Raw genomic sequence first — 72,089 nt, forward strand, 5'->3', positions numbered from 1 at the left:
AAACCCTACTTTCTAACCCCTTAAAAAAAACTCAGCAGCAAAACATTTAATGCATTGAATGTTTTTATTTTTTTCTTCGAGCGTTTTCCCGCCAAAATAATGATATTCATCACAAAGTGTCTTTTTTAAATGTTCATAATTTCATCTAATCTATAATGTTCGTGAACAAAGTTTTTTCAAAAAACGAAAAAAAATTACTTCCCCCCACTTCCCCCAAAAAAGTGCTTCCCTCTTGATTATATATATATATATATATATATATATATATATATATATATATATATATATATATATATATATTATATTATTATTTATTTATTATCCATAGTATAACAAACTTAAAGGTGGTACAAATAAACATAGAAAGTTAAACCTCATCTTCTATTTTTTTCATCATCCGATATATCTAAATACGGTGTTGTACCGGTAAGTAGCTCCCATAAGACTATTACGTAGGAGAACACGTCAACCTTACAAAAATCAGGCGTTGCAAAACAAAAAAAAAAAAAACAATTAATTTTTTATTTTAAAAGAACGTTACAAAATGAAGGTGTAACAATAAAAGAGAATTACAAATAAAACTTTAAAAAATAAAAATAGTAAAAAAATGAGGGGGACATCTTTACCTTTTCGGAAACGTGTTTTCTTCCACGAACTAGAACCTCTGGAGCGGTTCACGGGAGTGTACCATTGTATCCACATGAAACCAGACTGTTTCTCTCAATTTTGGAAAGTCCCAAATCAACTACCTTGCATATTGGCGTTTAGGGTCTTTCAGTTTCACTAGCAAATTCGCACACTTTAGATCAAAGTGTACAATCTTTTTGATGTGGAGATATTCCATACCTATTGCAACATCCATTGCAATGATTACTTTCTTCTGGTAATCAAAATCGCTAAAAATCAAACAGAGAAGCATGAATGAAATAAGTATATAAAACGAATTTGATAATACACCTAAATGCAAATGGTATTGTAAAAAACTAATAAAAAGATTACCTATTATTAGAATGTAAAACCTGTTTAAGCGAACCATCCAACATAGCTTAGAGAATGTTGCTAAAGTCCCATGAGGTCATCCTGTACTAGGCCATAGAAACCCATGACATTCAGGTGATGATTTTAGAAAGACGAACCGTCTCGTTAATTATTAATAAACTCTTTTGAATGAACCAAAATGTAATTACTTACACATACAAAATGTAAAAAAAAAAATTATAATAATAAAAAAAGATATTAAGTACTTACCTCTCTCCGCCCCCTCCATTCATCTTTTTGATTGCCACGTCTGCCCCCTCCATCTACCATGATGAACGGTGCCAAACGCACCAGTCCTGACTTCACGCAATTCTTTTAAATCTTTGTTTTCTATAATCTGCACAAGTCCATAATAAAGATGTCATAATAGTTACTTATTTGAAATAATTTTAAATGTTCTTTTATGGTATTCTGAAACAATATCTACAAAGAACTTGTATCAACATTAGTGACATACGGATGCATTATCTGCTTTTGACACTTCTAGTGATGATACAAGTTCTTTGCATGTATTATTTCACAGTACTATGAAAAAATATTTAAGAATTATTTCAAATAAGTAACTATTAAGACATCTTCATTATGGGCCTGTGCATATTATAGAAAACAAAGATTTAGAAAAAGTACGTAAACTCGGAGCTAGTGCGTTCGTCATGGTAGATAGAGGGTGCGGATGTGGCTGTTAAAAAGATGAATGGAAGGGGGGCGGAGAGAGGTAAGTTCTTAAATTTTTTTTTTTATATTATTATTATTTTCCTTTTTTGCATTTTGTATGTGTAAATACTTACATTTTGGTTCATTACAAAAGAGTTTATTAACGAAGCGGTTCGTTTTTCTAAAATTAATCACCCGAATGTCATAGGTTTCTATGGCCTAGTGCGGGACGGCCCTCACGTGACTATAGCAACAGTCTTTTGAGCTATGTTGGATGATTCGCTTAAACACGTTTTAAGTTATAATAATAGGTTATCTTTTTTGTTAGTTTTTTACAAATCCATTTGAATTTAGGTGTATTGTCAAATTCGTTTTATATACTTATCTCTTTCATCTTTCTTTGTTTGATTTTTTAGCGATCTTGATTACAGGAAGAAAGTAATCATTGCAATGGATGTTGCAATAGGTATGGAATATCTTCATATAAAAAAGATTGTACACTTTGATCTAAAGTGTACGAATTTGCTAGCGAATCTTAAGGACACTGAACACCCAATATGCAAGGTAGCTGATTTGAGACTTTTCAAAATTTGGAAAAACAGTCTGGTTTCATGTGGAAACAGGGATACGCTCCCGTAGACGGCTTCCGAAGTTCTAGGTCGCGGAAGAAAACATGTTTTCAAAAAGGTAATGATGCCCCCACCTCCTTATTTTTTTTTATAGTTTTACTTGTAATTCTCATTATTGTTACACCTTGATTTTGTAACCTTTTTTAATATTTTTTTTTTTTTGTTTTTGTTTTGCAATGCATGATTTTTGTAAGGTTGACGTGTTCTCCTACGGAATAATATTGTGGGAGTTGCTTACCGGTACCGATATTCAGATATATCGGATGATGAAGAAATATAAGGTGAGGTTTAAATTTCTATATTTATTTGTACCACTTTTTTTATCTTGTTGTATGTGTATGTTTGTATGCAATGTTTATGTATGGGCGTAGGTTGCTTTATGTATGTATGTATGTCTATATGTGTATGTATGGGTATATGTAGGTATACATGTATATGTATATATGTCTACTTTAGGTTCGCATGTTTGTGTGTGTATGCTTGTGGATGTATGTATTTTTGTACGTACGTATGTAGGTAGGTAGGTGTTGTATATATGTTCTTGGATGTATGCATGTATGTTTAGCTTTGTATATAAGTATGGTCATACACACGTACGTGTGTATGCTTATGCAGGTATGTATGTACGTCTGTATGTTTATGTATGTAGTGTAACGTAAGCATGCGTATTGTATGTATTCTTATGCAAGTATGTATGTATGTATCCATGTATCTCTCTGTGTATGTATGTATGTATGTATGTATCTATGTATCTCTGTGTGTGTATGTATGTATGTATGTGTGTGTGTGTCTCTGTGTGGATGGGTGGGTGGGTGGGTTTTGTTGTTGTTGCTGCTGTTGTGTATATATTGCAGAAGGAGTCATCAAAAAACACCCTCGGACCTTTAATTCCGAATGATTGTCCATCATAATGGAGAATTGTTGGTCAGCTTAGCTGAAAGACCTTCATTTACAGAGACCACATGGAATTATGGGAAATGTTGGTTAGTGAAACCCAACTGACTAAATTTTAAGGGTACTTTGTTGTTAATGACGTTTTTGTATGTTTGTTTGGTTTATTGTTATACTTCTGCTTTGGATATACAAGTTTTATATCGTTTGTTGTGGTACGATAGTTTTAAGTGATCAAATGTCTTCTAGGAAAGGTTAGTAGTTTTGTTTATGGGATTTTTGGAGTCCTCAAAATGTGTTGCATCAAACAGTAGGCATCCTTGGATCAATGTAGGCTGTAGCAAAAGGTGGAAGTGGTAAAATGGGTGGGTCGGTCAGGTTATGGCGTTATCATACAGGTTGAACGTGTATGCTTAATGGAACAAGCGGTGCTGTATTAACCTACAATACTTTATGAACACATATAAGTAATTAGGATAAGATATGATTGCAAAAACTACTTTTTTTAATAAAAAAAAAAGTGCTATGTTTTTTAGATAGCTTTGGTCATACAATTCGACTAATTTCATACATTGTTGACCCATCTCTGTTTACTTTATGACTTTATATAGATATATAAAGTCACTAGACTACTACCATTGCCATTTTGTTGCTTATCTGTCCCGCAAACGTTACCTCCATCAACAATGGTCCCACCTTGTTCATTTACATCACCCGATCTCCGATTTAGCAAAACTGGAAATGGTAAAATGGGCGGGTTGAGACCCATTTTTTCCTATAATATTTTAGAATGATTTTGATAAGATTTCCAACCCGGGATCACTAACACTACAATACATAAGACTTATAAAAGACAATAAAGGACAATCTAAAGCAACTAATTCAAGTCCCGTGTCGGTGATGGAACGACAACCATCAAGATAAAGAGAGTGCAATGTAGACCCATAATTTAGCAATGGGGTTAAACATGAAATTGTGATATGTTGACAACCAGTACAGCCAAGAGTAAATATCTCTAATTTGTGTTTAGTTCAGAAATATAATTATTGGCTCTACTTGTAATTATTCATCGTCGTTGGTAGGTTTTATGATTTATTTAGTGACACGTGTAGCTCAATTAGCTATGTTATTCAATTGTTATTGAATAGTAAGCTTGATTCAGCTGATTTGTTGAGTTGATCAAGCATAGCTTACGATAATTGTTACATAAAGTGACACTATTCAATCATCACTCTCTCTGAATGCAAAATTAATATGTTTAAATGTCCTAATTAAGGTCAAAGTTATGATATTCTAGCTCTTTCCTTAACGAGTTTCAAAAGCATAAACAACGTATTTGGATTTGAAGTCAACTCCATAAACAATTTAGGTGTGTTTGGCGGAAAGAAATATATTGGTGATTGTTGGTGAGAGAGTGTTGTAAGGGAAACTTATGAGTGATATAATGTAAAACTACTGGAAAATAACATAAAAATAAGGACCTTATTTTATTGTATGTGATTTATAAGTAGCCATAATCACTTTAAAAAAGCATCTTTAGAAGAATAGAGTAGCATAAAACTGACACAAGGTTGCCCTTTTACCTTTGAACTTCACCCAATGATGTCTTCTGCACATCGCGTTACGGGATAGTAGGTTTAAAAAAAATGAAAAGATAATTAAAAAAAATAAAAAAGTGTGAGGCGCTGAAAATGGTAGAATCAAATTTCTATGGGTTTTAAACATGCCTGAATTTCAATTTAGGGTTTAAGCGACTCAAGTCGCCAATAAATCGACGCTTGTTGACTCGGTATATCCTTCAGATACTTAATATTAACTAGTGCGTAGCATAACACCTTTTGAGAGGTAACCAGTATGCATATCTTTTATGTAGGTACAATATGATTTTGTTCGGTCCTTTTTATGTTCATAGTTGGTTATTGGTTGTTCTTGTGCAAGAGAACTAAAATTGGTTAATTGGATTCATAAAGATGCTTCCTTTTTTTTGGGTATTATATGCACGTATGGTATATATTCAATTTCAAATTATGTTCAAATTACAGTAATATAAATTGACTAAGATCTGCAGGTAGCAGGTATATTTAATAGTATTTTGTCAAACACCCAAAAAGTCCCAATTCGATGGTAACTTCATGTTTGACGCGATTGAAATACCTAGGTAATTGGTCGGGAACGTACCAACTATAGTTCCAGCAGCCGCCGGGAATTACATCTATGGCCCGAGGGGTAAATGGTTCATAATCTGATGGTAAATAGGTGCACCATTGCCTAAGTTAAGACCAGACATTGGTTCCACCTTTGGCTCACCATTAGGCACCATCAATCTCATTTCATTCATTTAAGTAATGATGAGAAGGTAAAACAGATATTTTTCCCTTGGTTAGCCCTAGCCAGATGAGCTAGCCCTCCTAGTCCTTGATGGCTCATTAAGTAACCGTAGCCATGAGTTGGAACCGGGGCCATCTGTTGACCATCAGGCAACCATAGGAAGACCTTTCGAACCTAGCCATGTTATTATGCATTCGAGAGGGGTCAGCCATGTGATGTTGTGTTGTAGCCATTTTGTTGTTGTTATTAGCATGATTGTTGTTGCGGGCTGCTGCTGGGACCTCATGGTTGTGCTTGTTTCATTTCAGTACAACCCTCTAAATACTCAACAAAACTTCTATCATCTGCTACTATAAAAGTTCGTTCAAATGGACCCGTTTCTATTGTGTTTATTCTACGATAAGTGAAAATTTGCATTGGGCATTTAGTGTCTTTAGGTATATACACAAAAGATCCATCACTAAATACAGCTGCATTCAAAGCAGCATAAAAGTTATCATCACTTGAAACAACTTTGCTTGCTTTTGGATTCGATTCTTTAGGTTTCATGTTTCGTTGCGTACTTTTGGTTTCGTGGATCGTTTTGTTTTTTGTTAGCATTGTTTCGGTTTAGGTAAGATGAGGCTTGATATAGATAATTCTTATATTTAGCCGTTTTTAGTTACGACCCTCATCGGAGTTCTCTTTTGTATCTCTTGTTGAAATCGTTTTCTTTTCGAAAACGTTTTTGTTTTTATATAGTCTTCGTCTTTTTCGCCAAAAAAAAAACAAAAAAAACAAAAAAACAAAAAAAAACAAAAAAAAAAAAAAACTTGAAACAACTTTGCCTAAATGCTTCTTAACTAAATCAGGGTACTCCTTAGTCGCTTCCGAAATCGATCAAAATATGACTCCAGATTTCTCCAATGTTTTCCTATGAGTTGTAGCAATAAACACACTATCAAGAACAGCATCTACCGCCATTGGGGCTTTGCCTCAGTGGTCTAACACCTGGGGGTGTTAGGTGAGTAGAGACCCGGGTTCGAGTCTCGCTTGCGCCAAGGGGGTTTTCCCCGCCTTAACCTGTGAGACCTCGGTCTCTCTACCCTCTGGTTACGGTCCGGTTTCCTCCTCTGACTGCGTGTGTGCTAACCACTAACCTGCGAAGCTAACGTGCCGTTCAAAAAAAAAAAAAAAAAAGAAAAAAAAGAAAAAAAAAAGAACAGCATCTACCACAACATTAGCCAATCGATTCTTTTCTTTTAAAGGAATACCCAATTTATCAAAATACTTAAGAAGTTCAGGATCAGTTTATCAAGACTATTTAAAGTTGGTTTCTTTTTAGGTTCAGAGTAATAACACATATTTTGGAAATCAATTTTTTAGGATTTATGTCAATTTTGGAACAAGCTGCCATTGTAATATACACCTCTGTATCATAAAATCATTCCCATACACACACTATGTAGGATTTATACATGAACTAATTTGTTATTTATGATGATAAAAAAATTGTCAGCTCTACTTTTTATGCGTACGAAGGAACGAGTTCCCGAGTCTGCAGATCTTCATACGTTGTGATCACCGATTTTAGGTCATGTGAAGCCATCTCCGCATGTTTCCTTATAGAGCAGCCACTACTTGTGCACTTATAGTAGCTCCTGTCACATAATATAAATTTTTTTTTTTTAGGAAAGATAGCAACTTTGACCCGTTAACCTAAGAATCAGTCAATTTTGTATAAGATGTATCCAAGGGGTCATATGGGTAAAGAGTTGAAAAATGCTGCCCGGGAGTATTTAAATGCTTTTCACTTCCTAAATCAGTTTACTAGAAGAACTAAACTACTGTTAAGTTAAACAATCTTTAAAAAATAAAAAAAAAATTAAATAAATAAAAATGATGAAAATTACTAATGTATAAACCCAACTGGACTTGCTACCATACCCACCCATTTCACCACATCAAATCTGTTGGAAATTTAGTGTAATTGGGGGATTTAATCTACACTTGTAAATGGGTTAGGAGGTACGGATTGTACACCCATTAAGTGATATATTACCCGGACCCGAAAGTGGTTTTCGATTATCACAAATTTGAGTGATTACGGAAGTATTATTCATGCACCCACTTTTGCTGTTAAAAAGTTGGTGAAACATCTCCATCGCGGAGTAGGTGAAACATCTCCATCGTGGAGTTAGTGAAGCATCTCCATCATGGAGTTAGTGAAACATCTCTATCGTGGAGTTAGTGAAACATCTATATCGTGGAGTAGGTGAAACATCATCGTGGAATAATACTTGTTTTTGGGTGCCTATAAATATGGACTATTATTCATGAGAATAAACACACACAAAAACACCTTAATACTCTTATGCAAAAGAGTTCTTGTTTATTGCCAATAACAAGAACTAATCTCTGTCTTATCCCAAAGTGATATTCGTGTAACCCAGGCAATAAGGGTCGAATAATTACTTTCGGAAAGTGATACCACGATTCAGTGATTTATCCGGCTATCGATTATTTTACCCTACACGAAATTTCAATAAAACCTCCAACAATCGAAAGTAATTATCTGTTATAATCGATGGCGGCTACGATGAAACACAAGACGGCGAATTTCTCCAAACTTGATAAGTTTGAGGGAATTAATTTTAGGAGATGACAAAAGAAGATGCACTTCTTTCTGAGCATCATGAGTGTGGTGTACGTACTCAGCACACCAATTCCTGAAGATCATGGTGATGATGCCACTGTTGAACAAATTCGGAAAAGGTGCAAGTGGGAGAACGATGACTACATCGCTAGAGGTTTAATCCTCAATGGTATGGCTGATTCTCTTTTTGATATTTACCAAAATGTTGAATCTGCTAAAGAACTATGTGACTGTTTAGAAACCAAGTATATGTCTGAGGATGCTTCTAGTAAAAATTTCCTTGTGAATAATTTTAATAATTACAAGATGGTCGATTCTAGACCGGTCTTGGAACAATACAATGAGCTCATTCGTATACTTGGTCAATTCACACAACATAAAATGAATATGGATGAGTCTATTAAAGTCTCAAGCATAATTGATAAACTACCTCCATCTTGGAAAGAATTTAAACATTCTTTGAAACATAAGAAGGAGTAGTTAACTCTTTTTGAGTTAGGTAGTCATCTGCGTATTGAGGAATCCCTCAGGTTGCAGGATAATGACAAGCCAAAGAGCAACGAAGTTGCTGGTACGTCTGTTGTCAATATGGTGGAACATAAAAAGTTCACTGGTAATAATGACAAAAAGGGCAAACGTAAACATCAAGGTTATAACAAGGCTAATCCGAATAAGAAGTCTAAATTGACTTGTTGGAAGTGTGGTAAAACTGGACACATGAAAAGGGATTGCAAGGTTATTTTTGGTAATAATAATGCCAAAGGATCTAGCACAAGCGGTTCGGAAAATGGTTTAAACAACCACAACTCAAAAGGTCAGAATATATTTAATAATTCAAATAAGAATTATTATGTTTCATATATATCTGAGGCTTATTTTGTGCAGGATGATGATGTCGCGTGGTGGGTTGACTCGTGAGCTACCACCCACGTATGCAAGGATAGATTTTGGTTCAAGACTTACGAGTCCGTGACTGATGGATCAATTCTTCATATGGAAAATGAGTCAACAGCCTCTGTTCATGAACATGGAAGTGTGGATTTGTGTTTTAGTTCTGGAAAAATTGTTTGTTTGTTTGATGTTTTGCATGTACCACAAATAAGGAAAAATTTGATTTCCAGTAGTGTGTTAAATTGTTGTGGTTATAAACAAGTGATTGAATCTGATAAGTTTGTTTTGTCAAAACATGGTATGTTTGTTGGTTTTGGTTATTTATGCAATAGAATGTTTAGACTTAACATTAATCACTTGAATGTTAATTTTGCTTTTATATCTACTTCTAGCATAAATAATTCTACACTTTGGCATGCTAGACTAGGACATGTACACTTTAAAAGAATGCAAGATATGTCTAAAGATGGATTAATACAGGCCTTTGACATAAACAATGAAAAGTGTAAAACGTGTATGTTAACAAAGATCACTAAGAAACCATTTCAAAATGTACATCGTGATACTGAAATTTTGGAATTAATACATAGTGATTTATGTGATTTGCATGCTACTCCTACTTTAGGGAACAAGAAATATTTTGTGACTTTTATTGATGATGCTTCTAGGTTTTGCTATGTTTATTTGTTACATATTAAGGATGAATCATTAGATAAATTTAAAATATTTAAAACTGAAATAGAATTACAACAAAAGGCTTTGATTAAAAGACTTAGAACGGATAGGGGAGGTGAATACATTGACCAATCGTATTTTCAATCCGTTGGTATTATCCATGAGACCACAGCTCCTTATACTCCACAACAAAATGGTATATCTGAAAGGAAGAATAGGGTCCTCAAGGAAATGGTTAATTCCATGTTATCCTATTCGGGTTTAAGTGAAGGATTTTGGGGGGAAGCTATATTAACAGCTTGTTATTTGCTTAATAGAGTTCCTAACAAAAGAAACAGGATTACACATAAAAGGAAATATCTTCGGGTATGGGGTTGTAGGGCGGTCGTAAGACTGCCTGATCTCAAGAAGAAAAGTTTAGGTGAAAGAGGTCTAGATTGCATATTTGTTGGATATGTTGAACATTCCAAGGCATATAGGTTCTATGTAATAGAGCCTAATGAGTTTGTCTCAATCAATTCTGTAATTGATTCAAGAGATGCAATCTTTGATGAAAATCGTTTTTCATCTATACATAGATCAAAGAATATGATTCTAAGTAACAATGGAATCAACAAGGATTGTAATGATGAAGTCTCTGAAAAGGCTGTTGATCAGTCACTTGAGCTTCAGAAAAGTCACTTGAGCTTCAAAAAAGCAAAAGAGAAAGGAAACCTAAATCATTTGGACCAGATTTTCAACTATACTTAGTTGAAGGTTCCAGGGATGATATTTCTACCCAATATTCGTATTGTTTCAATGTTGATGATGATCCCAAAACATATGATGAAGCAATGAGGTCTCAGGATGTTGCATTCTGGAAAGAGGCAATTATTGATGAGATGGATTCCATCATGGGCAATAACACTTGGGTGTTGGCTGATCTACCTCCTGGTTGCAAACCTTTGGGTTGCAAATGGATCTTCAAAAAGAAGATGAAGGTGGATGGAACTATTGAAAAGTTCAAGGCAAGGTTAGTCATTCAAAGCTTTAGACAAAAGTCTGGAATTGACTATTTTGATACTTATGCTCCTGTGGCACGTATCACTACCATTAGACTGCTGATTGCTTTGGCTACAATTCACAATCTGGTTATTCATCAGATGGATGTGAAGACAGCATTCTTGAATGGTGATTTGGATGAGAAGGTTTATATGAACCAACCTCAGGGCTTTGTCATGCCAGGAAATGAAGGCAAAGTGTGCAAACTTGTGAAGTCCTTATATGGTTTGAAACAAGCACCTAAGCAATGACATCAGAAGTTTGATTAAGTGGTTTTATTTAGTGGTTTTAAATTAAACCAAGCAGATAAACGTGTATATAGTAAATTTGATGATTCTGGTAAAGGAGTTATAATTTGTCTATATGTTGATGACATGTTAATCTTTGGGACTGACCAAAGTCAGGTTGATTTAACAAAAGAATTTTTGTCATCAAAATTCTCCCTGAAAGATATGGGGGAGGCTGACGTTATCCTTGGCACTAGGATCAAACGTGAAAGCAAAGTAATTTCGATTTGTCAATCTCATTATATTGAGAGGGTATTGAAAAAGTTTAATTGTTTTGAATGTACTCCTGTGAGTACCCCTGTGGATTCAAGTGAAAAGTTTATGCCTAATCAAGGTGAAGCTGTATCACAACTTGAGTATTCTCAGGTGATTGGCTGTTTGATGTACGCCATGACTTGTACAAGGCCGGATATTGCTTTTGCAGTGGGAAAACTGAGTAGATATACTAGTAATCCTAGTACTCATCACTGGCAAGCAATTAGGCGGGTATAACAACCCTCACTTTTTGACTTCTGAAATTACTGAAATGACCCTAGGGTTTACTGTCTGACTATACGTATTAATTATTTAAGGGTTGTTATATACACAATCAATTTAACGTTGACCAAATAATAAACTTTTATTCGACACTCACTGCTAATTAAAATTTATGCATTTCAATAATATTATTTATAACTATTAATCTATAAGTAATAAATAAAAAGTGACATTTATATAAATAATAAAACAATTGGGAACTAAATAAAAATAAATACAAGTCATGAATTAGTAAAAAGAAAATAATACTTATCATGTAGTAAATGTAAAAATAATAATAAACATAATAATAATAATAATAGTAATAATAATGAGACTAAAGAATCTTAAACAATTACATCCTTATGTTGACTAAAAATAAAGTATAAACTAGTACATCCTTATGTTGACTAATTATAAACTAGTATCACCTTTTGTTGACTAAAAATTATAAAACAAAATAAAATCATTAATTAGAACATCCTTATGTTGACTAACACTCTAATACTTGCACTATATAAACACTCCTAGACTCCTAGTTTCTCATTCACAAATCACACCAAAATCCTCTCTCAAAAACAATCTCTCCCTCTCCCTCTCTTGTGGTATTCGGATCTTCAAGCTTGTTCTTCGTGTTCTTCAAGAATCTTCAAGGAGTTCTTCAAGATTTTTAAGGCTTTGATCTTCCATCTTCATCGTGTTCATCTTTTCTTTGTTAATTATCTTGAATCTTCAAAGGTATAACATAAACCCTAAACTATTTACATAAACTTTAATCTTTGTTAATTCATATTCATATTATAAACTTGTTATTCATAAGTATATACATAAACACTCCTAGATTTATATATACATATATACATGTAAAAAAAAAATATTTTTATGTATATATACGAATTATATATACATATACATATTAAAACCTTAAACCCTAATACTAATTATACTAGTACTTAACATGTATACACTATTACTATTACTAGCACCTATAACCTACTACTTATATTGTAGCACAAAAACATTTTGGGATATGTATTAGAGATGTATAGATCTTCGAACTTTCTTGACGAATGGTTTCTACGAGATTCTAGGCAGAGGGTTTGGATTTCCGATTTAAAGGGTCCTATGGCTCAAGCCCCTAGATCTAAATTAGCCATTCGAAGGGAAAGGGGTGATTGGAAGCTTATCTAATACGGCAAGTATCCTAAAATGAAAAACACTCATAAAAGTAGAAACTCTCTAGTCATAGAAACTTAGTAAAATAAGAAACTTTCTAAAAATGGAAACTTTATAAAAATAGTAACTTACTAGGAATAGAAACTTAGTAAAACAAACTATACTTAAACACATACTTAAACTTAAACATGGGCAAAACACTTAACTACTCTTAAATGTCAATAGGTTGACTTTCCTGCTCACTCGTTCAACTCTTTATTCCGAGGAATAACTCTCTCTCTACTTACTAAGGTGACTTTCATAGCCCCACTCTTATTGCTATAGCACTTTTTATACTTACTGGGGTGAGACACATGCTGCTTTTATACTTTAAACAACTTAGACACAAGTACGAACCTAAACTGTACTATGACTAGCTTATGCTACTAAGACCCCACAGTGATATTTTTTAATTGCTTTCAGGATAAGGCATTCTTAATTATTGGGGGTAGGCCTATCGGGAGTAACGTCCCCGATACATTTGACCGTGATGTCTTTGTATTACTTAATAATGATTTAAACATGGTGATAAGGTACTGCCAACTTATCATCGGGGCAACAAAACAAACGTTTAGTCTAAAATATCACGAATCAGTACTACTTTTGGATCTGCGAGATCTACTTTTTGATCCTGCGGGAGATCAACTTTACAACTAAATCTTGTGGTCTAAAAACAACGATAACTACTTTTGTTAAACCTATGAACTTCACTCAACCTTTTTGGTTGACACTTTAGCATGTTTTGTCTCAGGTGCTGTTTGATTCAAGCTTTCTTATCTACTACTTATGTGATGCTACTTGGACTTAGGATCAAGAGATATCGCATTTATTACTTCTGCATATGAACAATTACTTTATCGTTATTTCCATTATTGTAACGACATTTCATTTTCCGCTGCGTACTCAATAAAGTTAAATTTTCTCATTTAGTATTGTTCTCGTATTATAATATGTTGGTTTATTTGATATTAGTAACGTTTCTTCCAGACCCTATTGGGAGGACGTTACAGATTGGTATCAGAGCATAACCAGGCTGTTATAGAGAACCAGGATTGCATTTTTATGTGTGCCTTACTTGCTAGCTAGGGTGCCTTAGCAATCTAGGAAACTATAACCTTTCCTGCCTTAGACTTAAAGCATTTAGAATTGCCTTATAATCTTAACAATCATGCTTTACCAAACTTGACTTAAAGATTCTAATCAAAGTCTCTTTCCTAATGTAGGACTACAACTTTCCTTGACCATAGAAACTTTAGAAACTTTACTTATCTTAGAATGCCGAGCTAATCTAAGAACTCTGCTCACTTTCCTGAGTACTATCCAATTACACCACCGCATCTAAATGCGACACAATGATTTCAGAAATTCTTGACATTCATAAGTCATCTATCATGGTTATGTGTATTACATATGTATTACATGAAATATTATCCATGATTTTGAAATTCTTATAATTGTTACTACTCACACTCAAACGTATATAACTCTCTGTTATATCACGTACCTATATGCCTTATGCCTTTATGCATCGGTTTGCGAATCGAAAAATGTCATTGGGTTATCACAGTATACGAATTGAAAGCCTTTAATCAAAAAATTATTAGATTACATACTTATCACTTTATGATCTCGACACGTCATACTGCCATTATTAAAGTAAAGACACATCATATCTTATTATATCTTATCGTATCTATCCTAATAGATTTTGTCTAACACTTTTCCTAAATTCCCTCCATAAATTACGGAAATATTTTTGCTATATACACGTATTCGAGGAGACGAATATATCATCCAGTATTCAAAACTAATCTCATATCAAAAACCCTAATTCCAAACACATAATATGGATTCCTCGAACTCTTCGAGCTCCAATGGCAGCGTAACCGGAATGAACCAACCAATCAGCCATCATCTATTTTGGATGAATTGGGGATGGATTCGTAGTAAACTTAATCAATGGAGACAAGAAGAAGGTGATCCCTTCCACCAACCGAATTCACCTCTTGGTGAAGAACCTGAAGCACTTACTGGCGAACCCGTTCGGAACACTATTTTCACCCTCATTTCCAGGATATCCAGTCACTAATATATAATATCTAAAATTTTAGATCTTATTCATCCACTTGTCCGAACCGCCAATCATCCCGGAATAATAGAAGAAGTCAACGAGCTTCGCGCTCGAGTAGTGGCTCTGGAGAATATGGTGCGAAACCTACGAACACCAGCAGCAGCACCAGCAGCATAACCAGTACCACCAGTACCATCGGCATCACCACCAACATCACCAGCTTCACCAACGAAAACATCCACATTCCACGCCTCAACATCACACTCAGTACCTCAAACATCAACATCATACGCCCCATAGATACCAAGGAATATTAGTAATAATGAGTTAAGATGTATTGACTCATTCTTCCTGAAGAATTACATATGTATACTTTATATATATGAATTGGAACAATAATAAATCTTTTCATACTAAGCTATTACGTGTGAATCTTAACTACTATGTACTACTTGATTAATTCATATCATTAATATGCTATGATGTACATCCTTCGTTAATGACTTAACAATCGTTAATCACTGCTTCAACACAATAAACTCCATTTCATAATAAACCAAGTGTATTACTCAAATACATGATTGATTGTATACTTTCATTTTCGATGTACTCGAAACTTTCTAGAAAACATCATTCGTGCCTTATGAATTTCACAAGAATTCCACGAGTACCGACATCATATACTGAGGTATATCAATAACAATGAACGATGAAGTATTGATTCATAACTTCATTAGCGAAATATTTCGCGACAATTATGAAATCTCTAAGGTTTTGGAGATTATTTATTCTCGTTTCAACCGCAAATCAAATGAGTTTAATATTATATTAACTCATTAAATCTATATTATATCTGAAGAATACATATATGAACGTATATCTTCTCTTTTGTACAAACTGTTAATTGTGAAAATATTTTAATGGGTAGGTAATACCCGAGAAATATTTATATCTCACATTAATATGTTACATTGTACATTCTTCAAATTCTGATTCAATAATCAGTAACTATACTACTTACATCCACATATGTATCCGCGCACCAAAGAACAACCATTTTCATTCAAATCAAATTACATATTCTGAATTTGACATATCAGAATTCAAGTAAAGCTATAGCAGATGTTATCTTTCTAAAGATCACTACATTCATGAATTATATTCATTTGTATTCTATGATGAATTATCACATCAAACCACCAAAATTATCATTCATTACTTTTGAAATCAACAACGCCTATTCGTCAACCATTAGATCCATTGACGATTACAATCAGCGTTTAATCATCTAAAAATAAAATTTCTTGAAACCATCTCGGGTTGTCAATCAATGATTCAGATTCGTTAACCTTGAGAATGCTGACGAAGCAGCAAATGCTATAGATGTTCTTAAGGGCTAACAGTTTGATAATAAAGAATGGTACGTTGGAAAAGCGCAAAAGAAAATTTGGAACTGAAAAACGGATTGAGCTAACCATGGAGGAGACCAAGGACAAACACAAGGGCCAAACCCTATATTCAAAGAATCCAGGAAATTCTGAATCCGGTGAAATCTTTAGAGAATATCTTGCTCCAAAGTCATGTTAAAAGCTTGCGGAAAATTTTTCTTCATCAACTTTCGAACTTAGAAATTCCAAAATATCATCATAAATATCCTCTATATTTCGGAAGATATCTTCATAACGATTCATGTCCGCAATTAAGTATCTCTTTGCGATATCTTTATAAAGGAAACTGTTTTAGTTTCTATATTCTGTAAAATTCGAGTTTAAATTATAAATACTTTGAAGAAGTGATTGGGAATTGAAGCATGAGTTAATATAATATAATGACGTCAGGCCAACGTGATTATATTACAGTAATTCATGCTCAGTTTTTAATGGAAGATGATGATTCATAGATTTTATAATCATCATTTGCCATGTTACACGACTCTTACATTCTATTTAACCTCTAAACATATCAAGAAAATATTTTTCTTGATGATTCGGTCTTTTTCGGATATTCTGGTAATATGACAAATCAAATCGTGCTATTACCTTTCCTTTCTACTTTATATATTATGATCATTCAAAACTTCATACCTATGAATTCTGGACCATTACTCGCTTGACTTGAAGTCGGGAAGAAGAAACAAAAACATAAAGCTCCGACATATAAGGGAAAATATAAAGCCCGATAACGACTCCGAAATTACAAACCGTGTATATCAATGCGTATAGCAATATAAAGACACGGGATAATTAAAAACACTATAACCCCAAGAGCATAGAAGAAGTAAACAGATTCCTCTGGCGGTAAAAGAAAAAGAAGAATGACTGCATAGATGGTCAATATAATAACCGGGATCAGAACTGGATTTAGCATTTTCTTAATCTTTTGGAAGTTTGAATTGAGAAAGAAAGTATAGAAGTGGTGAAGATAATGAAACGGAAGAAGCTAATTTATAGCAAAATTCCAAACACATCAATCGAGGCAAATCACCGCATTTAATCAAACAAATCTCAAAATTTCGTAAATACCGGAGAATCAAATCTTATAGATTACGAAGATTTCCTTTAATTCCTTGAATTCCGGAAATCAATCGTGACTACGTCAAAAGTTAAGGCGAACATTTAATTTTCTCATTTCACTCTTTTATGATAGCTTCGTTTATACTCTTCCTATAAACGAATCGTTTTATCCATATTATTCAATAGTGATAAAACTTTATTTTTCAACTTATATTCATCATTAAAATATTCTTGTTGTAAACAATGAAGATCTCTATCAAATTTTATGACTGTGATTTTCACGAACTCCTCTCTGTTTGTCTGCCCTAATATTGTGGCATAAAATGCTCAATGTTTTAAATGAGCTCAATACCATTCATAACACATTTCATGTATCCAATTTACTGAAATGACTTGTATAACATCATCATTTTGAATGATCTTCGCATTAATGATAAAATGCACTTCGTTGAAGAACCTATAGAAATCATGGAAGGAGAGGTCAAACAAACGCGTAAAAGCAACATACCTATCATTAAAGTCTGTTGAAATTCGCGTAGAGGCCCCGAATATACCTGGGAACGCAAAGACCATATGAAACGGAAATATCCCCATCTCTTCTCAACTGCTGATGCATCCGAGAATTCTACCTAAAACTTCGGGACGAAGTTTTTATTAACGGGGAGGTACTATAACAACCCTCACTTTTTGACTTCTGAAATTACTGAAATGACCCTAGGGTTTACTGTCTGACTATACGTATTAATTATTTAAGGGTTGTTATATACACAATCAATTTAACGTTGACCAAATAATAAACTTTTATTCGACACTCACTGCTAATTAAAATTTATGCATTTCAATAATATTATTTATAACTATTAATCTATAAGTAATAAATAAAAAGTGACATTTATATAAATAATAAAACAATTGGGAACTAAATAAAAATAAATACAAGTCATGAATTAGTAAAAAGAAAATAATACTTATCATGTAGTAAATGTAAAAATAATAATAAACATAATAATAATAATAATAATAATAATAATAATAATAGTAATAATAATGAGACTAAAGAATCTTAAACAATTACATCCTTATGTTGACTAAAAATAAAGTATAAACTAGTACATCCTTATGTTGACTAATTATAAACTAGTATCACCTTTTGTTGACTAAAAATTATAAAACAAAATAAAATCATTAATTAGAACATCCTTATGTTGACTAACACTCTAATACTTGCACTATATAAACACTCCTAGACTCCTAGTTTCTCATTCACAAATCACACCAAAATCCTCTCTCAAAAACAATCTCTCCCTCTCCCTCTCTTGTGGTATTCGGATCTTCAAGCTTGTTCTTCGTGTTCTTCAAGAATCTTCAAGGAGTTCTTCAAGATTTTTAAGGCTTTGATCTTCCATCTTCATCGTGTTCATCTTTTCTTTGTTAATTATCTTGAATCTTCAAAGGTATAACATAAACCCTAAACTATTTACATAAACTTTAATCTTTGTTAATTCATATTCATATTATAAACTTGTTATTCATAAGTATATACATAAACACTCCTAGATTTATATATACATATATACATGTAAAAAAAAAATATTTTTATGTATATATACGAATTATATATACATATACATATTAAAACCTTAAACCCTAATACTAATTATACTAGTACTTAACATGTATACACTATTACTATTACTAGCACCTATAACCTACTACTTATATTGTAGCACAAAAACATTTTGGGATATGTATTAGAGATGTATAGATCTTCGAACTTTCTTGACGAATGGTTTCTACGAGATTCTAGGCAGAGGGTTTGGATTTCCGATTTAAAGGGTCCTATGGCTCAAGCCCCTAGATCTAAATTAGCCATTCGAAGGGAAAGGGGTGATTGGAAGCTTATCTAATACGGCAAGTATCCTAAAATGAAAAACACTCATAAAAGTAGAAACTCTCTAGTCATAGAAACTTAGTAAAATAAGAAACTTTCTAAAAATGGAAACTTTATAAAAATAGTAACTTACTAGGAATAGAAACTTAGTAAAACAAACTATACTTAAACACATACTTAAACTTAAACATGGGCAAAACACTTAACTACTCTTAAATGTCAATAGGTTGACTTTCCTGCTCACTCGTTCAACTCTTTATTCCGAGGAATAACTCTCTCTCTACTTACTAAGGTGACTTTCATAGCCCCACTCTTATTGCTATAGCACTTTTTATACTTACTGGGGTGAGACACATGCTGCTTTTATACTTTAAACAACTTAGACACAAGTACGAACCTAAACTGTACTATGACTAGCTTATGCTACTAAGACCCCACAGTGATATTTTTTAATTGCTTTCAGGATAAGGCATTCTTAATTATTGGGGGTAGGCCTATCGGGAGTAACGTCCCCGATACATTTGACCGTGATGTCTTTGTATTACTTAATAATGATTTAAACATGGTGATAAGGTACTGCCAACTTATCATCGGGGCAACAAAACAAACGTTTAGTCTAAAATATCACGAATCAGTACTACTTTTGGATCTGCGAGATCTACTTTTTGATCCTGCGGGAGATCAACTTTACAACTAAATCTTGTGGTCTAAAAACAACGATAACTACTTTTGTTAAACCTATGAACTTCACTCAACCTTTTTGGTTGACACTTTAGCATGTTTTGTCTCAGGTGCTGTTTGATTCAAGCTTTCTTATCTACTACTTATGTGATGCTACTTGGACTTAGGATCAAGAGATATCGCATTTATTACTTCTGCATATGAACAATTACTTTATCGTTATTTCCATTATTGTAACGACATTTCATTTTCCGCTGCGTACTCAATAAAGTTAAATTTTCTCATTTAGTATTGTTCTCGTATTATAATATGTTGGTTTATTTGATATTAGTAACGTTTCTTCCAGACCCTATTGGGAGGACGTTACAGCGGGTACTGAAGTACTTGAAGAAAACTATGGACTATAGTTTATCTTACAATGGGTTTCCTACGGTAATAGAAGGATATTCTGATGCGAGTTGGATAACCAATATTGAAGATCATTCTTCAACGAGTGGTTGGGTGTTCTTTCTTGGGGGAGGTGCTATTTCATGGGCTTCTAAGAAGCAGACATGTATTACCAACTCAACGATGGAATCTGAGTTTGTTGCTTTAGCTGCTGCTGGTAAAGAAGCAGAATGGCTTAGAAACTTGATCCATGAGATACCATTATGGCCTAAACCTATAGCACCCATGTCTATTCATTGTGATAGTGCTGCGACATTGTGAAAGGCTTATAGCCAGATGTACAATGGAAAGTCTAGACACTTAGGTGTCAGACATAGCATGATTCGTGAACTTATCATGAATGGGGTGATTTCTATAGTGTTCGTGAGGTCACAACAGAATTTAGCTGATCACTTGACGAAGGGATTGGCAAGAGACTTGGTTGACAAGTCTGCTATGGGGATAGGTTTAAAGTTCACATAAATTTCTAATTATAAGATACCCAATTCCCTTCTGATAAAAATCAGAAGCTGAATTCAATGTGGAAGGCTTATACTTAGAAATTTGTAGTGCATAAATTTTATATCATCCCAAGGTAAGGTATGTACTCGGACCTGCTGAAGGTGAGGTTGAAGTCTAGCTTCTTAATAGTTCATTTGAAAAAGTGCATGAGCAGGTGCATGACTGAAATGAAGTACCTATGTGAATGTGAAGTTTTGTCGCTTTAACAAAGCTTGGACTTTTGCTTTAGATACATTTATGAAAGGATATGGACACATGGCTTGTAAAGTGTCAGTATAGCTTTAGAGTATTTGATAACTTATGTGTATATTATTTTCAGTTATTCAAATGGGTTGAAGGGTTCAATTCTTAGAACACCCCGATTCTCGAATATTTGGAATGTGTAATGTACTAAGGTGAAAATTCAATCTTCAAGATATTTTCATTTATGCATGAGTTTTTGTTTTAATTTGTTTAATTCTCATGAAACGAATTGCACTAAATTGGGGAGGATTGTTGGAAATTTAGTGTAATTGAGGGATTTAATCTACACTTGTAAATTAAGTGATAGATTACCCGGACCCGAAAGTGGTTTTCCATTATCACAAATTTGAGTGATTACGGAAGTATTATTCATGCACCCACTTTTGCTGTTAAAAAATTGGTGAAACATCTCCATTGCGGAGTAGGTGAAACATCTCCATCGTGGAGCTAGTGAAACATCTCTATCGTGGAGTAGGTGAAACATCTTCATCGTGGAATAATACTTGTTTTTGGGTGCCTATAAATATGGACTATTATTCATGAGAATAAACACACAAAAAACACCTTAATACTCTTATGCAAAAGAGTTCTCGTTTATTGCCAATAACAAGAACTAATCTCTGTCTTATCCCAAAGTGATATTCGTGTAACCCAGGCAATAAGGGTCGAATAATTACTTTCGGAAAGTGATACCACGATTCAGTGATTTATCCCGCTATCGATTATTTTACCCTACACGAAATTTCAATAAAACCTCCAACAAAATCGGTTCTAAGGGTTATAACTTTGATCTAATTCTTAACTAATTGACTCTTGCCAACTGATCAAACATACAATATAAAAACTTAGACATAACAAAAGGCGATCACATGAATCAATATTTCACCCAAGTGTATACAAATGCTTATAAGTTGCAACTTTCTAAATCAAATCAAATCTAATTAAAGTAAAATTTGTCAGTATAGTTCCTGTATTCATTTTAACCTTTAAAATCAAAATTGGCATAATACTAACCCATCAATTTATCTTGACATTCTAAAAGATTTATCATCATTATATATTATATACCTATATCTAAAAGGCAAAAGCCAAAGCGAAAACGAATAGTACTATTTATTTTCCCACTTTGCGCAAACTTAACTCCCTAACTTTCATTAAAATACAAATCGAACCCCTCACTTTATACGTATATTTTTCCCCAAATTTCCCAAGCTTAACCCCTAACTTTTATTAAAATACAAATCGAACCCCCACTTTACTAATAGTACTATTCATTTTTCCACTTTACGCAAACTTAACCCCCTAACTTTCATTAAAATACAAATCGAACCCCCCACTTTATACGTATATTTTCCCCCAAATTTCACAAGCTTAACCCCCTAACTTTTATTAAAATACAAATCGAAACCCCACTTGACTAACTTTTTTTTTACTAAGGTAAATGGAAATGAATAGTACTATTTATTTTTCCACTTTACGCAAACTTAACCCCCTAACTTTCATTAAAATACAAATCGAACCCCCCACTTTATACGTATATTTTTCTCCAAATTTCACAAGCTTAACCCCCTAACTTTTATTAAAATACAAATCGGACCCCCACTTTACTAACTTTTTTTTTTTTTTTACTAATATTCAATTTTCACAAACTTAACCCCCTAACTTTTATTAAAATACAAATCGAACCCCCACTTTATACGTAAAGTTTTTTCAAATTTCACAAACTTAACCCACTAACTTTTATTAAAATACAAATCGAACCCCCACTTTACTAACTTTTTTTTAAAAATAAAACCCGAACGCTAAAAGAAGCAACTTTCACAAAAGGAACAACCCTTCAATGTTATGTCGAAAAAAATTCTTTTTTACAAAATAGATCCAGACTTTTTTTTTTAACTCGCATTCAAAACGGAGCTACCGGCGCGAAGCGAGAGCTACACAACTAGTTTAATCAATGAAATACGATTCATGAGAATTTATATACATATAATAAATGGTGTCAACTACTGATTGGTCCTCCACCCTCAAAAACACTGTTAACGCAAACAGTACTGTTCCAGATACTTCTTCCTCTTCAGCCTCATCAATATTACTTACAGATACTTCTTCCTCTTGCACCTATATGTTTCTACCACCTTCACCACAATCTCTATTCTATGCGTCCCATTCTCACACAGCCACCAACGACCCAGCTTCATCACCGCCATCCTCGCCGCCATCCTCGCCGCCCGAACCACTAGCATCTTCATCTATATCACCAGCAATACTGCTTTTGCTCAACCGTAGCTTCAAAAGTCATCACGGCATTGACGAACGACAACACAGGGAGTGTTTGAAGAATGAATTCTGGTGTCTGCCATCTCTTTCTCAAGCATCCTTTCTCTAATTCGTGATTGAAATCGTAATCAGGTTAGTTTCTTTATATCAATTAGGGCTTCAGTTATATTTGGGGGTATTACGTGAAATCGATTTTCAATTTGTGATTATCAGGTTTGTTGAAATCCTAATTTTATAAAATTGATTTAATTTTGTTTTTTGTTGTAGTTCCATTCTGTGACATCAGTCAAATGGGAATAAGTTATAGACAAAATATGCTATGCTCAGATTGTAAACAAACATTTGAATGAGATTTTATTATATAATTTCATTTAAACATATTTCAAACTAAATATGCTTCCCTCAGATTGTAGACTTCATGTACTTCTTTTTTCAGGCTTGGTGATCAAATGGGTTGGTTGGTAAATGATCAAAATGGATATGGGTACAAAATTTTATCTTATTTGTATGGGGATCAGTTCAGCAAGCCACCTCCTATCCAAGTTTTTAATCGCCTTTAGTAGCTAATATGCGTATTAGATATGAATACATCCTCCATTATATACTTATATATGCTGGAAATAAACTGATTCGAGAAATTCTGATTTTCTTGATTTTAATTAATATATTGTTTTGTGCTTCCTTAAATTGATTGATATTATTGTTTTGCTAAATTGTTGGTGTATGTGTTACGAAATTATTGGTGATCTGGATATATACAAATAAACTTATAAAACTACTAAAACACAAAATACATAGCAAAATAATACCAAAAACATAATAACACCGCTCCTGATGAAGGCAGATGTTCCACAAATACCATTTCCATCATAAGTATTACCTGATGATTCACAAAACCAGTTCTTTTTTTTTCTTTACTGCTACAATCAATCAATTAGATCTAATAGTTCTCCAAAAAAAGTCATCAAATGAAATAAATAGTACGGGAAAAAAATCTAATATCTACATCTACAACACATCTATGTTGTCCAGTAGCAATAGCAATATCAATGAATATAAAAGAGAAACAATAATCAACCAAACTTACTTGAACATAGTACTTATGATATTTAAGTTCTTTCAAAGTCCAAATTCTCAATTCTATAATCGACTCTTTAGAATAATCATTATCTGCAAAACAACAAACAACAAAAAACCCACAAATAAAAACCCTTACTTTTAATTAGATTGGGCAAACAAAATCAGTATACGAAATCAGTAAACCGAAATCAGTAAACCGAATGAAAATTAAATCGAAGGAAAAGAAGCAAGTATAAAATAACCTTGATAAAAATTCTCCTTCAACTGAATACGTCAATTAATCGATCGAAACCGAAATTTAAAAGGAAAAAGGGGGGAAAACAAATGATTTTGTAACCATAAATCGTCCCTCTAATCGATGTCGAGCACATAGAATGAACGATGAAGATGAAGATTTCCTCTTCCACTGTGTTAATCGTCGCGGCTCGGGAAACGGCAACGGAAGTTTGATACTTTGAGAGATTAGTCAGGAGTAGAGATAGGCTAACCCTAAATTATTTGTTCAAAGAAAAGCCAAACACCCTTGGAGGCAGGGAGGCAAGAAAAAGAAGAAAGAGTGTAGAACATTTGAGAGATATTTCTTCCTGTTCAGCCTCACGCCATCTCCACCTCTCTCACAAAATTGCCTTCCTCTTCACCGACTTCCGCTGCTACACCTACTTTCGTTTTCCCCAATTTCTTGCCAGGCTTAAAATAGATCCCATGTTTTCCCTTTTCCTTTATTTCTTTTCGTCGTCCACTGTCCGGACCACCGCCAGAATTGTTTACCTTCTTTATGTTTCTGACCGAACTTTTAACTTTGTTGTGTTTAATGTATTGTAGGTTTCATACAGATTTAATTTTGGGCCTAATGTTTGTGGGTTGTAAAATCAGGTTGTCGCAGCATCCTATCTTTCTCATGTTTTAAGGTAACTGGGATATTTGCCTCTTTATTTATCGCTTCTGATTTTGTTTCTTCACCAAAACGCCTGAATATTGAATTTTCTCGCCGCTCGAACTTACGCTGCTTCGTTCTTCTGATTTTACATCCGGTGAGTTTCCAATGGCCTTTTCATTTCTTATTGATTGATTATATTAATAATTATTAATAATTTTGTGGTTTCATTGATTGATTTAACGTTTAAATTTTTTTCCCCGCCCGAACAGAACGGGATTGGATTATTAATTGTCGGCGAGTAGGACTATCTTGCGAAACGATAATCGACTGAGTGGATTACTTTTTGGGTATTTAATTTGTTCAGATTTTGAATTTAATTTAAGGAATTGTTTGTGCTTATCGGTGCAGGATATAGCCCTTTCCCTGTTAAGTTTCCATCTGACCCGATTGGTATAAGTTTATTCTTTTGCACCTTTTTCTTAATTTGAAAGATTTTGGTTTATATAGCCCTTTCCCTGTTAGGTTTATATAGCATGGTTGATTTTGGTTTTCGATATTAACTTATCGAGTTGTTTATGCTTATTTGTGCAGGTTGTGGTCCTTTGTCTACTTAGTCCATGTACTTCTATTTCTTCCATAGGTGTTCATCGTCTAATTCCCCTGTTCACCTTGATCCTGAAGGTTTGTATTTGCAATTTGGATATTCTAATGCAATGACTTTAGTTGGCCTCCGTATGGCTTTTGGTTTTGGCAGCTGCCCGATATAACTATTGTTCAGAGTTTTAGTTGGGCATAAGTTTTTTTTTGTCTTTGTTTGTATAGTTTTGTGTATCCCCTTCATAATTAGGTGCGATAGGCATGTGTTTCAAGTGTGTTATTGGGTTTTAGCCGGTTTTTTTTCTTCTTTTTTTGTCACTGTTGAAGATGATATCTCTGTTGTTGTTGCCTTATTTTATTAGTTCCATGGCGGATTCATTTTTTTACCTGTAGTTACTCTCATTCATCAAAAGAAGGTACATGTGAATGTTTTTTTTTTTTTTTTTTAATTTTAAAAGGTGAATGTTGCTACCGTGGTCAGGTTTATTTCAACTTCTTTGTCGTTGAAGCAGATGGCCAGGAATAATGTGTTGCGGTGTCACAACTATATGAATTGGGTTTCCTCTCACTAGTCATCCGAAGGTGCATCTCCCACCGTTACTTCTGTAAGTTCTTAAAAATAAATGCCTACGTTTGCGGTGACGCACCCACTTTCTGAAAGACAACGACTAGCAGCTGTCTTTTATTTCTGAAAGAGCTACAGTTCCATCATCAATTACTGAAACCATTCAACCAGGTAACAAACTATCTTCATCTGTTTCTTAATTATTTGTGTCCCAAAATATTTTAGCCTAATAACTGCTTTCCAAATTTTTCTAACTTTCTGAATTTATTTATTGATAATAATCAATTAATAATCAATGCATACATGTCAGGTATTGATTATTAGTTAAAAGTGTTGACATGTATTTGTTTACATATTGACATGACAATGCAGGCAACACATACCTCACAGCTCACCAACTGCTACCTCATATACCAGAATTTCATCAATCAATCAATGTGTAAGGGCATAGCAATAAGTACGTAATACTTACACTGCGTAAAAACGTAATGACCTTATTTATATCTGCTAAACAGGTACAAGCAAAAACATACAACGAATCCAAGGTGTTTCAGTCCACTCGCTTCTACAACTCTTGCCATTCAGCTGCCAATTTTTTGCTACAAGGTATCCTACACCATACACTATAAAAATTTATTTGTTGTAACGCAGGGCCGGCCACCGCAACGCGCGGCCTACCAGTTACTAGTTATATTTAATAACAGACGATGTAAAGAGCACAAATGATAACCTGGGGTTCGGGTTTCCTTTGATGACTTTTTGTCCATATTTGCGCCAGCGATAACCGTCATCCAGAATGTCCAACTCACTCGTCGTTTGCACAACAACTCTAGGGTTCCCGGATGGCTCGGGTAGGCCCCGCTTACATCTGCTGCATAGGCTTCACGCCTTCAACTTTCCTACAATATCAAAATAAACATTCAAGAGTTAAAAAATATTCTGTATGCAACGTAAAAGAGTGTTTTGCGTGATACTGAATAATCAGAACCCTATTATCACAAGTTGTAATCACATATGACGGTGTTGATTGTTTAGAAAGCTCTGATTATTCTAGTGACCTACATATACATATGAACGGGTCAAGCTGCTCAACATTTATCTCTTGACTATAGTAGATAGAACCATATGAATCATCCTATTCAAACTAGATAACCATCAAAATAACACAATACCATGCATCGCCACGATCATCTTCTTCATCGTCATTTGTAAACGTCGTGGAACCATCCACAGCATCACTCGATTTAAACTGACCACCGTTTGACCCTTGCATAACCATCCCACCTCGATATTACTTTCCTGCACCCACTGGACTACTACCTGCCATTTTGTTGTATATCTGTCCCGCAAACGTTACCTCCATCAACAACGGACCCACCTTGTTCATTTACATCACCTGAAGACCCGATTCCTGATCTCCGATTTAGCAAAGCTGGAAGTGGTAAAATGGGCGGGTCGAGACCCATTTTTTCCTATAAAATTTAGAATGATTTTGATAAGATTTCCAACCCGGGATGACTAACACTACAATACATAAGACCGATAAAAGATAACGGACAAGCAGAAGCAACCAATTTAAATCCCGTGTCGGTGATGGAAACACAGGCATCAAGATAAAGAGAGTGCAATGTAGACCCATAATTTAACAATGGGATTAAACATGAATTTGTTATATGTAGCCAACCAATACAGCCAAGAGTGAATATCTCTAATTTTGTATGTCTGCTAAGCAGTTTCTCAACGTTAAGGGAATCAATTGGAGAACCGATAATATTACTATTTGGGCATCTGACATTCAAGCTTTTACAACTCGAATTTTGAATATAACGGAAACTAACACAGGTTAGACCGAATGAAGTTCGATCAATAGGTGAATCTAGTTTTTGATAAATATAGGACCAAGTGTCCAAATCGATTTCGAGATTTCTAGTACAATGCCGGATACTTGAATCTCTGTCCATCAATCGATCAATTCAATTATATAGATAACAAATTAAGCCACAATTTAATTTTATACCTTTAATCGAGATTATGAGATCAGCTACTGCTGGGGCTCGTTGAGGTTGGAAGAATATACTTGGGAAAAAGGTTGCTATGCTAAGCTAAGATAACCAGATTACAATTACAAATGAATAACTAACAAGGCTGCTATGCTAAGCAGATAACTATTATGAAGTTTGAAATGGTAGGTATTTAATAGTGTTTTTTTTATTTTAGTAATTGATTACCTTTATTATCTAACGACCTGTCGTAATCCATCTGGACGAATACATTATATTTGGTTACATCGCGAGGTACTTGACCTCTATATGATACATTTTACAAACATTGCATTCGTTTTTAAAAGACAAACTTTCATTACATCGAAAGTTGACGGCATGCATACCATTTCATAATATATCCAACTATAATTGACTTAATAATAATCTTGATGAACTCGATGACTCGAATGCAACGTCTTTTGAAATATGTCATGAATGACTCCAAGTAATATCTCTAATATGAGCAAATGCACAGCGGAAGATTTCAGTACCTGAGAATAAACATGCTTTCAAGTGTCAACCAAAAGGTTGGTGAGTTCATTAGTTTATCATAATCAATCATTTCCATCATTTTAATAGATCACAAGATTTTCATTTTCATTTCTCATAAATATACGTCCCATGCATAGAGACAAAAATCATTCATATGGATTGAACACCTGGTAACCGACATTAACAAGATGCATATAAGAATATCCCCTATCATTCCGGGAAATCCTTCGGACATGATAAAACAACAACGAAGTACTAAAGCATCCGCAACCATGGATGGGGTTTGTTAGGCCCAATAGATCTATCTTTAGGATTCACGTCAATTAGTAGATCGGTTTACTAATTCTTAGGTTACCAAGCAAAAGGGGCATATTCGGCTTCGATCATTCAACCATATAATGTAGTTTCGATTACTTGTGTCTATTTCGTAAAACATTTATAAAAGCGCATGTATTCTCAGTCCCAAAAATATATATTGCAAAAGCATTTAAAAAGGGAGTAATGAAACTCACCATAATGTATTTTGTAGTAAAAATACATATGAAAATATTGAACAATGCAGGGTTGGCCTCGGATTCACGAACCTAAATCATTTATATATGACAAATAATATTATAAACACATAATAGTAATCAAACAAGTTATATACTTTATTATTAATAATGTACTTGTTATATTGATATATTTTATTTTATGTATAGCTTAATTAATATTATCTTAAAAATATAGAGCTATGTAATATTAATATTATTGTAATGTATTTTTATTAAAATATCTCTTCGTAATAATACCTAAAATGATAAGAATGATAATAGTAATAATAATAATATAGTTATGATATATGTAAAAAAAATAATATATTTTTATATAAATATCATTTGTTTGTTAAAATTATAATAATACTAAAATAATGATAATAATAATAATTCATTTTAAATAGTAACTTAATCATTTTCATAATATTATTTGTATCTGTATTCTTTATGTATGTAATAATAATAATAATAATAATGTTAATAATAATATTAATGATAATAATATTATTAATAATAATGTGTTAATGATAATAATAATAATAATAATAATAATAATAATAATAATAATAATAATAATAATAACAATACTACCTTAAGAGAATTAATAAGCTTCAAAAACAAGAAATTGTCACTGCCCAGAATTGAACCCACGACCTCTCGATAAACAAACACACGCCCAAACCATTGCTCCACTCATCCATTCGTGTATTAATCAGTGCGTTTAATTACATAATCCGTTTTTCTGTGTTTCCCCTTCTTATTCAACGTCATCATCATCAATCCAATTTCATTTTTGGCCCAACTCCACTCTCCGACCCAAGTAAAAAATAGCCCATCAAACGATTTATTTAGCCCAAAACATCGTTTGGTCTTGGCTCATCAAATCACAGAGTTAAAACGGAAAAGCAAATCGAAGAAAAGAAAAAAAATATATATATACGGTCATCTTCAACATCTTGGTTTCATGTTTACTGCATCATCATCAATATCATCGTTTACCATACTCATCTTCATTTTCATCATTAACCATAATCATCTTCATTCTTAACACCCTCTAATCTTTATGACCATCACTAAATCGCATCATCTATATTACATCCTACTCACTTCATAATTAATCCATACATATCACCAGCAAACGAAAAGTAATACTCCATAATCCCAATTACTTGAGTTTTATAGTTCTAGTCCAATAACCCACCTAAGCTTGGCCCAACATAATTAATTAGAAGCCCAAATAAAATCGTGGGATGTCATTGGAGTTTCAAACGATTTAGCAGCCCAAAACAATCCAGTTATTGTAACAGAAATCGATCCTTTCTATTTTTTTTTAATCGGACTTTACACCTAAGATTTCACTAGACAGCACCCACATCTGCATCATTATTTTATATGGTCATCATTTAGTCACTTTCCATTATCCTCAATCATAATAGCTTAAATATCGGCAATTAGTGGGTAGAACTATGTATAAATATCAAATAGTTAAATATGATTATATGTACCATCTTTAACACTATAATCTCTTCATTATTCATTCATATCTTCACAACGTTACCAACAAAATTATCATCATCTTTGTCGTTACAGCAACAGTGAGCATGGCAGCAGTAACAGGAATCAAGATGGTGATCCACGGTGTTTGGCTGTGGTAGTAGTTTGGTTTGATATTATATTTGAAACAGAATAATATTGAGTTGCAGTTTTGATAATCATTATCGTCGTTGCTATAGCAGAATGAAGATAGAACAGAAGATAGGAAGGGAGCAACGGTTACATCAGATTAGAAGCAGAAAACAAGAGATTGATTTGGGTGATTGTTATGATTTTAGAGATGGTGACGTGTTTATGTAAGATGTTCAAACAAGGAGCAAGTAGCAGGTATTAGTGAATGAGTGGAGTGGTGTATAGATTGTGATTTAGTTGTTATAGATTCACACAGGAAACAAAAAACGAGAAATGGGATTTCGGTGGTGTTGTAGCCTTTACAGTCGAAAAAAAAAATGGGTTTTGGTGTTCTTGTTGATGGGTGTTGGATGGTGTTTTGAATTGAGTCGATCAAAAGGATAAGGAAACCGAAATAGTAAACCTAGCAGTAGTTACGGTTTTGGTTTGGTGTTGGTGATCTACGAAAATAGAAACGAGACATGATAAATCTTTCAATGATGATTAGTTGGTGGTGGCGGTTTGGTTTAAAAAAAATATATATGAAACAAAGAAGGATGGTGGTTGTTAGTAGACTAAATAGTAACCAAGGGTACCTGATGGTTTTGATGTCGAGCCAAGTTAGAAACAGAAATGACAGAATAACAAGCAACATGTGGCGACTTGGTTTCTGGGTTGATGATCGTTGGACAGTAAAACAACTACTATGATCGTTATTGGTTTGCAACTGAACACGAGCAGGAAATAGGAAAACTATGGTTATGGTTTATGATCTTGATTTGAGAATGTCTGATGGGTCTTGTTGGTAGTGATGATGCATTTGGGGAATGGTGGTTCGAGAGTGTCTATGGTAGTGATGATCATCTTGATGATCAGACAAGAATTGTAGTGGGTATATGTTTATAATATATCTATATATATAATTTTAGTATGCAGGCAAACTGAACATGAAAGAAGCAGTAGCACTCAACGTTGAACTGTGGTTAACGTGTGTATGCATTTGTATATTGAATTAGTGTGAAGAAAACAAAATATAGAACAGTAAATCTCGTGAATCTCTGTCTCAATCTCAAATATAATAATAATATATTAATAATTATAATATAATTTAAAATATAAACGTGTGAATTGTTAGCCGTCGTTTTACTATTTCACTTACGGACTGAAATTTGTGTTCCGTTGATAATCAGGGGCGAATAAAAAGTACTCAGATAAATTCCAAAATTTTAAATTAAATTCCTTTATTTATTTTAGTCATTATGGTATAAAATTCGATTATTAATTTATTAAATAAAAATTACATCAACTGTCCCGCTCAACTCTGGGTAAAATATAGAAAGTGTTAAAATTTAATAACTAAATCCTAAATACATTTTTAGTAAGCCTAAAATTTATAGAACTTATTTTCGGATTCCCATTTATTTTAAAATCATATAAGTTCGAATTTAACTTGCTTAATATCAATCGGAACATCAACGAGTATTACAATTATTTAATAGTTATTTTTAATATACATTATTTGTATATAAATATGTTTTAAATAATAATTATTATTTTTACATAAATAATTTCTAGCAATTACATCATAAATTATATTTCAAATTATATATATTTATTTAAATATATACATATCTATTTACAAATAGTTGTTCGTGAATCGTCGGAAATAGTCAAAGGGTAATTTGAATATATGAACATAGTTTCCAAAATTTTCGAGACTCAACATTACAGACTTTGCTTATCGTATCGAAATCAAATAAAGATTAAGTTTAAATTTAGTTGGAAATTCCCGGATCGTCACATATTATTCCTTTAGTGATTGTAGGGTCCATGATAATACCAAACAAAATTTCAGTTTTAGACGGTACGAGAATCTGTTATAAATCCTTTAAAAGTGCATGTGCCCGGCAAATGACCATTTAACCTCTTTTCACGCCAAGTATAAATAGGAAAGTTGTTCAATTGGTTAGTTAGCTTGATATTATTGTATGTGTGTGCGTGTGATTACACATTTCTTTTTATTGTAGCCATAGGCAAATCATTCGATTATAATACAAACGTTCGATTCCTTCAATTCCAATTCTAGTTTGTGAGATTCAAGATCGGCTAGTGTTTCTATGATTTAATCCTAAGAATACATATCAGAACCACACGGGGGAATATGTTAGACGTTGGCCTCCCACCGCAGTATGAGCAAAACCGTCTTGTAAATCTAACCAAGCATGGTAAATAGTTAACGAAGCCTTCACCTGTGAGTGTAGTATCACCTGGAAGAAACAAGACCATGCAAAGTTGGTAACATTTGTATGAAATTAAACATTCTTTATGAAGCAAATAAGAATAAGATTACTTTTTTACACGAGCATCTGCTTTATTGGTAGCTGTCAAGGTAAGACTAATAAGTGATTCAAGAGTGATGTGTCCTTGGGCAAGAAATTCACTGCATAAACTTACAGACCTAAATGTACCTGGATCTCTCCCCCACATTACTTAATTAATAAATACGAGACGTCTAACGCCAAGTCAAGCACATATTTTTCATCCTCGTCTCTTTCACCATAATATTTTTATCTTGAATTAAGTGGTCACTACATCTACAATGAAATCATCTATAAACAAAAAAGTGTAAGTATGATCTGGAATATATAAGAAAAAAGTAGAATTACATAGATTTGGAAACATAATAAATAAAGAAAGAGAGAAAGAAAGAATACGGTTTATCTTCTTAAAAGGAGATGTGCTGTTAGCCATTGTCGTCTACAATACAAAAATTAGAAAGGATAACACAATTAGGCAGGGTTTACATGTCCATATAATAATGTAATTAAAATTAAAACAGTAACAATAAGAAGGTACCAAAAGAGTAGAGTAATAGTATGATCAACGGGTTAGTACCTCTTGCCCTTTCTCTCTCAACCTAGTACCTAGATGGCGTCCGACGTTTACCCTTTCTCTCTCAACCTAACCTACCCCTTCCCGTTTCCGTTTCCTCTCCCACTCAATTCCACCCAAATTCTACTTCAAGTTCTTTGCCACCACCGCCACCGCCACCTGCTCTTCTTGTCTCGTACGCAGAGGCCGTAGCTGGTAATTCACCGGCTAATAAGTCTCCACCGGCTACTGAATCCCCACCAGAGCAACGTCAAAGTCCGCCGGAAGGTTTCCAAAGAAATTCCAGAAAGATTTCAACCCTTTTTCTGGGCAACTTGGCAAGAGGTACTAATCCAATGGTCATTAGTGGTGCCTTTAGATGCTTCGGTTGGATCCAAAATATAGCATGGAGGTTTGGCAGGAAATATGCATTCATAAGATTTGCTAAGTGTGAACAAGCTACTGAAGCTATTAGGATGATGAATGGTAAAAAGTTGCTGGGTAACACTTTGAGAATGGGTTTGGCTAAATTCGATAAGCAACAATCAAGTTATACAAAGAATTCCAAATCCAATTTTCACAGGAACATGGCAGATAACTTTTATTCAAGAAAAGAAAGCACCCCTAACTATACGTTGTTGCAAATTAATGACGAAGTGAACGAGGGCATGGAAAGGACTGTTCTCATTATCGATAAGGTGGCCTTTTCCAAATTGAAACTTGCTATTTGGCTTGTTGACAGGAAAGCAAATATCGATATGTGTAGCCTTTGGGGTAAGTATGGGTGCATTGTCAGAGGCCGTGATTCGGAAAGTTTCAAGAAAATGTGTCAAGGGCCATTATATGGAAGTGGTTGCGATCAGTTTCTTAAGATAATTCCAATGGCAACAAGATTGGGTACTTACTCGAGAATTGTTTGGATTGAGGTTCGTGGCATACCGGTAGAGTATGGGTGTATGGAGAATGTGATTGCAGCTGTTTAAGAGCTTGGTGAAGTTCTTTTTATTCCTAAAGGATCACATACTCTTGCTCAGTCCGGTTTATTATTTATTTTAATGGAAGTTTTTGTTCCTACTGTTATTGCTAAAGTCACGGTAACGGTGACAAAGGATAATAAAAAGATTTCTTTATGGGCTCATGAGGTAGGTATAGATTTTGATCCTATTTCTGTAATCGAAGTCGAAGATGACCAGGTGTTTTTGGATGAAATTAATAATTCAATCGATGATGAGTCAAGAAGTTAGGGTGATGGTAATAACAATGATGCTGAGAATGAACCTATTATTGAAGTTTTTGTTAACAATGGGAATAGGTCACCAGAGACTCCTTCCACACCGGCACCGGAAAGTCCCATTCAAAATTCAAATTTTGAATCACGAGATGAACAGATGGATATTGGTGAAAATCCAAAGGATAAAGGCACGAATTTCAATATAAATCTTGAAGTCTATGAAAAGTATAAAGGTGTTTTGATGAAAAAGACAGCCACTGAACCTATAAAGGTGATAGAATATGTACCATTTGTAAGAGATATCCCACAAAATCTCAAAGTCAACTTGGATAGTACTTTTTCTGTAGAAGATATTGTCTCCTCTGGTGTGGTCAATGCAAAACATATTGGCACGCCTCATACCCCCAATGATGTAAACGGTGATAAGGTGACTGTAGCTGGATCAAATTCAAAAAAACAAGCCCTGTAAAGCAGCCCACTCCTAATGGGCCTTATGATGTTGAAATCCCTAACGAGCCTGCCTTTTTTCATGCTGCGAGATTTTCACACCTTAAACAAGATAAAAATGATTGCCCCACCCTAGATTGTCGTTCAGCTTGTGCTCAGTACAAAAAAAATGCATTGAAAACCTCTGCCAAAGATATACAATCGGGGTCTATTCAACGTAGCCCTTCTAAGGGTTATAAAAGAAAGAAGTTCAAGTCCTCGGACCTAAACGAAGATGTTGAGTTGGAGTTGGAAAATAGAGGCAAGATTAAAGGAGCTGCTGATCAACGAACTAAAACACCATCAAACTCAATGCCTCGTAAGCCCATTAAAGTAATAGGTGTGGAATTGAAGAAAGAAACCCGATTGGTTGCAGGTGTGGCTGAACAGAGAAACAATGATCATGGCAATGGTATGCCTCGCAGACCCATAAAAGTCAAAGGTAAAATTTTAAACCCTAAAAATAAGAACAAAGAAGGTAAGAAGGATGATGTTTTTAGTGGGTTTTTAGAGGGTATGTTCGATAGTAGCGAGCGACCTAGTAAACAATGAAGTTAGCGACTTGAATTCTAGAGGTTTTGGAAGTAGGGATAAAGGTCGTAAAGTACGCGGATGATTAAGAAATTTCAAATTCATTTTGTGGCGACTCGAGAATCTAAGGTTAAAATGTGTCTTATAGAGTTCTCAATGAAGTATGGAAATGTGTTTTGTATGATGGTGTTCGAGTATAATTAAGTGGTCGATCTGGTGGTTTGATTTCAAGTTTGAGTGTTGATAACTTAGGGATCATTATTAATGTCAATCTGTGGTTTCGTGAATGAGGTTGGATCGATGGCATAGTATTTCGGATTAGATGGTGTTCTGGACGTTTGTGAGCAGGCTCAATTCCAGACTTTTTTAGTTTTGTTGGCAATTATTAAAGTTGATTTTTCAACGGAAGATGTTTAGTTGGGTTATGCCATCTTAAATAGTGGAGTGTTCGTTAGATGGAAATTTTGGTATGGTTTAAATGTGAATGCGTTTTGGGGTCTAATTGTGCCGGATGTCTTTTGGGCAATATGGTTAGAAAGGATTGAAGTTGTGTTTAATTGGGAAGTTTTCTTGTTAGGCCGCTTTAGCTACGAGCATAAAGTTTAAATTGTTTCAATGGCTTGCAATTTCAAAGAAGTGCTCGATTCATCACTTTTATATATGGTCGAGTCAACCATGGTTGCTAATGTAAGAAGGAAATGTGTGTGCAGTTGAGGCTGAAATGAGTTGTTTTGAAGCACAATTTGGTGCAAGTCTACTGTAAGAAAAGATTTGGAGTCCTAGTTCTATAGTCTTTAATTGCAGGTCCATGTTGCTTATTGCTAATGTTTTCATTCATAAGGGTGGAGATGTCCAATGTAAATCCATCCTTTTATTCATGTATTGTATGGCTTTTCACAATTTCGTGAAAAGTCAGTATTAATTTAATTTTGTTTTTGGCCAAAAAAAAAAAAAAAAAAAATAGTATGATCAACTCACTTTTGTTCAGAGGATAGGGTTTTATAATCATCGTATGGCACTTTCAATAAATCAGTATCCCAATTATGGTCTTCTACTATGGCTACAATCAGTCAAGTAAAGTTGTTATTAATAGGAATACATGATACATATAAATAATAACTGAGATTGATAAATTAATTGATTAATTAATTAATTAATGAAATTGAATTAATTGAAGAAGAACAAGAAGAGAGAATACTACTAGTATCAGGAGAATAATCATCAATCATTTGCTGGAATGTTTGTGAATGCAACGAAACCAATCCTTCAAAAGCCCAATTGCCACCCAACAGATTGCGTTTCATCGATTCAAATGTCCAATCATCATACACTTCCATCATCATGGCTAAGAATTCGCCAACCTCATCACGAGTCATTTTGGTGAGCATGTTCAGAGGCGAAGCCAAGATTTACATATGGGGGTGGCTTAGTCGTTAATCGGATAATTACAACAAAAAAACTACATTAACAAGCCATAACATTATTTTTGATATTTGGGTTTTGAGGGTGGCTTACAATTATTTGTGCATAATATTACAAATGAAACTTGGGTCTCGATCGGGTTTTGGGGGAGGCTGAGCACCCCTCAGTCCCCCCTTGTCTCCGCCCCTGAGCATGTTAGCAGCATCATCCATCATCAAAGCCATCAGGCTTTTTATCTCTAAATCGGAAGCAGCCTGATATGAAAACGAAAAATTACAAAGAAAATTAATTAAAATTAAAAATGATAAATAAATAAAACGGGGAAAAGTGTTGTGTTAAGGTCTCAGATATATACTCGCATTTATAAATTAACGTCAAATTATTAATTAACGATTTATAAATAAATCCCTCCTAGGTTTTAGAGTTAAGGTTGTTAAGGCATATAAGAAGGGGAAAAAAGGAAGAGGCATACAATAACAAGCTCAAGAGCATAGTCGCGATAGCATTGGCGAAATTTGAGATTAAAATTATCCAACTCCTGCTGGATGAGGATTACATCACCGGCATAATCATTATAGATCTTCGCACGGTCCGCACAGAAGTTTCCAACTTTGTTAATGATTTCGCTATCGTTTTCGATCCATAAGGGGTAATATTGGTAATAGTAATAGGCTTGGTGAAATGCCCCGTCCTAATCCATCTGGACGAAGTCTTCAACAGTTGGTCCCATTGTGAGGTTCTGACCTCTATATGCCATGAACGACTCCATGTAATATGAGCAAATGCACAGCGGAAGATTTCTTTCATACCTGAGAATAAACATGCTTTAAAGTGTCAACCAAAAGGTTGGTGAGTTCATAGGTTTATCATAAAACAATAAAATTCATCATTTTGATAGACCACAAGATTTAAATCCTGCATGGTACAGATGAGCCCGAATCCTATACCCACCTGTAATGTACATGCGATATCTTTTAAAAACAGTACACCTTTCTCGTGTACGAAAGCATTTTAACAAATATTGGTAACCGTACACATATCTCGTGTACAAAATATCATACACATAACCTATGTATAAAATCATTCTCTCGATATATAACATTCATATCAATTGGTGGCAATTATCATGTCCACATAATTCAACGGTGGCAATTATCATGTCCACATAATTCAACGGTGGCAATTACCATGTCCATATAATTCAACGGTGGCAATTATCATGTCCACATAATTCAATTATAATCCGCAGAACTTCTGTTTGCATAATAATTCATTCGATGAATGTTTTGCTTGTGTCTATCTCGTCAAACATTTATAAAAGCATTTCATGTATTCGCAGTTCAAAATATATTTCAACAGCATGTAATAAAGCGGTTGTAAAAACAGCGCATGTATTCTCAGTCCCAAAAATGTAAAGAGTAAAAAAGAATCAAATGAACTCACCTAATGTATTTTGTAGTAAAAATACATATAACAACATTGAACAAGTATAGGGTTGGCCTCGGATTCACGAACCTATATCATTTATATATATGTTAACACATATAATGGCAATCGAACAACTTTATATATATTTAGTTATGTATTAAGATTAATATTTATATTAATACTTATAATATATTATAATGCTCATTTGATATATGATTTAATTAACGTTATATCAATATAAATAATATTATATTAGTTAAACCATAATATTATGTAATATCAGTATACATAAATATATTTTTATATAAATATATTCTTTTTGCAAAAATTAATAATTATAATAATACTAAGTTAAGGATAATAATTATAGTAATAATAATAATAATAATGTTACTTTTTAATAATACAAATTTTAATAAGGAAAATGATAGTGTTTAATGAGAACAAAATAATAATTTTAGTAGGAATGATACATTAAATAATAATAGTAGTTTTTAATAAAAAGTTAAGTTTAATAATAATGATAATGAAAATAATAATGTTAAAAATAATAAATTTAATGTTAAATGTAATAATGATAATGATGATGATGATAATAATAATAATAATAATAATAATAATAATAATAATAATAATAATAATAATATTAATAATAATAATAATAATAATAATAATTATAATTATAATTATATTTATACGGAGTACCTACTAAAAAAAATCACGTGTTTTTATTTGTTTCCCCCAATTAGATCGAACATCAGAGTAAAGAGAAGGTAACAGAGTTTAGGGATCTTCGATTTCTTCAACAGATAAGTAAATCAAGAAACAATCATCGGTGTATACTAGGTTATCATCATCGCCGTTCAATTGTCATCATCGATCCTAATTCTCATCGTCATCAAATAAACAATCATAGAATTTGAACCGGTGGTTGGTGTTTCGATTGATGTCTGTTCCAATTAAGAAGAAAATTAATCACCGCAGCATGACGTAACAAAGATTTCATCAAATCATCATTCATCGATCATGAAATTGGCCTAGTAATCGATTAAGTAAGTAACTGGTGTGCTTTTATGTATTTATTTATATAAATATAAATTTTAATCAACTGTCATCGATTATTATAGGTTATTAAATAATTCATTCAGATTTGTTGCGATGTGCTATTTATTTGATTCGATTGATCATGCCTGAATTATAAAATAGAGCAACAAAGAGCAGCATGATTCACGGTGGTTTGGTGTTACTTTTGAACCAGCAACCGTAATAGAATTTTTGCAGCAGGTTTGCAATTGATTTGGCTGTGAAACAGAAATAAATGGCAGCAGCTACAGTAGTACAACTACAGGGTTCTTGGAGTTTTAATGGTGACGTTTGAGTGGTGTTGTATGATAAGAAGAAACAGAAAGTTGCAGGTGTGTTTGGTATTAGGCTGAACAATAACAACAGATATATTTGGTTTAGTCCTGCTTGACAGAAATAGCAACATAGGTACAAGTGGTGGCGGTTTATTGTGGTTTGTGATGTTGTGTTGATGATCACCAATTGAAACAGAAAATAGTTTGGCCAATATATCTGAAGATGTCGTTTGAATTGGGTGTAGAATGTGGTGGTCTACGATGAGAACAGGAGAAAAAGATAGCAGTAGCGTAGGATTAATGATGATAGCAGTCGTGTTTATGGATTGGACTGAGCAGAAACGAAACAAGAATGGGCAACAGTAGCGGAAACAAGTTATGACTATGGTAAAGGTTGTAAGATGAAGTGGGTTGTGGTGTAGGTGATACCTGATGCAAAAGAAGCAATTCATTTTATAATACCATATTGGCATTCACACAAATTTGTTTGTCGATAAGGAATCTCAGAGGCATACATGAAGACAGAAAATGTAAAGGGTGAAAGTGATATGTAACAACTTCATGTGTATTTTCAACAAAAAAAAAAAAAAAAAAATTTAAGAAGGGTTGTGTCATGTATGTAAATGAACTTTAGAATAGAAAGAAAATAGTTAGTTTAATATAGAATAGATAGAAAGTGATAGACAAAGATGGATAACAAAATGGAAGTAATCACATACAGTGAATGATCTATATATATTAATATTAACAATAAAAGAAAATAACGATAGTAACATTTATATAATACTTTATTTAAATTTGTATTATAGTTAATATATTAAAAGTACATAAGTCCTTTTTAATATTTATATATTTATATATATTATAATATACTTACAATATTAATTATAGAAGTCATATGTATATAGATTCCTTTTAAATTACACATAATTATTTTGTACCTTATTTTACATATTTGATTTTATTGTTTAAATTATATTTTATTACTTTCAATTATTATCTATATATATATATTTACATTTATTTTTATTTACAGCAATGGTTCGTGAATTGTCGGGGATAGTCATAAGTTAAATGAATCTATGTAAACAGTTCAAAATTTTGAGACTCAACATTATGGACTTTGCTTATCGTATCGAAATCAAATAAGATTCAAGTTTAAATTTGGTCGGAAATTCCCGGGTCGTCACACTTGGACTATTCTAGACTCCTTTTCAAAGGGCTTGGCGTCAATGTATATCCCGTCCAAACAACCAATATCCAACTTATGGAATTCACTATTGCCTGCGACTTCAGCAATAAATCCCTCTGCCACAATCAATCAATCAATCAACTTGTTAATAATATCCATTCATTCATTGTGTGCGCGTGTGTGAAAGTTGTTGTTTAACTGTATATATCTATCTATATATCTCACTTATAATTGATTTGATCGTCCATACAATTTTGGTTATGTTTGTTAAAATAACTACCCAACACACTGGTACCACTTTAATTGTTATTAATAGGTACCACTTTAATAGGGATTGTTCGACATATTGTGGAACGGGTAAAAATATCAACTTTATTTAGGGGCCAAGAAAGGTTGACCCGGTTAAATGTTAAGAAATTGATCTTGTATTGAATATGTTTTGATGTTTGATACAATGAATTGAGTTCTAACAATCTGCTAAGTGTTTCTTTTATACACTAAGCCTTACAACACCTATTTCTAAATATGGTTAGGCTCCACTAAGAATTTTACCATTACAAATAAATAAACTGTTGTTGAGCAACCTGCTTTTAGCCGTTTACTTGTTTTCACTTGAGCACTCATGTGATCTTCTAAATCGGGAGATGATGAAGTTGACTACTTCTGATCCTAAAGTCAAATTACCAAAAAAGGTAATTTGACCATTGTTGACTGATGGCTTTTATTCTAAGAGACCCACAACGCTCCTTGTCTAATATTTTTATCTCTAAAGTAATAATTATGATGTGTCAAGTATATGATTGATTATAAGGAACTGAATTATTTCAGCACAAAATCTTGTTTTTATAATTAAAATCGTCTTAGGAGGTTTTATGCATTATAATTAAATACAGGAAGAAATTTCCCCTGTTTTTTAAGCTATTTATTTGACCACTTTGACCTGTTAGAGTCTTACGCCCCGTTTGATTCACGGAATTCCAACGAAATTTGATGAAATTGAAATTCGATTCCTTAGACTGCTTCGTTTGATTGACATATTTTAGAAGGAAATTAAATTCCGTGAAATCTTGAGATTCCTTCATCTATGGAATGTTCATTCCTTCAAGATGTTAATGGATTCTAACTTTGAATCTATGAAAAATCAAAACATCTTCAAATATTTATGTATATATAATTTACGTACATTTTGACGCGGCTTTTCGACGCGCTTTTTTGAAGTGATTTTCAACTCTTTTTCGATGCGCTTTTTTGACGCGTTTTTTCAACGCACTTTTTCTACTCGCTTTTCCGACGCGCTTTTTCGAAGCGCTTTTTCTACTCGCGTTTCGACTCACTTTTTCGGCGCACATTTTATGTTTTAGCTATCGTTTGTCGTTCGTGGATTTGGTGATTGATTTTAATTTATCACACGTCCTGTTGGGTCCAAAATTCTTAATAGTATGTGGACTTGCATTCTTATGTATTTTAATAAATTACTACCGTATATACTTTTGTTTCAACTATTTATCTAAGTAATTGTTTTGCCGTGTTTAACAGATATGGCCACACATGGATAAGTTGGAGGAGGAAGTACTAACACAAAGTGTTCATCCCTTATTAAGAAAAGCCGTTTATTCTGGTTTAAGTCGACACACCTATATATAAAAAGTGGACCGGTCAAAACTTATAATTTCGGTGCTCATAAGATTTCTGTTGGGAATGATGTGCAATCATGTAGTCTGGTTGGTTGTACCAAGATATATATAGTGTAATGTACTATTTATTGAGCTTTTGTTGGATGATTGGTGTGGGCAGAGTGGTTGGTAGAGATATTCATGTTTATTTATACCAGAAGAATGCTTTTGTGTAATGGTAGATGATGCATTTTCTGACTTTTTGAAGCACATTTTTAATGCCAGAGACATCAACTACTTGTCACCTATTTGATCATGACATCATGTGCTTTTGGTTGGATATTTTAGATCTTTTAATTTGTATTTTCATCCGCACAAACACACAAGCTATATAAAACTGATTGGTACAAGTGTATTGCAACACTCCATCAAATGGGATGTTATTGCTCATGATTTGATGAGAATTATTATTATCTCGGTGTTTACCCTTGATCTGAATTTTGGGTGTGTTCGGATGACCCTTATTGAGAAATTTACGCGAATATAGGAATTTGAACTTTATAATTTTATTAAGCTTAAAATCATAATTCATAAGTTTTGTTGGTAGGCGATAGAAAGTTACTTATTAAAATCATAAATAAATCATCATCAATCACTAACATAAAATATACGAAGAAAAAAAAAAGAAATAACAGCCATGAGAGAAGGTTCCAACATTGTCATCTACTGAATTAGTAGAACAAGCGGTTGGCCCGCCGCGCGCTGCTGCAGTGACCCACCTTTTTTTGTCAATGGTTGTTGTACATTGCATAGAAAGATGATTTTTGAAAGACGATAATGGCGATATATATTACAAAAGTACAAATTTTGACTATAAAATGTGTCTTCTGACATGCTACTTACACTCTTATAGTTGATCTGCCGATTCTGTTCGCGCAGGGGCCGGATGGACGAAAGTCCGATTCCTTCAGCTTTTACAAATAGATCTTCTACTTTCAACATGTACACTTACTGTCTTTTGGATTCCCGGTATAATGTGAAGGCAAAGTACGGCCTGTAGTGAAAAGTAAACACAAAAAAGGTCAGTAGTTAATTTTAATGGAACATGCAGGTCGTACACAGAATTCCACTCAGGGATGTTCGGATTTGCAAAAATATGTCTAAATTAACTTGTCTATTCTATCTTCGAAACTGCTAGTTAATAAGTCGTTCGGCATTGGCACGTGAAATCGAATGATGACTATGTTTACTTCATGACATTAATGGAACATTAAAATCATGTATAAATCCATGGTAAACAGTGTCATTTACGCCAACCTAATTTACTAAGTGGTTTCGAATTGACATATGAAAGTAAACAGAGTTGAATGATGGCTATGTATTACTTCAATATATATATATATATATATATATATATATATATATATATATATATATATATATATATATATATATATATATATATATATATATATATAGATTGATCTTTTTTTAGTTCCCCGTGATTCATTGCTGTGTGTTCGCAACTGCATTTGAAAACGCTAACAAAACTCAGATCGCTCTTCACTTTCAGGTATTTACTGTTTTCATTTTTCATAATAATAATCTTACAATATTGTATGACACATTCTTAAAATGAAGTAATACATAGCCATCATTCTATATATATATATATATATATATATATATATATATATATATATATATATATATATATATATATATATATATATTACAATAAGATAAGAACATAAATAAGAACATATATAAGTCTGTATATATGAAACCTGTGTATAGATAAGATGATCATCAGGCCATTTTTGTTAACTACCAGATAGCTACAAAACTGCATATGAGCACAACGTATTTCCTGTAGAAAATTTCTGAAAATAACTACCTTATGTTGAAAAAACAAAATTAGCACAATTCAAGAACGAAAACATACTGAGTACATCTGCTACATCTAAATGTTGTGAGTAAGAAAACAACTGAATCCTAAATGCAGTTTGAAATTAATCAAAAAAAGATATAAAAGCTTTAGAGCAACTACAACTATGTATATAATAAATGTACATCATCGAATCATACACGAAAGCAAAACGAATCTGTATCGCAACACACTTTTCTCAAAATGAAGGCAAGCTAGCGTTAGTCTTAATGAAGAGCAGGATGAATTTCATAAACAATTTAGTTGATCAATATTAAGAAACTAAGTACATAAACATGTAAACGTAAACATAAATGTAAAAAGGAAGGTTTACCAGTTGTTAAATCATCAACATCATGAGGTAGTTGAACGCAAGCGCACATCGAAGCTGTATAATTAGACGAAGTACAACCACTTTGTTGCACATTATGTCCAACACCAATACCATCTCATTAATTTACTACCAAACTTGATATAATTTTAATTATCACATATTAAATACCAAAATTATCCTTAGAAGTTAAAAATGGGTTAGAATATCACCTGTGAAATTAATGTGGGTGAATACTAAAAATATTTTAGATTCAATCTCTACTCTTAGGTGGGGCATCTTTGTGAATGGTAAATCTCTCCAATGACCAATCCGTAGCCCATGACATTTTCTTTAGCTTAATTTAGCTGCAAATAAATTCAAACAAATTATAATTATCAATGTACCAAAAAAAAAAATTTGGGTCATTATTAACATGATCACTAACGACTTATAGAAGCAAACATTAAGCGACTAAAATGGTCATGGACAGAGCAAAATACCAGCACTATATTAACCATGTTACGTCCACCATCTAATCCACAATTTACATTTCATACATGGTAACTTAAATTGGGATCTTATGTTCTTACAATTCATTAGTGGAAAATAACTCCACTGTACTGATCAAATATAAGTGGACTTAACTATCAAAAATATAAGTAGTTCAAAAATCATGAGGAATATAACGCACCTGTAACGCACATGTTAAAACCACCGCAAGCCATCGGTTAGATCCACCGCACACCACCGCATCGGGTAAAACCACCAGAAATCCCCGAATTTCTGGCCATAAAAACCATCGATTATGAATTCGTCGAGTATAGAAGGCAAACAATTGGGTAAAATCATCGATTAAAACCACCACATGAGTTAAAATTAGAACCAACCTCCGGTTTGTTGGCCATGGAAACCGTAACCGGATTATGTGAAATTAAGTAAAAAAATAATAAAATTAAATGAGTAAACTTACAGCAGCTTGAAAGATGGACCATCGACGTTGATGAGGCGGATACGATAACAACGGTGGTAATAGCAGCGAGAGTCACGACGGCGGATTTCACAGCGGCGATGGTGGTCGGCTTCCTGGTAGCGAGAGTGACGAAGGCGAAATTCCCAGTGGCGGTGGTGGTGGGCGTCCCGATCGCTGCTCAGACCATCTAATTTTGTATACTTTCTGGTATTATTGTGGTTTGTGGTAATTTTTTTTGAGAGACAGAAATTAGGGGAATGGAAGTGACGAGAAGAGGAATGAAAGAGGCTAGAAAGGAGGGTGGTGTTTTATATCCACTATGGTGGAGAAAGACCAAAATACCCTTTTCAAATAGTTTAAGGGTGTGAATAGTAAAATGAGATTTATTATTGAATGTATTTATAATATAATATAATTATAATTATAATATAATTATAGTTATAATATAAAACTTCATTAACAAGATTAATAAGTAATAAAGAATATAAATTGAGCCCGGGCGGGTATGTTTGGCAAAAGTAACTGGTAACTTTTTTTAACTGGTAGCTTTTAACTGGTAACTTTTAACTTTTTATATGTATTTAGCCGTTTGGTAAGCTGACACTATTAAAATAAAGAGTAAATTGACAAAAACTAGAAGTTAAAAGTTAAACTCTACTTCTAGACTTCTAGTAGCTTTTAGCTTTTTCTCTCCCTTAAAAAGCTTTAAGCTCTTGCAACCAAACAGAGCTTTTTATTTGATAAGAGCTTTTTCATAAAAGCTAAAAGCTCCAAAAAGCTTATTGTCAAACATGGCCGTTGCTACCAACTTTGTGGAAAATAATTATCAAGGGGGTTCATATGCAAGATTAGGTAAGTATAGAAACTCAGCAAGTTCATATATAGTGCAACACATTTTACACTAATAAAAGGTTAAGTGAGTTCAACAGATGAATATTACAAAACAATGCAGCCAGCATCTTTATCATCACACACAAACACATACACCAATGCACAAAATTTACAGTAAAAAACTAAACACTTTTTTTTTTTCTTCGAAAAAACGAATACTCATATAGAAACGAGGTCATTTTTCAAAAGAAAACGCCCTCAACGCGAATACAAAAGGACAAGGGAAAAACGGGGAAGCTCGGACCTAGAAAACAACCATTTAAACAAAAACTATCAATTGACGAGCCTCCCTCACATCCCAAAAGAAACCATACAACCAAACAAAAACCGAAAAAATACACGAAAATACAAGGAGTGAAACCAACAGAAGAACACAAAACGGATTATAACAATCAACCTCGAGGACCCGCCTTTTTCAATTTTCCGTTGACTGTCTCTTTCAAAGAATTATTTCCGGAACGATTCTCAATCTTGTAAGATAACACATTACTGGATCCATCCCCAAGTACGCACTCCCCGGCCAACCGTGTCATCCTCAACACGAAAACAAAAGACACTTAACGGCAAAAACACTTCAACTATAAAAATCCCAATTAAACAACACACAAACACAAACACATACACCAATGTGAAAATTTTAGCACCTCATCAATGAATTTTGGATACATAAAGCCATAAATTAGAAGTTATGAATACATGGATTTAACCAAACATTAAACAAGGATACATAACTTAATCGATATGCTCTGGGACGGAAGAATTCGAACCTCCAAATAGCGGGACCAAAACCCATTGCCTTACCGCTTGGCTACGCCCCATTTACTTTTTTTTTTTTTTTTTTTTTTTTTTTTTTTTTTGGTTATTGCAATTCATTCTTAATAGTAATAGTAATTATGTATTCATGCAAAATACCTTAACACGAGCATCTGCATGTGTTATTGGTAGCTGTCAAGGTAAGACTAAAAAGTGATTCAACGGTAAATTCACTGCTTAAACTTACAGACAATCTCTTGAGATTTTAACTATAACATCATCATCAACAAAATAGCGCCTTGTAATGTTAAGGTGTTTCAGTCTTGAACAAAATCCGATAGGTTCCAAATCAATTGGAACGCGACAAGAAGGAGAAGTACCAATATTTAGAAACTCGAGACCACCTCCACTTACAATTCGACTAACAGACACAGAATCCAAGTCACAACAAAAAGCTTCTAAACGAGCAAGCTTCGATGAACACTCTCGAAACCCTACGCCATGGATATTTCTACAACAATTTATTCTGAGTGCAGTGAGTTGACGACAGTTTTGGTTGAGAGAAAATATCCCATCGTTAGTGATGACGTAGGGTTTTGGCCCAATTAGGGTCTACGCAATTAACTTGGGCCCCAAGTCAAGTTACCCTAATTCCCATCTATAAATATGGGGCAAAACCTACATCAAGTTCACATGCTCCCAATCGCATACACCCTCATGCGGTCATTCAATCTCGCCTCTCACTCTCTCAATGAAAGCACGCGGCAGTCATAGCCGGATCTTCTCCTCGATCGTCTTCACGATCGCAACACTAGGGTTTTTACCTACGGGTCTTGTAGGGTTTTTCCTCCCTTTGCCGTCGATAGGGTCCGACTATCGACTGGCGGGCAATTCGTTGGCCACCCTCCCGAGATCATCATCTCGGGTACGGGTTATTCACGGTAACCGGACCGGAGATCAACGACGTTGACGCCTAAAAAAAACTTTCGCATTACTGTTCGTGTGTAGGTTTTCCCTTGGAAAAAATATGCATGAACAATTGGCGCCCACCGTGGGCCACGATGCATTATGTCTCGTGTTTCTACCGTCTATCGTTCGGTTTGAGAAGGTTTGTCTTTTCTTATTGAGCTTTTAATTCGTTATATGAGGTTTAAGTACATGAATATTTAGCGCAGATGTTCGCGCGCTTGCGCAACTGTCCACACGCTTTTGTCCAGGTTACGCACGCTTTGCGCACAGTTGTTCGCGACTTTAGACGCAATTTTCATGCAGTTTTACGCATGCTAGTTCATGCGGTTTCCCCACGCATTCTGCATGCGGTTTTTTGCGCATATGTTCGCGGGTTTACGCACAGTTGTTTGCGCAGGCTCCTGTGAACTTATTTTCCGCAGCATAATGAGAAGTTCGATACGATACTTGACAAAAATATCATATCGAACTTGGAGGACTTGATGACGTAGGGTTTTGGCCCAATTAGGGTCTACGCAATTAACTTGGGCCCCAAGTCAAGTAACCCTAATTCCCATCTATAAATATGGGGCAAAACCTACATCAAGTTCACATGCTCCCAATCGCATACACCCTCATGCGGTCATTCAATCTCGCCTCTCACTCTCTCAATGAAAGCACGCGGCAGTCATAGCCGGATCTTCTCCTCGATCGTCTTCACGATCGCAACACTAGGGTTTTTACCTACGGGTCTTGTGGGTTTTTCCTCCCTTTGCCGTCGATAGGGTCCGACTATCGACTGGCGGGCAATTCGTTGGCCACCCTCCCGAGATCATCATCTCGGGTACGGGTTATTCACGGTAACCGGACCGGAGATCAACGACGTTGACGCCTAAAAAAAACCCTTCCGCATTACTGTTCGTGTGTAGGTTTTCCCTTGAAAAAAATATGCATGAACAGTCAGTAACATTATCGCAATAAAAAAGACTCGCCTCTTTTAAAGATTTGCATGATTTTGATAAGATTTCCAACCCAGGATCACTAACACTAGAATAAAAAAGATGGATAAAAGACAACAACGGACAAGCATAAGCAACCAATGTTAGTCTGATGGAACGACAGCTATTAAGATAAAGAGATTGCAATGTAGAGCCATATTTTAGCAATGGGGTTGAACATTTACAGCCTAATTTTCTATGTCTGCTGCTAACCAGTTTCTTGGAATCAATTGGAGAATCAGTATTATTTGGGAGGCATCGGACTTTAAAGCTTTTAAAACTCGAAATTTGAATATGACGGAAACTAACACAGGTTAGACCGAATGAAGTTTGATCATCACGTGAATCTAGTTTTTGATAAATATAGGACCAAATGTCCAAATCGAGTTCGAGATTTCTAGTACAAAGACGCTTGAGACTTGAATCTCTGTCCATCGATCAATCAATCAATCAATTCAATTAACTACAAATTAAGCCACAATTTTATACCTGTAATCGAGATTATGAGATCAGCTACTGCTAGGGCTCGTTGAGGTTGGAAGAATATAATTAATTTGGAGAAGACTGGCTATGCTAAATAAATAACAAATAAATTAGATAACAATTACAAATAAATTAACAAACGCTGCTATGCTAAGCTATGGCAAATTGAAATTAAGTGAGAATAATAATATACCTTGTAATCGAGGGGCAACTCGTTAAGATTGGAGATGGCTGCTATGCTAATATATAAAATTATGCTATTTATTTATTTATTTATTTATTGATTGAATGCAGTCGATTTTTAATAAGACTAGGTTCAATGCCCGTGCGTTGCACGGAGGATTTTACAATTAGCATATGAAACTTTTAATCGAGATAGATAGTGGAAGGATTTGTATCAGAGTTGGTGGGTGAGGAGTTGGTTGAAAGAGCTTATTGATTTGTATCAAGATTTAACGCTATTAATGACCTCCTTTGATCGTATCCATGAACTCTATATGGCAGAGAAATGAATGCTAATGTAGCACTAAATATGAGGTTTCTAATTGTTATTCTATTCACAAAAGTTAGATATAAAATATTTGCATTAGAGAGCTATAGAAACAATGTGATTCTCACAAATACATATTGATACATTATTTATGGCAAATTGTCCCAAGAGTTGTGCATCTGTTTACAAAACTTACCTATTAAATATTAGCATTAGAGAATGGTAGCATCACAATTGTCATTCTCACAAATACATATTGATACATTATTTATGGCAAATTGTCCTAAGAGTTGTGCATCTGTTTACAAAACTTACCTATTAAATATTAGCATTGTAGCATCACAGTTGTCATTCTCACAAATACATATTGATACATTATTACTGCAAAATTAATGCTAAATTTTAACATTAGAGAATGGTAGATTAAATGTGAATTTCAAATATACATATAGGTACATTATGAATCCAAATACATTATTTTTGAAAAAAATTCCATGGTGCATATTTATTAACCATGTGCAAGTACATTCTTTGTGAAAAAATTCAAATAAGAATATACAATTTCGAATCAGGATTTCTAGGGATCAATCACCAACAATTATCTTATCCAAGCATTCCATATGCTATTACATTTTATTTATTCAGATAAATTATTAATGAAAAATTCACATAAGAAGATACAAATTTCGAATCAAGATATCTATGAATGAATCACCAATTATTATCTCATCCAAGCATTGCATACTATGTTACAGTGAACTACATAATTTTGTACAAAAACAGCCAGTGTAAATGTAGAACAAAAGGTGAGTTTTGTACCTGCTCATCGGAGGCGATGAAATCGGTGCTCAAATACTTCCCGTAAGCGGTATGCGTATCCCAGCTTCGACATATCATCACTTTCACATCGGCCTCCTTTCCCATTTCAAGTTGGTGAAGGAACACATATGTTTTTTTGTCAAGACCACATGTGGATGTTTGGTTAATTTGCGCCATTGCAATTGAATCTGCTGCTGTTGTTGGTATTCATAACAATAGAGGACTCCCTTGCAATTTATAGTGATGCCTAGATGATGGTAATGCATAATGCGAACCACCTCTTCAACTGAACAATTGAATTCAAAATTAATGGGTTACCTGTGTTGCTTCTAGGGATAACATTCAATTGGGGTAATAATAACCCATTAAACCATCCAATTGATGGGTTTAGGAGAGAACGGGGAATGAGAAAACGTTCGGATAGAAATTCAATTGCCCTCAACTGGGATTCAATTAAATTCGCCTGCATCCGTTTGAGAGAATGGGATATGAGCAGTTAGGGTTAATTGAGTGGCGATAGGGATTTAGGGTACATGCAGGCAATTGATTTGGAAAACGTTCGAGGTTGAATCTGAGAATGCATTCAAAGATGTAAATGAAGCGTTGGGCATATAAGCGGGTGACAGAGTTGGAAGAATGATGTAAATGGGCATGCTATGTACAGAGTTGTTAAAAAATTAAAAGCTATGAAAAAGGAGTTAAATAGGCTGAACTGGAAAAATGGCAATGTGTTTTCAAGGGTGAGCAGTCTTAAAGATAAGCTCAAACAATGTCAAGAAAAGGTTGATGCTAACCCTCGTGATCATCAGTTTAAAATTGATGCTGTTAATGTGTTAAAGGATTATAAGGAAGCAAGTCAAGATGAACTCAAGCTGCTTAAGCAAAAAGTGAGACTTAAATGGATGATGGATGGTGATAAAAATACAAAATATTTTCATGGCATTATGAAAGCAAGAAAGAGTAAGAGTAGAGTTGAAAGCATTTGCAATGAGAAAGGAGATAGATTTTATGGTAATGATGTTATCTGATCAAGGAGATAGATTTTATGGTAATGATGTTGCTGATCAGATAGTTAATCATTTTAAACAGTTTTTGGGGACTTCAAGGAAGACTAAAGATATTGATTCAGTTGGTGATATTTTCAATACTACTCTTAATCTGGATGAAGCATCAGCAATGGTTAGTGCAGTTACAGATGAAGAAGTTAAAAGAGCAATTTTTGATGTTGATAGTGATAAAGCTTCTAGCCCAGATGGCTTTACAGCAGGATTTTTCAAAAAAGCTTGGCCTATAGTTGGAAAGGAAATTTGTCTTGCAATTCAAGATTTTTTCAACATTGGTAAATTGTTATAGGAGGTCAATGCTACTCTACTTGCTCTTATTCCTAAAATTGACACTCCTAATAAAGTCTCAGACTTTAGACCTATTGCTTGTTGCAATGTTATTTACAAGGGCATAAGCAAAATCTTGACAGATAGAATCAAGGGTGGCTTGAACAAATTGGTTAGTCTTAATCAAAGTGCATTTATCCCTGGAAGGTCAATTCAAGACAACATTTTGTTGACTCAAGAATTATTAAAAGGTTATGGCAGAGCTAATGGTCCCAAAAGATGTGCAATGAAGATAGATATTCAAAAGGCTTATGATACTGTTGAATGGGAGTTTTTAAGGGGTATTTTGGTCAAATTTGGCTTTCATGAAAAGATGGTATCCTGGATAATGACCTGTGTTACTTCTGTGAATTTCTCCATCTGCATTAATGGTGAGATTCATGGATATTTTAAAGGGGGTAGGGGTCTAAGGCAAGGTGACTCATTGTCTCCTTATTTGTTCACTCTTGTTATGGAGGTCCTTAATCTCATCATGAAGAAGCATATTAAGGAGTCAAAAGATTTCAGATATCATTATAGATGTAAACAAATTGAGCTGTCTCATCTCTGCTTTGCAGATGACTTGTTAATGCTCTGTAAAGGAGAAAAAAAGTTTGTTGCAGTCATTAAGAAAGGGATTGAAGAGTTTAGTGAGGTATCAGGTCTGTTTCCCAATCTCAACAAAAGTACTATCTTTTTTGGAAGCATTACCCAAAATGTTAAAAATGATATCTTGAGCATTTTGCCATTTACTGTGGGTAAATTACCAATGAGGTATTTAGGGGTTCCATTACTTGCCAAAAAACTTGGCATTGGGGACTGCAAGCAAATTGTTGATAGAGTAAAAGAGAAGGTTAATTGTTGGAGAAATAAAATATTGTCTTATGCAGGAAGACTACAATTGATTTCTTAAGTTTTAAGCTCAATGCAAGTTTATTGGGCTTCAGTATACTTTCTTCCACATACTATCATTAAAGAGATTGAAAAATTGATGAAAGATTTCTTATGGGCTAATGGTCCAAATGGGAAAAGATCTGCAAAAGTGGCTTGGAAGGTGATTTGTAAACCTAAAGACCAAGGTAGGTTAGGTATCAGATCCCTTACCCAATGGAATGAAGTCCTCCTAATGAAACAAGTCTGGAAAATCTTGAGCAAGAAAGAATCTATTTGGTGGCATTGGATCAACATTGTGAAATTAAAAGGGAGAAACTATTGGGATATTGGGTTTGAACAAAATGATAGCTGGGTGATAGTGCTCCAAATGAACATATATTTAGTATCAATATCCCTCCGATATGTAAAGATTTCAGTTGAAATTGTTCCATTTTCATGTAATATTCATTTATATTAAATAAGTGCGAAGACAAAAGGCGAAAACAACGAATTGAAGACGCAAAGGTCCAAAAAGCTCAAAAGTACAAGATACAATTAAAAAGGTTCAATTTATTGATAAGGAACGTCTAAAAATGACAAGAGTACAAGTTACGAAACGCAAAGTACAAAATATCTCAGCGTACGCAAGGACGTTCGAAAATTCGGAACCGGTACATGAACCAACTCTCAACGCTCGACGCAACGAAAAAAAATTACGAGTCTACTATGTATATAAATATAATATAATATATAAATAATTATAAAAATTATTTATATATTATATATATTTAAATAAAAACCGTCGGCAGCCTTGGATCTTAAACTTGTGGGCTGGTTTTGGAACCTCCGCGACTTGCGGAGCTGGAAGGCCAAAAGTGCCGCGACTCGCGGAGCACAGAAATTTCAGAATCCCTATAAAAGGTCGCGAATTCTGCCGAGTAATATATAATGATAATAATAATAATACTCCATAAGATAATAAATAAATAAATATATATATATAGTATAGATTAGTGTTATATTAGATTAGTTCGGGTTATGTAAAGGTTATTTTACGGGTTTTTGAAGTCGAAACTCTGTCCGTGTAACACTACGCGATAAATAATCAATGTAAGCTATGTTCTCCTTTTTAAATTAATGTCTCGTAGCTAAGTTATTATTATGCTTATTTAAAATGAAGTAATCATGATGTTGGGCTAATTACTAAAATTGGGCAATTGGGCTTTGTACCATAATTGGGGTTTGGACAAAAGAACGACACTTGTGGAAATTAGACTATGGGCTATTAATGGGCTTTATATTTGTTTAACTAAATGATAGTTTGTTAATGTTAATATAAAGATCTACAATTGGGCGTCCCTATAAATTACCATATACACTCAATCGGACACGATGGGCGGGGTATTTATATGTACGAATAATCGTTTATTTAACCGGACACGGGAATGGATTAATAGCCACTAGAATAATTAAAACAGGGGTGAAATTACATTCAAGGGTAATTGGTGTAATTGTTAACAAAGTAGTAAAACCTTGGTTTACACGCAGTCGATAACCTGGTGTATTCATTAAACAAAGTATTAAAACCTTGTTACAATTCGAATCCCCAATTAGTTGGAATATTTAACTTCGGGTATAATAATAATTTGACGAGGACACTCGCACTTTATATTTATGACTGATGGACTGTTATGGACGAAAACCAGACGGACATATTAAATAATCCAGGACAAAGGACAATTAACCCATGGGCATAAAACTAAAATCAACACGTCAACCATCATGGTTACGGAAGTTTAAATAAGCATAATATATTTTATTTCATATTTCCTCGTACTTTTATTTATTGTCATTTTAATTATGATTATTTATTTTATTGTTATTTAAATATCAACATTTACTATACGCTTCGCTTAAAATATAAATCGACAAACCGGTCATTAAACGGTAAACCCCCTTTTATATATTATTTTATATAATTATATATATTTTGTACAAATATAGTTGTTTAAAAATATAGTGTGCAATAAGCCCGCTCCCTGTGGAACGAACCGGACTTACTAAAAACTATACTACTCTACGATTAGGTACACTGCCTATAGTGTTGTAGCAAGGTTTAGGTATATCCCATCCTTAAATTAATAAAACTTGTGTCATATTTTGTAGTATTTTGTATTAAAAATACTACTATTTCGTACCCTCACGCTACATCATCAAGTTTTTGGCGCCGCTGCCGGGGAATCGGTGAAACGCTATATTTTTAATATATATTTGTATAAATATATTTTTAGAAAAACAATATAAAATTTATTAAAAAAAAAAAAAAAAAAAAAAAAAACGTTTTACATCCTCCGCGACTTGCGGAGTTGTAAGGCAAGTGGAACCGCGACTCGCGGAGCCGCCCTGACGAGCTGACAAAAACCCTAAAATCGCATTAATTACGGATTATTATTTATTATTATTTAAACCTAATTAGTTTATTATTAATATAATTTAGTTTTAAGTTTTAATTAATTAGTTATAATTAATTATATTTAATTTTAATATATAAAAAAATTAATACTTTTATAAAATATAAAAATAAAAATATAAAAATAATATTTTTATAAAAATTGTACTTTTTACAACTTTAAGTTTATTTTTATTTGTATAAAAAATAATATTTTTGTGTAATATTTGTATCGTTATTGTTCGTAGCTAGTTTTAAGTTCTAGTATTTTGCCGTAGCTTATTTTTATTTTTAGATTTTTAGGCTTTGCCGTAAAATCCCTTAAGTGCTTTTTCTTTAGACTAAGATTTAGGTGCTTTAGAATTTTGCGACGCAGTTTTTAGATTTTAGTGCCTAATTAAGTTATTGCCGTTTTGGATATAGAATTCCTGTAAGCTTTAATACATTTAAGCGCAACTTTTTAGATTTAATTTTTAGACTTTTAAGTTTCGACGCGCTCTTTTCTTATTTTTATTTTTCGACGTTTTTTTTTCGACGCGCATTCTTTTTCTTTCTTATTTCTCAACGCTTTAGTTTTTAGGACTTAGAAATTTTCTCTATTTCTTATCTCAAACGGAAAGAAAAATTATTTAAGTGGTTAAATTAATGGACGTTGACAATTTTCTGCTTCGTAGTAATAGTTGGATTTGTTAGTGGCTGAGTTGTGAGCTTCCGATTTAAAGGGTTCTGGCTCCCTGCTGCATCTTTTGGCTATTCGAAACGTGGGCAAAAGCAGAAAAGTCTATTAATTGGACAACTTATATAAGTTTTTCTATTTTTATAACTAATAGGATAATTAATAAATGCACCACATTGTAGCTAAAATCTGGCCATCGCAATAAAATGGAAAATTTTGAAAACAAGGCTATGGAAACTCTTTTTGATATCCGAAATCAATTAAATCAATACTCTCAAACGAGTGTTGATAAAAATTCATTCGGTCAATCTTGGATCACGAACGACGAAACAATAACTGGTTGTGAAATTTGTGGAGATTATCACTCAACATGGGAATGTTACTATTACGTTCCTATGGAAAATTACGCACCCACGGAACCTGAATGGAACGATTACGAAGAATACAATTCAAATTGGGATTATTCCCAAGAATATATCCAAACTCAACAACCAGAAGACGAGGAAAATTATGTGCCTGAAAATTCTTTAGATTATATGAAAATCAAACTCGAAGAACTCAATGCTCAAAATGAACAAATGAGAGAGTTTGTAAACCGGCAAGCTGAAACTCTATCAGACTACACACCTGTTGATCTGAGGAGTCGTGTGCAAGAAAATCTCATATCATCGAATTTTGATGAATTCGAGAGCTCCGAAATCACCAACTATCCCGATGATACTTTTTATTCAGTCTTACCAATTTCACAACATATCGACCCATTAGCCTCTACCGACGAAATCATCGATCCATCAATGGATAAAGAAGAAGTAAGGGTGACAAATTGGTACTCTTGGGAATACGATAACGTTGAAAATTTTACCCCCGAGGCCAAACCGAACTTCACCATTCCACAACCTTCCAACACAATATTCTCAATAGACGAGTCATCCACCGGAAATGAACTACGAGCTGTAATAGATAATGACACCTCGAATTTCACCCAATTGGGTAATAGAGGTGAAAACTTTGATCCTGAGAATAAAAGGAAGGAAATGTTAGGAATTGTCCACCCTATAGAAATATGTATGTCGGTGTATATCGATCCATTTGACCAAGAACCAGAAAAGAGACATATCCATTTACTAAAAGCTACACTTAAAAAAGAATTAAGTAGTGACAATCGGGTGGGTCTAAACTTTAAACCCATTGATATAATATATACCACCCGAGATGTAAATAACTGGCTCACTATTTTAATTCTTGGAACTTATTCTACTGACTTCACATATCGTCAGCTAAGTGTGGGGAAGTTTAACCCTACTTAACGTTAAATTAGGGGTTCGGGTTAGTGCATAACTCGTTAATAAACATGCATAATAAATTAGGGCAAAAGACGTATTTTTAAAGATTAGCAAACAGTTCAGAAAAGCAACCGTTTTTGAAGAAAAATATGTGTGATAAAACATAAAGGAATGAACGATGAGACGCGCCATCTATCATTCGACGAGCTTTGTAATTACAAACTGGGTATTTTTAATTACTTTTCTACACTAATCACCCTCATGAATTTATAATTATAGTCTGATTTCATGTAAATGAGGGCATTGCATGATCTCAAGTGTGGGGAAGGGTTATAAATTCTCTCGGGTTTGCACTTAGTTTATTTGCCAAATTTTGTGAAAATTTGAAAAATTTTCAACTAAATGAAGTCAAAATCATGTTTATACATATTTATGAACGATGAAAACTAGGTGTTAATACCGAAATTATCGTTACCTCGGAAAGGACATAAATTGAGAAACACCCTAAAACGATTGAATTCATTTAAAATAGAATAAAGGAGAATAAAAAGGCAAAGAAAGAAACTAAGTGTGGGGAGAATGTACCAAGTTATTCAATTAAAAACTATCTATCACATGTTTCTGTAAAGTTTATTGCAAGTGTTTTTGTTTTGGACTAAATTAACTGTTTTACCCGATTTATTAAAGAAAGATGGATCTACACGATGAATCAATTCCATCATTAAAAGGAAGTAAAGTCTTCCGAAAAGGACACGCGCTTCTTGATTTAGGTCAAGAAGTTGTCGTCCAGACCAGCTGTAGGTTGACGAAAAATCTAGAAAAGTCATCACTAAAATCAGCATGAAATCCACGGACCTCAGCATAAAACAGGGTCGCCAAGTGGTCAGATTTATCCTAACCATGAGAAGGATTTATCTCGTACAATGGGGAGGCACCGTGCAAATTAGCTTGATAAGACTAATGAATCAGATCCCCAGAAAGGATAATCTCCTTAAAAGATTAAAAATCAGCTTTTAAGCCTGATATTACTCAATCCTTGAGATTGACCTTAAAGATTGAGAATTACAAACTCATGGAATTCAATGATATCTAAACTCGAGCTTGAACGAGAAAATATTTTGATCAAATTATAAACCGATTTGTTTTCTGAAAACCCATTTTCAATGCGTTCATTACCATTGAACGTAAAATCCTAGGAATTCACCTAGAATTCATTAGGTCACCTGAACCAAATCGGGTGTCAACCGTAAGAACGGTGGTTGCATATTGGTCGAAGACAGGACCTTTTGCCAAGACCGAAAAACTATAGGGTGATCTTTACTATTGCTCCTACAAAGGATAGTATTGCATCCGACACGTTAAAGACCATAATCAAAAGCATGTCACGGGACATTGCCTTAACAGTTGCTTGTTCATCGCTTTCCTTTACAACCGGACGGTAGTTTACCGAAAGGTAATATACGGGACAAGTAAACTGGACGTGTTGCTTTCCTAATACAAGGTTAGCAAGTGGGTGAAACAAAACCATAAGTTTTGAGCTAAAATTTTCAAATCTGAAACCCACCAACCCACAAAAATATTTTGCAAACACCGGTGAAGGGTTATTCCGGAAAACCTGTCTAGGGTAAAATCTAGCATGAATTTTCAAAAGATCAAATGTTTTTATAAAGATCCAATTTCCTAACGGATCTAAATTTTCATAGTCATGTGGGACTGTAAACCACAAATGCTACTATCATTGTTTATACCGCCGTATCAAAATCACTGATGTACAAAGTGTGAAGAATAAAGAAGTGATTCTAGTGTGTTTTATTTCAAGACTGTATTGCTTGAGGACAAGCAACGTTCAAGTGTGGGGATATTTGATAGTGCTCCAAATGAACATATATTTAGTATCAATATCCCTCCGATATGTAAAGATTTCAGTTGAAATTGTTCCATTTTCATGTAATATTCATTTATATTAAATAAGTGCGAAGACAAAAGGCGAAAACAACGAATTGAAGACGCAAAGGTCCAAAAAGCTCAAAAGTACAAGATACAATTAAAAAGGTTCAATTTATTGATAAGGAACGTCTAAAAATGACAAGAGTACAAGTTACGAAACGCAAAGTACAAAATATCTCAGCGTACGCAAGGACGTTCGAAAATTCGGAACCGGTACATGAACCAACTCTCAACGCTCGACGCAACGAAAAAAAAATTACGAGTCTACTATGTATATAAATATAATATAATATATAAATAATTATAAAAATTATTTATATATTATATATATTTAAATAAAAACCGTCGGCAGCCTTGGATCTTAAACTTGTGGGCTGGTTTTGGAACCTCCGCGACTTGCGGAGCTGGAAGGCCAAAAGTGCCGCGACTCGCGGAGCACAGAAATTTCAGAATCCCTATAAAAGGTCGCGAATTCTGCCGAGTAATATATAATGATAATAATAATAATACTCCATAAGATAATAAATAAATAAATATATATATATAGTATAGATTAGTGTTATATTAGATTAGTTCGGGTTATGTAAAGGTTATTTTACGGGTTTTTGAAGTCGAAACTCTGTCCGTGTAACACTACGCGATAAATAATCAATGTAAGCTATGTTCTCCTTTTTAAATTAATGTCTCGTAGCTAAGTTATTATTATGCTTATTTAAAATGAAGTAATCATGATGTTGGGCTAATTACTAAAATTGGGCAATTGGGCTTTGTACCATAATTGGGGTTTGGACAAAAGAACGACACTTGTGGAAATTAGACTATGGGCTATTAATGGGCTTTATATTTGTTTAACTAAATGATAGTTTGTTAATGTTAATATAAAGATCTACAATTGGGCGTCCCTATAAATTACCATATACACTCAATCGGACACGATGGGCGGGGTATTTATATGTACGAATAATCGTTTATTTAACCGGACACGGAAATGGATTAATAGCCACTAGAATAATTAAAACAGGGGTGAAATTATATTCAAGGGTAATTGGTGTAATTGTTAACAAAGTAGTAAAACCTTGGTTTACACGCAGTCGATAACCTGGTGTATTCATTAAACAAAGTATTAAAACCTTGTTACAATTCGAATCCCCAATTAGTTGGAATATTTAACTTCGGGTATAATAATAATTTGACAAGGACACTCGCACTTTATATTTATGACTGATGGACTGTTATGGACGAAAACCAGACGGACATATTAAATAATCCAGGACAAAGGACAATTAACCCATGGGCATAAAACTAAAATCAACACGTCAACCATCATGGTTACGGAAGTTTAAATAAGCATAATATATTTTATTTCATATTTCCTCGTACTTTTATTTATTGTCATTTTAATTATGATTATTTATTTTATTGTTATTTAAATATCAACATTTACTATACGCTTCGCTTAAAATATAAATCGACAAACCGGTCATTAAACGGTAAACCCCCTTTTATATATTATTTTATATAATTATATATATTTTGTACAAATATAGTTGTTTAAAAATATAGTGTGCAATAAGCCCGCTCCCTGTGGAACGAACCGGACTTACTAAAAACTATACTACTCTACGATTAGGTACACTGCCTATAGTGTTGTAGCAAGGTTTAGGTATATCCCATCCGTAAATTAATAAAACTTGTGTCATATTTTGTAGTATTTTGTATTAAAAATACTACTATTTCGTACCCTCACGCTACATCATCACTGGGCTTGGAGACAAATGTTAGGTCTAAGAGACAAAATGAAACCTCATATACATCATGACCTTAATGGTGTAATGTGGTGGATATCCAGCAATCACAAACTTAAACCTTATTCCACTAAACCAGTGTGGAAGGATTTGGTTTGCAATGGGCCTTCTGTAAGTTGGTATAAAATCATTTGGTATCCTCAAATTACTCCTAAACATGCTTTTATTGTTTGGTTGGCTGTACAGAGGAGACTTAATACCCAAGACAGATTGAAGAAATGGTACCCTCACAAGCAGTTTATTTGCAGTCTGTGTTCTAAACAAGCAGATTCTCATGCCCATCTGTTCTTTAGATGTGAATTTTCAAATCAAGTTTGGGAGATGACAAGGCTGCTGTTGGTGTATAAGGGGTTAACTAATGACTTGATGCAGATCATAGATGTAGTGACCCGAACTTTTCCATATTTATATATATTAATTAAGATTGATATTTAAATGATTAAATGTTTCCAACATGTTAAGCAATCAAACTTGTTAAGACTTGATTAATTAAAATATGTTTCATATAGACAATTGACCACCCAAGTTGACCGGTGATTCACGAACGTTAAAACTTGTAAAAACTATATGATGACATATATATGGATATATATATAGTTAACATGATACTATGATAAGTAAACATATCATTAAGTATATTAACAATGAACTACATATGTAAAAACAAGACTACTAACTTAATGATTTTTAAACGAGACATATATGTAACGATTATCGTTGTAAAGACATTTAATGTATATATATATATATCATATTAAGAGATATTCATACATGATAATATCATGATAATATAATAATTTAAAATCTCATTTGATATTATAAACATTGGGTTAACAACATTTAACAAGATCGTTAACCTAAAGGTTTCAAAACAACACTTACATGTAACGACTAACGATGACTTAACGACTCAGTTAAAATGTATATACATGTAGTGTTTTAATATGTATTTATACACTTTTGAAAGACTTCAATACACTTATCAAAATACTTCTACTTAACAAAAATGCTTGCAATTACATCCTCGTTCAGTTTCATCAACAATTCTACTCGTATGCACCCGTATTCGTACTCGTACAATACACGGCTTTTAGATGTATGTACTATTTGTATATACACTCCAATGATCAGCTCTTAGCAGCCCATGTGAGTCACCTAACACATGTGGGAACCATCATTTGGCAACTAGCATGAAATATCTCATAAAATTACAAAAATATGAGTAATCATTCATGACTTATTTACATGAAAACAAAATTACATATCCTTTATATCTAATCCATACACCAACGACCAAAAACACCTACAAACACTTTCATTCTTCAATTTTCTTCATCTAATTGATCTCTCTCAAGTTCTATCTTCAAGTTCTAAGTGTTCTTCATATATTCTACAAGTTCTAGTTACATAAAATCAAGAATACTTTCAAGTTTGCTAGCTCACTTCCAATCTTGTAAGGTGATCATCCAACCTCAAGAAATCTTTGTTTCTTATAGTAGGTTATCATTATAATACAAGGTAATAATCATATTCAAACTTTGGTTCAATTTCTATAACTATAACAATCTTATTTCAAGTGATGATCTTACTTGAACTTGTTTTCGTGTCATGATTCTGCTTTAAGAACTTCGAGCCATCCAAGGATCCGTTGAAGCTAGATCCATTTTTCTCTTTTCCAGTAGGTTTATCCAAGGAACTTAAGGTAGTAATGATGTTCATAACATCATTCGATTCATACATATAAAGCTATCTTATTCGAAGGTTTAAACTTGTAATCACTAGAACATAGTTTAGTTAATTCTAAACTTGTTCGCAAACAAAAGTTAATCCTTCTAAATTGACTTTTAAAATCAACTAAACACATGTTCTATATCTATATGATATGCTAACTTAATGATTTAAAACCTGGAGACACGAAAAACACCGTAAAACCGGATTTACGCCGTCGTAGTAACACCGCGGGCTGTTTTGGGTTAGTTAATTAAAAACTATGATAAACTTTGATTTAAAAGTTTTTATTCTGAGAAAATTATTTTTATTATGAACATGAAACTATATCCAAAAATTATGGTTAAACTCAAAGTGGAAGTATGTTTTCTAAAATGGTCATCTAGACGTCGTTCTTTCGACTGAAATGACTACCTTTACAAAAACAACTTGTAACTTATTTTTCCAACTATAAACCTATACTTTTTCTGTTTAGATTCATAAAATAGAGTTCAATATAAAACCATAGCAATTTGATTCACTCAAAACGGATTTAAAATGAAGAAGTTATGGGTAAAACAAGATTGGATAATTTTTCTCATTTTAGCTACGTGAAAATTGGTAACAAATCTATTCCAACCATAACTTAATCAACTTGTATTGTATATTATGTAATCTTGAGATACCATAGACACGTATACAATGTTTCGACCTATTATGTCGACACATCTATATATATTTCGGAACAACCATAGACACTCTATATGTGAATGTTGGAGTTAGCTATACAGGGTTGAGGTTGATTCCAAAATATATATAGTTTGAGTTGTGATCAATACTGAGATACGTATACACTGGGTCGTGGATTGATTCAAGATAATATTTATCGATTTATTTCTGTACATCTAATTGTGGACAACTAGTTGTAGGTTACTAACGAGGACAGCTGACTTAATAAACTTAAAACATCAAAATATATTAAAAGTGTTGTAAATTATTTTGAACATACTTTGATATATATGTATATATTGTTATAGGTTCGTGAATCAACCAGTGGCCAAGTCTTACTTCCCGACGAAGTAAAAATCTGTGAAAGTGAGTTATAGTCCCACTTTTAAAATCTAATATTTTTGGGATGAGAATACATGCAGGTTTTATAAATGATTTACAAAATAGACACAAGTACGTGAAACTACATTCTATGGTTGAATTATCGAAATCGAATATTGTAATGACCCGCACTTTTTCGATCATTCTATATTTATAAGATTAATATTTACATAAATTAAACCTTACCAACATGACAAGCAATCCAAATTGTTGAGACTTATGTCTTCGAAAAGAGTTTTACACAACGTTTGACCGTTCAATTTGACCGATGATATCACGAACTATATAACATACGATAATTATACGTTTATGTATATATATGTATTTATATATATTTAACATGATCTAAGGATGTTTAACATCTCATTGGGTACTAATAACAATGAGTTATAAGTATATTTTGAAACTACTAACTTAAGTTTTCAAAACGATAACTATACGTAACGTTCTTCGACATAAATACTTATAACCTATAATACTTATACATGCATCGTATAGATATGTATTTTATCACTTTTAAAGGGCTTACATACATAAAACAATATAAGTATATTTACAAAAGATAGCTATATTTGAATCCTCGTTCCGTTTTCTCAAAGATTTCTACACGTATATCTAGGGTATATGTACCCGTATCATACGCAGCTTCTAGATGTATTTACTATTGGTATATACCAATAAAAATCTGCTCCTTAGCAGCCTTAAATGATTAAGAAACATGTGGAACCAACCATTTGTCAAGTAGCATGAATTATTTAGCAAGAAAACAAAGTTAGGTATCTTTTTTTTCCTTTATAACCTAAAAACGTTTTTATGCATGCACACCATTTCTTCACCCCATTTTCTCATACTTACACTACCATTTCTCTCTCAAAATACTCTTAACTTCATACTTGATCATCTCCAAGCATTTTCCCCATCATTTAGCTTCAAAAACATCACTTAATCACCATAAGAAAACCCTTACAAAAACACTTCAAGAATCCTTCCAAGAACACAAACTTACTTCCAATCTTTCATCCAATTCCATCACCCTTTTAGTTCTAGGTTCTTACTCCTCTTTTACAGCAACCTTGTCCAAGGAACTTGAGGTAGTAACTATGTTCATAACCTTATTCGATTCATATATATATAGCTATCTTATTTTGTGGTATAAAATTTTAACAACAAGAACATAGTTTGAAAGTTTTCAAACTTGTTTGCAAACTAAATAGATCCTTCTAACTTAACTTTTAAAATACTTCAAGACCTGTAATATAACTTAATTACATGCTAATTTAACAAGGTATAACTTGGTTTTTCAAAGAACACCTTAAAAACTGTTTTTACGACGTCAGAGTGCAACCGGGGACTGTTTTGGGTTGGATAATTAAAAACCATCTTAAACTTTGAATTGGAAGTTTATCTTCTGGAAAAATGATTTTTAATATGAATATGATAACACATAAAAATTTCATTATTTAATTCAAAGTATAAGTATTTTTAGAAAAATAATCATTTAAGGTTGTTTACATAAAGGAAAATGTTTAACTTCATAAGTTTCACTAAAGTTTCACCTATGCCGTGTGATTTTGAATACAAACCAAGGTATTTTCAGTTCATAGTCTTAAAGAGGAACTCGATCCAAGGAGATGGCAAGTTGAATCAACGAAAACGGATTTGTAACGAAGAAACTATGACCGAAACAAAATTGGTTATCCAAGACTTGTTTAACTTCGGGATTAATTGGGAAAAATTAAATAAAATCACATCTTTCTAAGATAACATGATATTTTATATATATGTACTTATAATTCAATTTTATATGGTTCAGGATCACCCATAAACAATACGAGAAGATTAATCATAAGATCCCATGTTTGTACGCAACACGTCATTTGACAACACCGGTACTTTATGTACGCAACACGTCATTTGACAACACCGGTACCGTGGGTCAAGATTAATCTCGACCAATACATATACGATGGGGTTTTATTTATTTCGTTGGGGGGTTTTATTTATTTCATTGCGGGTATATTAAACATCTACAAATGAACCATTAAAAATGAATTACTAACAACGAAATGCTAACTACGGACTAAGGAATTATTCAAAGTATTAAAAGTATAACAAGTATATATATGAGACGTTTGTTTAAAAAGAAAAGGTATTGATATATTATATATGGATAGGTTCGTGATATCAACCGGAAGACCAAGTCAAAAATATATATATCTTCAAGACGTACGTGAGTATATAGTCCCACTTTTAAACTCTAAATATTTCGGGATGAGAATACATGTATTTTATGTTTTACGTTATGGACACAAGTAACTGAAAAATATATATTCTACGTTGAGTTGTACCACTGGCATACTTCCCTGTAGCTTGGTAACTAATATTTACAGCGGTATTGTAAACGCGAATCCTGTTGATAGATCTATCGGGCTTGACAACCCCAACCGGACTGGACGACCAGTATTCAACGGTTGCACAGTACTTCGTTTCGTGACTACACTTGGTACAGTGTAGTAAGATTTCATATTAAAGGGAATATGCGACGTGATTAATTGTTAAGTATGGTTACCAAGTGCTCAACCACTTAGAATATTTTTATTAAACTGTTTATATACGAAATCTTGTGGTCTATATATATATTGCTGCCGGCACTAAACCTATATCTCACCAACTTTATGTTGACGTTTTAAACATGTTTATTCTCAGGTGATAATTAGAAGTTTCCGCTGCATTATGTTGAATTTGAGCAGGATCTTGCGTACGCATATTTGTGTCAAAAATAAGACTGCATATCCAAGAACTTGTGTTGTAAAATATGCTAGAAATCGTGTTGTTATCATCATTTGTAAAGTTTGTAAGTCGAAGATTATCGCTAAACGATAATCATCTTTATTTCGTCCAAAGCTTGTATCAAAAATAAGAATCATGGTTTGTAATGTATAATATATGCAGTTTTTCTTTTAAAAATGTCGCATATAGAGGTCAATACCTCGCAATGAAATCATACGTTATTTAACACGTTCTTATGGTTAAGGACGGGTTATGACAAATATGCCCCTTTTTATTAAGTCTGGTAATCTAAGAATTAGGGAACAGACACCCTAATTGACGCGAATCCTAAAGATAGATCTATTGGGCCTAACAAACCCCATCCAAAGTACCGGATGCTTTAGTACTTCGAAATTTATATCATATCCGAAGGGTGTCCCGGAATGATGGGGATATTCTTATATATGCATCTTGTTAATGTCGGTTACCAGGTGTTCACCATATGAATAATTTTTATCTCTATGTATGGGATGTGTATTGAAATATGAAATCTTGTGGTCTATTATTATGATTTGATATATATAGGTTAAACCTATAACTCACCAACATTTTTGTTGACGTTTTAAGCATGTTTATTCTCAGGTGATTATTAAGAGCTTCCGCTGTCGCATACTTAAATAAGGACGAGATTTGGAGTCCATGCTTGTATGATATTGTGTAAAAACTGCATTCAAGAAACTTATTTTGTTGTAACATATTTGTATTGTAAACCATTATGTAATGGTCGTGTGTAAACAGGATATTTTAGATTATCATTATTTGATAATCTACGTAAAGCTTTTTAAACCTTTATTGATGAAATAAAGGTTATGGTTTGTTTTAAAATGAATGCAGTCTTTGAAAAACGTCTCATATAGCGGTCAAAACCTCGCAACGAAATCAATTAATATGGAACGTTTTTAATCAATAAGAACGGGACATTTCAATAGATGATATGGCAAAATACCCTTCAAGTAAAGACATTAGGAATATTTTGAATAAAGTGGCCATTGGTGCTCTGGTGTATGCTATCTGGATGGAAAGAAACAACAGAATTTTTAGAAATGTGAAAAGGAGTGTCAAAGATGTTAGTATGGAAGTTAAGGATTTCATTAGGTTTAAGTTGACCAGTTTAAAAGTCAAAGACACCCAGAATGTTAAAACTGTTGCAGGCTTGTGTGATTTGAAAGTGGTGGGAAATAGTTTGCATATTGTATAAGTAGTGCTGGTATTGTTTGTTAGTTGGTTCATTTGTATTTGGAATTTTATGGTTAGTGTATGCACTGCCATTGTATTGTAATGTTTGTGATGAAAATTAATATATCTCACAGTTTGAAAAAAAAAAAAAAAATATAAGCGGGTGACATGTATTTAATTTAATATATAATATAATTATAATATTTAATATTTAATAATAACAGAATTATTAAAACTAAAATCCATTCCTTTAAATTACAAATTTACAAATATAATTATAATAATATGTATATAACCATATATATTTATAAAAAAGTGAGTTTATAGCTGAAATTTATTGTGCATATTTATTGACCCTGGATTCACTTTTTAGTTTAAAATATATAATATATAATATATAATATATAATATATAATATAATTATAATATTTAATAATAACTGAATTATTAAAACTAAAATCCATTCCTTTAAATTACAAATATAATTATAATAATATGTATATAACCATATAAATTTATAAAAAAAAGTGAGTTTATAGCTGAAATTTATTGTGCATATTTATTGAGCTTGGAGTAGCTGAAATTTATTGACCCTGGATTCACTTTTTAGTTTAAAATATATAATATAATTATAATATTTAATAATAACTGAATTATTAAAACTAAAATCCATTCCTTTAAATTACAAATATAATTATAATAATATGTATATAACCATATATATTTATAAAAAAAAGTGAGTTTATAGCTGAAATTTATTGTGCATATTTATTGAGCTTGGAGTCACTTTTTAGTTAGTTATAGATGTGTAAAGAAGCAAGAATGAATTGAAGTTGGGGTTTAGAAGCGACGGTTGAGGGTATGGATATATTTATAGCTAATGGAATCGGATATGTCGGTCTGGGCATCCTTTGTTACTTGTAAGCTACTCCTGTTTGACTTTTCAAAGTCCATGACTTCAATTATTTTATGGTTTTTGGTATACACAATTTTTATGAAAATTATATGAAAATATTGAATTTTAATTGTGTATTCATTGGTATAACTTTTATTAATTATTTTTTAATCCAAAAAAAAAAATTTAAAATCAAAGTTAACGAAGAAGAACTCAAAAAATCAAACCAGAACATTTATTTTAGGATGGAGGGAGTATTTTTTTAATACTTGCAATCTTTTGTAAATACTCCGATAATTTACTTTTATTTACTCCTATTTTTTCATTTGTAAATTAATTATTAATATTTAATATTAAATTAAAATTAAGTGATTTTACAATATATACTTTTCTTAACATTCAAAATAACCTACTTAATTAAAATGAATAATATTATATGTTTTTTCTTTTTTATCGGTAAAAAAATATTTTATTAAACAAATCCCACGAGCAAGTGATAATATCATATATGATTCTCGCATTCTTTATTATAAAGCAATTTTTTGCGTTGCACGGGTGTATAAAAATCTGTAGAAAAAAATGTAATTTACAGTTTTATGTCTATACATAGACCACCGAATGTAAAATAAAGTATAAGCTGTAACGTGTGAATTCGCTTACCTGACTTAATATGAAAATTACCTGAACTATTAGTTTATGTATCTTAAATTAAAATAATTTAACGCTTAATTATTAAAGAATATCAAACATGAAAAGAAAAAAAAAATAATTCTTCATAATGTTTAAATAGGAGGATTTTGTTTTACTAAATCAAAACTGTTTTTCTATTCCACCTGTTGGCTAATAATCCCATTTACAAAAATATTAATTTCAACAAAACTATAAAACCGAATTCACGACTATTATTATTATTAGCAGATATCAAACTAATAACTGGTCATCATATTGATATGTTAAGATTGATTTTCGGTTTCTTCATCATCGTAGGGGATGGCACTGTCATGTTGCAACGAGGACATTTAGGATTGCTGGTAAGGCACATACAACAAACAATTTGGACAACCAGCAGCATAAGTCTGACAAGAATTTTCATTATCTTCATCTTCAATCACCATTGCTTCGACATTGAAATCGAGCGCTTTCTAAGCGTTTCCCTTTCTGCTCGTTCCAATGCAAATTTAACTTTGTCCAAAGTGCATACACTTATGTAAGCAGGGGGTGAGGATGATAAACTCGCCTCATCAAATAGGTTTAATGGCTTCTTTGATGGAGGGAAGTTGAGGTGCCGAAGCATTGAAATTGCATGATTATTGTCTTGTTGTTTATGATCAGATGATGAAGATGATGCTTTTGATGATTTGCATCTCCTATAAGATACAACGAGAAACTAATGTCATGATAACGTGTGATGTTCCTTTTACTAGCCCATCCTTGATATAGTATCTATACTGCTTGCCCATTCTGGTTAATAAATATTACTGTTCTTAAGAGTAAGCTGATTGAGTAATTTCTTTGGAGACACCTGATAGTGTACCCCACCTTCGGGATCGCTTCGATAAGGACAATTCATGAAGCAAATTTTTAACAATGGTGTGCAAAGATGTCCCGCCAACGGAGCGGTGGCATCAAATATAGTGCCCTTCAACCTCGATCAAACAACAGTCAAGCTTAGGGAACTATTCCTAGCTCGGCCGCCAACGCATCTAACTAAGGAAAGGACCATCTTACTTTCTATTGTAAGCTCTCAAAATGCGAAAGTCAAAGAATCTTTCCATAATACATTGGGAACCAACAATACCTCAAAAGAAGGTATTATACATCTACATATCAGGAAGCACGAACATGGTCATTGATATGTTTCTGAAATCACACACAACATACTTCACTCGATCTTAAAACACACATGCTCAACATTCTTTTTCGGTGGCGTAAAGCAATCCATATATTGCTATCTTTGGGAATCGCCA

The 72,089-nt window shown here is 33.2% G+C and overlaps 2 long non-coding RNA genes and 1 pseudogene across 4 annotated transcripts; all 3 read right to left on the bottom strand.

Annotated features, from left to right (window-relative positions):
* Window positions 1–5,424: 5,424 nt before the first annotated feature.
* LOC139885925 (probable WRKY transcription factor 2) lies at window positions 5,425–27,822 on the bottom strand (annotated as a pseudogene).
* A 16,218-nt stretch (window positions 27,823–44,040) lies between these two features.
* Window positions 44,041–46,878, bottom strand: LOC139885927 (uncharacterized). Of its 3 annotated transcripts, XR_011772167.1 has the most exons (5): window positions 46,621–46,878; window positions 46,353–46,433; window positions 45,672–46,015; window positions 45,198–45,280; window positions 44,041–44,464 (listed from the first exon to the last, which is right to left on the bottom strand). It is a non-coding gene; the product is annotated as an uncharacterized lncRNA (long non-coding RNA). The 3 variants fall into 3 exon arrangements; XR_011772166.1 differs by having other exon boundaries at window positions 45,198–46,015; XR_011772168.1 differs by having other exon boundaries at window positions 45,198–46,015; window positions 46,342–46,433.
* A 716-nt stretch (window positions 46,879–47,594) lies between these two features.
* Window positions 47,595–51,161, bottom strand: LOC139885928 (uncharacterized). Its single transcript, XR_011772169.1, has 3 exons — window positions 50,887–51,161; window positions 50,700–50,783; window positions 47,595–48,045 (listed from the first exon to the last, which is right to left on the bottom strand). It is a non-coding gene; the product is annotated as an uncharacterized lncRNA (long non-coding RNA).
* Window positions 51,162–72,089: the final 20,928 nt, after the last annotated feature.

Source organism: Rutidosis leptorrhynchoides, chromosome 1, assembly GCF_046630445.1.
Source record: "Rutidosis leptorrhynchoides isolate AG116_Rl617_1_P2 chromosome 1, CSIRO_AGI_Rlap_v1, whole genome shotgun sequence".
Classification (NCBI taxonomy): Eukaryota; Viridiplantae; Streptophyta; class Magnoliopsida; order Asterales; family Asteraceae; genus Rutidosis; species Rutidosis leptorrhynchoides.